General features: G+C 40.7%; 3 protein-coding genes and 1 long non-coding RNA gene across 4 annotated transcripts; 3 read left to right on the top strand and 1 right to left on the bottom strand.

Annotated features, from left to right (window-relative positions):
- The first annotated feature begins 34,586 nt into the window (after positions 1-34,586).
- LOC118525468 (taste receptor type 2 member 42-like) lies at positions 34,587-35,558 on the top strand. The gene has a single exon (XM_036076218.2). The coding sequence runs from the start codon at positions 34,587-34,589 to the stop codon at positions 35,556-35,558; it is 972 nt and encodes a 323-aa protein (XP_035932111.2).
- A 1,611-nt stretch (positions 35,559-37,169) lies between these two features.
- LOC144382116 (uncharacterized) lies at positions 37,170-38,804 on the top strand. The gene is made up of 2 exons (XR_013448530.1): positions 37,170-37,286; positions 38,356-38,804. It is a non-coding gene; the product is annotated as an uncharacterized LOC144382116 (long non-coding RNA).
- A 5,091-nt stretch (positions 38,805-43,895) lies between these two features.
- On the top strand, positions 43,896-44,914 carry LOC118525469 (taste receptor type 2 member 42-like). Its single transcript, XM_078075608.1, is given in 2 exon segments — positions 43,896-44,280; positions 44,283-44,914. Coding segments are annotated over 2 exon segments (930 nt in total). The 5' UTR covers positions 43,896-43,982.
- Positions 44,915-50,172: 5,258 nt separating this feature from the next.
- SMIM10L1 (small integral membrane protein 10 like 1) lies at positions 50,173-53,844 on the bottom strand. The gene has a single exon (XM_036076220.2). It carries the CDS (start codon positions 53,641-53,643, stop codon positions 53,437-53,439), a length of 207 nt encoding a protein of 68 aa, XP_035932113.1. The 5' UTR covers positions 53,644-53,844; the 3' UTR covers positions 50,173-53,436.
- Between the last annotated feature and the right edge of the window lie 18,245 nt (positions 53,845-72,089).

The raw sequence follows: 72,089 nt of genomic DNA, 5'->3' as shown, positions 1-72,089 counted from the left end.
GCTCAGTTGGTTAAGCAACTGCCTTCGGCTCAGGTCATGATCCTGGAGTCCCGGGATCGAGTCCCACATCGGGCTCCCTGCTCAGCAGGGGGTCTGCTTCTCCCTCTGACCCTTCCCCTCTCATGCTCTCTGTCTCCCATTCTCTCTCTCAGATAAATAAATAAAATCCTTAAAAAAAAAAAAAAAAAAGAAAGTCCTTTGAAACATTTATGAACCTCATGCGTCTCAGAACAAAAGGCTGCAAATCAAAGAAAGAAATTCTTGCCTCATTTAAGACAAGACTTTTAATAACAAAGCCTTTCACTAAATAAATAACTAAGTGAAGCAAGACCAAATTGGAGAGGGTCATCACAGCAAGCCTGACTTGGTACAAAGAAATGGAAACACAGGGGATTCAAACGGGTGTGTTCATGACTCACTTGAAGCAAAGTTCCTTTCACTTGCTATGGTCTTACCGTCACCTCAAATGTCTCCTTACTAACATTGGAAATGTCTCCTTACAGACCTTGGAAATTTTTTCTTTCCTCTCCTTCCATCTTTAAGAAGCAATTTGTAGGAGCTGTGCAAGGTGCTGGGGTGTAAATTAGTTTGGGCCACTTGGAACACCCTGAGGGTGTATCCCACACTAACACTATGCTGTCAGCACCTGTAACAGAAGAGATGGTTCAGAGGAATGCAGGATCCTTTCCTTATATCTTCTCTGCCATCCCTACAGTGTTGCCCTCATCCAGATGGTTCAAGATGATTTACCACCACACTCACATCCCATACAGCAGAAAGGGGGAAGATGGAAGTGAACGGTATGCCTCTTCCCTTTTAGGACAAAACTTAGAAGTTGCACATATTACTCCTGCTTATGTACTCTGGGAAATGCAGTCTTCATATTTAACTGTCATCTGGGAGAGAAGGGGAGAATAGGTATCAGGGACAACAAGGAATCTCTGTCTGGGGTGCAAATATGAATTGCACTTGATCTTTTCCTAAAAATTGCTTACTTTGGTAGAAGAAAATGGACATGTGAATAGGGAATTAAACATATTTTTTGCAACCCTGTGCTGTCATTTATCTCAACACTTTTACCACCTGGCACTTTCATTCTATACCCAATGAGCAACAACCGTCATTTCTCCCTCTTTCCTGCCTCTGGCAACCACCATTCCACTTTCTGTGTCTAAGAGTTTGACTACTTTAGATACCTCATGTAAGTAGAATCATGCAGTATAGGGCCTTTTGTGACTGGCTTGTTTCACATAACTTAGTGTCTTCAAGCTTCATCCATATGACCTTGTTCATAGCATGTGACAAGACTTCCTTTTTTTAGGCTGAATAATATTTCACTGTGTGTATATACCATATCTTCATTATCTACTCGCTCACTGATGGACATCTGGGTTGCTTCCATCTCTTAACTATTGTGAATAATACTGCTATGAACCAGGTTGTGAAAATATCTCTTTGAGATCTTGCTTTGAATTTTTTTGGATATGTACCCAGAAGTAAGATCACCAGATTATATGGTAGTTCTACTTTTGATTTTTTGAGGAAACTCTATACCGTTTTCCATAATGATTGCACCATTTTACGTTCCCACAAGTGTGTGTGTCCAATTTCTCCACATCCTGTGAACACTTGCTATTTTCTGTGTTGGTTTCTTTGATAGTGTTCATCCTAATGGGTGTGAAGTGGTATCTTGTTGTCTTAACTGTTTTATTTCTTACTAATTCATTGATGGAACCACTCCCCTACCCCCTAATGACTTAAAAAGGCCTGACCTTGGGCGCCTGGGTGGCTCAGTTGGTTGGGCGACTGCCTTAGGCTCAGGTCATGATCCTGGAGTCCCGGGATCGAGTCCCACATCAGGCTCCCTGCTCAGCGGGGAGTCTGCTCCTCCCTCTCATGCTCTCTGTCTCATTCTCTCTCTCGCAAATAAATACAATCTTAAAAAAAAAAAAAAAAAAAAAGGCCTGACCTTGAGCCAAAATATTGAACAGACAAAACCATTGTCCCCAGTCTCAAAATTTCCCATGAGGATATGTACTAGTACCAAAGAAAACATGGGCCTTATAACTTCATTCAAACCCAGTGAAATCCATTTTTGGTGTACCATAGTGTGTTTGTTTCCTTGCTCACTTACCACCAGGCAAGACTCTCAGCCAAATCTCAAGAATTAGCATTCTTCTCGTTCTCCTCTCTGTCTCCTTCTTTTGATTTTTAGCATAGGGGTTTTGACTCTGGGAATTCATGTCCTAGAGGAACTAAAAGCCTACAAGGCCAACTCTTGTGAGCCTATACATATCTCACAGTGGGGCTGCCTTCCCCATATCCAATCAGCCACCGAGTCCCTTTAACTGCACCTTGATAATATCTGAATCCTTTTTGTGCCTAAGGTCACCACCTTGTTCAACACACAGTAGCTCTTGCCCCATGCAGAGCCATAGCTGACCCGCTTTTTGTCTGTGCAGGTTTGTTTGGTTAAGTCTTACCATGACCATCCTTGATGAAACAACCTCAATGACCCTATTTTGCTGGCAGAATAACGACGCAACTCTTTCGCTTTTGCAACTCTCTTGGGTCTGGTCCCAAATGCCATTTCAGACTTTCACTACCTCCTCTCCCACCCTCCCCCTCAGCAGCTTCTCTGTAATGGAGTAGTTAATCTTACAGCTTTAACTCATTCTTTAAGGTCCATTTCAAGCTATAATCACGATAGCTGCCAATCACTGATCATTTACTATATTCTAGTTACCAGTTTACACAGATTCCTTCATTTAATTTTCACGAAGGCCCTATGAAACCATTACTGTCATCATCTGCATCTAGCAGATGAGGAAAACAGAAAGGTAGAGTAATGTGGGCAAGCCTGTGTTCTCACAAGGACTTGGATTCGTGTCCAGACAATCTGAGTCCAGAACCCCAGTTTTTAGCCACAATTCTACTGCTCACATGATGATGCCTTCCCACCTTTCCCATGTTAGAATTCAATACAGATGAACGATCATTTATTTGGCAACTGCCATGCATAAAGCACTATAATAGACTCTGGAGGTGTTGGCAATGGAGGGTTGATTAAGACGGTTCCAAAAAAAAAAAAAAGTTTGAAAAAAAAAAAAAAGATGGTTCCAGCCATCTTATTGATACTTTCTTCCTCTATGTTCTCAAATTGATAATGGTTGACATGACATGACACCTTGAACATTGCCATTCATGCACATTTTTGTCTCCTCCAATACACTATTACTTCTTTTTGCCTAGAGGCCTTTCTGTTTACCTTCTATAAACCAAAGATAAACCCAAAGATATGTTTATTGAATTCAAAGAATTCTACTCTTACTTCAGCTTGTTCCATCTTCCCCGAGGAACTTTCCAGAGCAATGCCCCATCTTGTTCCTGCTGTAAAACAATGTTATCAACTCCTCTGGGACCTGGGCTTTTTTCATTTCGGCACCTAATAGTAATAGCTAATTTTTATCATGTACTTTCCTTATTCTAGGCATTTTAACATGAATATATTAATTTAATCCTTACAAAATCCAGTGAATGAAGTAAAACCACTTTTTTCTTCTATACTTTTATTATTTATTTATTGTGGGGGAGAGAGTGGGGGGAGAACGAGCAAGGAGAGGGAGAAGCAGGCTTCCAGCCGAGCAGGGAGCACGATGCAGGGTTCGGACTCGATCCCAGGACCCTGGGATCATGACCTGAGCCAAAGGCAAAAGCTTAACCGACTGAGCCACCCAGGCGCCCTGAAGTAAACCACTTTTATCTCCATTTTGTAAAAGAGAAAAGTAAAGTCCTGTGAGTTAGGTAACTTGTCCATGGCTGCAGAGCCAGGACTGATACTCGGGCTACTGGCTCCCAGAGTCTGCAATTTTGGCCTCTTTCCTAGTACTTCTGGTTTAGTCACCATATTTCCCAGTTGCTCTATAAACACTTGTTAAATGAATAGACGTTGTTTTGAATTCCTGGCACTGCTTTAGATTTCTTAGTATCTCATTATAAACTGCCTTTATGATACACGTTGGCATCCTCCACGGTTATAACTCCAAAGAAGGAATCCGTTTGGGGGCTTCTTTTGAATTGTTCTGGGTACTTAGTGTAATTGCTGGGTCCCTGAACAGATGTTAGAAAATTGCTTGGTCTGACCCTGGAAGTCTCGGCTAGTCTTTATCCATATCTGATCTGTGAGGTTAGATGGCCCATTCTGGGCTCCCCGTTCCCCGGAGGAGAAACTTGAGTCTTAGTCTCTGGAAACTGCTCCTTAAGGGAAGAGTGACTGTTGGCAGGGGGGAAATGAATGAAGCACCTTACCCTGGGTCAAATGCTCCTGGGTGCTCCAGGGCCTGTGTCTGCTGTGGGTGGGAATTCGGGAGGGACAGAGACACATTCATAGGATAGCACTCCTAGCCCAACCCTCTTGGCCTGAAACTGATCTCACTCTGGAAGAAACAAATGCAAAGGCTTTTGAGATCCTTTAACACGGTCGGGAAATTTCCCATACTTTCTGCCAGGCCCACCTTTCAGCATTTAATTTAGCATTTAAGGTACAAATCAATTTAATATGAACAGATTAATGTCATGTAATTTCCAGAAAGGAGAGTGATCATTTCCCTCTCCTCTCCCTCCCCCCACTCTAATTAGGTCAAATCTTGATCATTTAATTTCAGTGTTTCCTTTTTATTTTTTATTTTTTATTTATTTATTTTTTAAAGATTTTATTTATTTATTTGACAGAGAGAGAGATAGCGAGAGCAGGAACACAAGAGGGGGAGTGGGAGAGGGAGGAGCAGGCCTCCTGCCGAGCAGGGAGCCCGATGTGGGACTTGATCCCAGGACCCTGGGACCATGACCTGAGCTGAAGGCAGATGCTTAACGACTGAGCCACCCAGGCGCCCTAGTGTTTCCTTTTTAGAAGACCATGGACAAATGAGATCAGAGACCAGTGACCAGGAGTCATCTAGTCATTAATTTATTAACAAATATTTTTCTCATCTCCAGTGTGCCAGACACTGTGCTAGGTGCTACAGAAATTTGAGGAAACAAGATAGGGAAAAACTTACACTTCTTTTAGGATGGTGAAGAAAGAGGCGCCTGGGTGGCTTAGTCATTAAGCGTCTGCCTTCCGCTCGGGTTATGATCCCAGCGTCCTGGGATCGAGCCCCGCATCGGGCTCCCTGCTCTGTGGGAAACCTGCTTCTCCCTCTCCCACTCCCCCTGCTTGTGTTCCCTCTCTCGCTGTCTCTCTCTCTATCAAATAAATAAATAAAATCTTTAAAAAAAAAAAAAGGATGGTGAAGAAATTGATAAAATGATAGCTACTTCTGACATCTGAAGGGAAAAGAAGGGCCCAATTTTTTATATATGGCCCCCAAAATAAAGCTGAGGTCAACTGTTTTATGAAGAAGGGCCCAATTTTTTACATATGGCCCCCAAAATAAAACTGAGGTCAACAGCAAGGCATATATGAACCATTGCAAGGAATAATTGTACAAATATGAACTACTCTTTTCAAGGTAGTGAGTTCCCCATCCCTAGGGCTGTCAGGCCACTTGATAGGTGCGGTATATAAGGAAAAAAGTATTACTCTTATAATAGAAAAAGAGACACTGGAGGTCTGGTTGAGCTGGATACAATTTAATATACCTTCAAGCCTTGAGATTACATGATTCTATAACATTAGCTAGCATATGTAAAGTCAAGAAGGCCAAACAACTTAATAATACATAACAGAATGATAACCCCAAGTTAATAAAAAATAAAAACCAGTGATTGTAACTGTACAGTTTTATTCAGCTTGGTTCCTCTCCAGGACCCTCTGTGTCAGTCATCTAACAATACTCAGGTGGTGAGAAACAGTGACATGTTTTCAGGAGGGGAAACCAAATTGCTCCCATTTTTCAATATAGAGGTCACCAGGTGGATGTCCTTTCACTGACTCTGGGAGAAACTAAGGCATATAAAAATGGAACCATGACCTTTAGAAGACCATCTAAAGCAGTATCTGTATTTTGGGTGGTTGAGCTGCCAAACAAAGCTTCTAGAAGATGTTGGTTGTTTCTGTCCCTTCGTACCTGAACTCCTGAGTCCAGCTCTCCCCCAAAGAGATCCTACTTTGCACATCTGGAAGTTGATTCTTGCCATTTTCCAGGATAGGAAATATTCTCATATTGTAGCTGATGCAGATAAAACTCCCCCTTCTTCCACTGACCTATGACTTATTGGATTATTGTCTCATTTGAGTCCTATGGTTTTGCCTGCAAGTTTTTTGAGAGCTGCTTGCTTCCCAAGCTTGTGACTGCTGTGTTTGGGTTATACTTCATTGCACAGGGCTTGCCAAGGAAACGTAGTTTGCAGAAGAACAAAATGTTCTATAGTGTATGTGTGTGTTTCCCCCACCTTGAAGGTGAAGCCCGTGCAGTGCCACACTTCACAGAACAAAGCCGGCCATGAAGAGTTCAGGGCCGTAACTGGGCTGGGGGACGAATAGTAGCGTGGTTGAGAGCATCGGCCCTAGCAACAGACTGCCTACAGATTTGCTTCCTGATTCTGTAACACTGTGTGACCTTTCGTAAGTTCCCTAACCTCTCTGTGCCCTGGTTTTTTTTAATCTAGAAAAGGAGAATAACAAAATTACCCTAGGTTTGGAATTGGTAAAATACTATATGTCTGTGGCACACAGTTAAGCACTTCACAAGCATGAGCTGTTATTATTACTATTACTGAAGAGTTTTCTCTCAATGCTATTGTCAACCCAGTGCTTTCTGAGAAGCAGGACTCAGCTATGACCTTTTAAGTAAAGAAAACTGAGACGTACAGACCTCACGGGAGTTTGACCCCGGGATGGCAGTCTTGCATCTGCGATAAAGACCTCCTTTCCAGGGAAGGGTCGTGACTAGTAACTGAGCGCCCAGGCTGACTTCTGTGAGCCAGCCCCACCTGCCTGTTTTCAGTCTGCATCTCCTGGGGGGGGGTCCTCCAGTCAGGGCTGCCGCGGAGAGCGCATGGCAACTTACTACTGCCCCCTAGAGGCCTGGGAACGTCAGTAGCAGAAGCCAGTCCTCACTGCCAAGAAGTACCTGATGTCAATGACTTTCCCGCAGAGCGTAGCTTCAGGTGAATCCGGAGTCACTTAGTCTCTCAGCCTCTCATCTCCTCACCAAAAAAAATAGAGATAATAATGCCTCACACATAGGATCGCGGTGAGAATCAAATAAGATAGTAACACATGTGAAACCTTGTGATTTTAGCTATTTCTGTTAGCATGTAGTAGTAATAGTAGTAATTCTTATTCTGACAGTTCTCTTTAAGGGACCGGCTGCCGGGGTGTGTGTGTGGGGGGGGGGGGGGGAAGACTTTGCAACAGGCCTCTCCCTTAGAATAAGAGTAGCCAGCAGGCTCTGACTGTGGTTCTTAGTCCCACACTCTGATATCAAGTAGCTTTTCAGGGGCTCTGTAAAGCAGTATTTGGCCCCAGCCTGGATGACAAACTTGCAACCTCTGGTCAGGTAGAGCTAGCTTTCTCCCCTGCCTCTTTGAGAAGCAGATAGTGGGTGCTAATGGTTAAGGGACAACCTAATTTCACCCAAGTCCTTATCAGAGTTTTCCATACTCCTTGCTTCACCCTGCCCCCAGTTCCCTTTCCCGCCTTTGCTCCAGGGGCATTCTCAAAGTTATGTGGGCGAGGCTTGATTTTCTTTCTTTCCTTTTTTTTCTTAACAACCACCTGAAAATGCCACCCTCAGGGACCTGGGGCTGTGGGTTGCATAAAAGCTCAAAGGAACTCTGTCCTGCACAGTTGGGACCTACCACCTCCCTTACGTTCACGTGCTCCCCGTTGGCACGATGCTCGCGAAGACCCTGGTACTCATAGCCTGGTTCGCCCTAGTTGTGGCTTACCCCGTAATACACCAGGGTAAGTGGACCACTAGGAAGTCTGTTGGAGAATGGAACTAAAATTCTTTTATGGGGTGTGTGTGTGTGTGTGTGTTTCTGCAGGAGCAGAAAGAGAAACAGAAACCAGCAGTGAATGTTGTAAAGTGACTGTCGACTTGGTGTTAAGGTGGGGATGGGTGGGTGGCTGAGCTCTGAAGCCTTGGACACATCGAGTGGCTAAGCTAAGATGTGGATTAGGTGCTTGAATTGACCTAGGTATTAAGGTAGTAAGGCTGGGCCAGATGGGCTTAGGATGGGTGACGGGAGAACTAGTGAGGGTTTACCGGGGTCCTATTCACTCTTGGGCTCTAAAGAGTCTTCATTCTATTTAGTGCAGGTTGAAAAGTCCTAGGCTGAATCCTCATTTTATAGACGAGTATAGTTCAAAGTGCTTCAGCAACTAATTCAGTCCTGTGCAATGGAAATCAGTGGGTCTGGAAACCTGTGAATCACACTGCGAAAGGGAAGAGACAGGTGTTCTCATGAACCAGACAGAAAGAAATCTTCCCTCCCAAAGCTTTCTTTTCTTTCTGAATTCAATTTGATCTCTCAGGAGGAGGGGGTGTTCATTCATTGGCATTAAAATAATTACTTTCCCCCATCCTCTTCCTCCCAGTGCTCCCTCTGGTAGCTGTCACTTTTCTCAGATGCTGGGCTTGGGGTTCTTTACTGCATATGGTAAGCAAGCCCCCAAATGTCTGGATTGTGCATTCTATGGGACAGACCAGAAAATGAGGTCCTAGACTTAACCCGTTCAGTGAAAACAGGATAGGACAGCCCATTTTAGAGTTGATTCTATTTTATACGTCTTGGAAAGAGCGGTTTCCTAGCTCCTTGCCTCCTTTTGGTTTTTGGTGTTTGTTGTCAGGGACCTGGAAGGATTATAGGGGGGATATTCTTGGAATTTTTATTCTGTTCTAATCTGACCAGTTTGCATACAGAGGCACAGTATTGAATGCTCCTTCCTACACTGACCCCCCCTCAAAGGACAGTAGTGTAGGGGGCTCTGAGGGGGACACTCCTGGATGGCAGTTAGTCTTCTGCACTTTCTAGCACTTGGCAGAAGAGAAACTTGGGGTGAGACCGTATTTGATTCAATATACGCTTTTATGTTCCGGCTTTTCCCAGAAGGAGATCTAGCTTGGAATGGTGTAGAGATGGTGAAAACAGTCTTCCCAGAAAGTATACATATAAAATACTCCTTTTTTTTTTCTTTTTGGCTCCTCTAGAATTCATTACTGACCTAGACTTGATCACTGACCTTGAGTTGATTAATGAACTTGATTTGATTAATGCCCTTGAGTTAACCACTGAACTAGAGTCCACTGCTGACCTAGAGTTGGCCACCCTGGAGTCCACCGCCACCCCGGAGTCCACCGCCACCCCGGAGTCCACTGCCACCCCGGAGTCCCCCGAGACCCCGGAGTCCCCTGCTGACCTGGAGTCCACTGCCACCCTGGAGTCCCCCACTGAGCTGGAGTCCACCGCCACCCCGGAGTCCCCCGACACCCTGGAGTCCCCCGAGACCCCGGAGTCCAGCGTGACCCCTGAGTTCAGTGCTGACCTGGAGTCCACTGCGACCCCTGAGTTCAGTGCTGACCTGGAGTCCACCGCCACCCTGGAGTCCACCGCCACCCCTGAGTTCAGTGCTGACCTGGAGTCCACCGCCACCCCGGAGTCCCCTGCTGACCTGGAGTCCACCGCCACCCCTGAGTTCAGTGCTGACCTGGAGTCCACCGCCACCCCGGAGTCCCCCGCTGACCTGGAGTCCACCGCCACCCCGGAGTCCCCCGCTGACCTGGAGTCCACCGCCACCCCGGAGTCCCCCACTGACCTGGAGTCCACCGCGACCCGGGAGTCCCCCGCTGACCTGGAGTCCACCGCGACCCGGGAGTCCCCCGCTGACCTGGAGTCCACCGCGACCCGGAAGTCCCCCGCTGACCTGGAGTCCACCGCGACCCGGGAGTCCCCCGCTGACCTGGAGTCCACCGCGACCCCGGAGTCCCCCGCTGACCTGGAGTCCACCGCGACCCGGGAGTCCCCCGCTGACCTGGAGTCCACCGCGACCCTGGAGTCCCCCGCTGACCTGGAGTCCACCGCGACCCGGGAGTCCCCCGCTGACCTGGAGTCCACCGCGACCCCGGAGTCCCCCGCTGACCTGGAGTCCACCGCGACCCGGAAGTCCCCCGCTGACCTGGAGTCCACTGCGACCCCTGAGTTCAGTGCTGACCTGGAGTCCACCGCCACCCCGGAGTCCCCCGCTGACCTAGAGTCCACCGCGACCCGGGAGTCCCCCGCTGACCTGGAGTCCACCGCGACCCGGAAGTCCCCCGCTGACCTGGAGTCCACCGTGACCCCGGAGTCCCCCGCTGACCTGGAGTCCACCGCCACCCCGGAGTCCCCCGCTGACCTGGAGTCCACCGCGACCCGGGAGTCCCCCGCTGACCTGGAGTCCACCGCGACCCGGAAGTCCCCCGCTGACCTGGAGTCCCCCGCTGACCTGGAGTCATCCGAGACCCCGGAGTCCCCCGCTGACCTGGTCTCCATTAGTGATGTTACCGCGACCCCGGAGTCCCCCACTGACCTGGAGTCGTCCGAGACCCCGGAGTCCCCCGCTGACATGGAGTCCACCACTGACCTGGTCTCCATTAGCGATGTCACCGCGACCCCGGAGTCCCCCGCTGACCTGGAGTCCACCGTGACCCCGGAGTCCCCCGCTGACCTGGAGTCCACCGCGACCCCGGAGTCCCCCGCTGACCTGGAGTCCACCGCGACCCCAGAGTCCCCCGCTGACCTGGAGTCCACCGTGATTCCGGAGTCCCCCGCTGACCTGGAGTCCGAGACCCCGGAGTTCCCCGCTGACATGGAGTCCACCGCTGACCTGGTCTCCATTAGTGATGTAGAATCGACCACGGATGTGCATTTGGAGGACACACAAGCTTTCGGTACGTGAGGGTTTTGGCTTCAGAGGAGGCCTGGGCGGGAATGGGTGGGCTCCCATTTTTTGCATTTTTCCTCCAGTGTACTTGATTCCCCTATGTAAGCTTATGATCATACCTATCTTCCATTTTTTTGTCGTAGAATTATCTACTGAGGTGGAATCAAACACTCATAGCCTTGAGGAAGCAACAACTAAAGCCATGGGTAAGGATTCATAATTTCAGAAAAATGCAGAAATTTCTTCCTCCTTCCCTCTCTCTTCTTGTTTATTACAGGTTATTGCATAGAAATTTCCTGTGGTAACTTGCACATTTGGGGATACTTTTGCTGCTTTGAGGTAGAGTAAATTTTGACAAAAGTTCTCTGATAATTGAGGAAAATTCAAGCATTTTCCCAGAGTGTCAGAAATTGGAATTGGTTGAATGCCAACATAGCTTCATCTCAGAGGTTTGCCCTGACCTGATCAGGACCAGCCTTCTGGGCTTCTCAACGAGGAGGCGTTCCTTGGTGTTTCCAATGGATCAAAGGATGTGGTGGCCAAAAAGGGATTAACAATTTCCTTCTCTTTTCTAGTTCATTATAATTCAGTTTACATAGAGAACTTTTTGAGAGAAGGTTATGGTAAATGTAAATCTTACTTGAATATAGGACTGAACAAGAGAAAAGGAATTTAAAAGCTTCATGAATTAAGCAGTGGTCCTATCTCTGCCCATCCCTCTTTCAAGTCTCCACCCCCTTTCATTTTTTCATCTTCCAATTAGCCAAGGGTCCATAAGATTCTGATGCCTTCTACTCCGAACAAATAAACCCTGATACTTTAAGGGATGCCTGGGCTAAGAAAGACCCTTGGGTCTTACATACAAAAGCAAATTTCTATACCATCTGATCCTTATATCTGCAAATAATAGCTAATATTTATTGAGATCTACTATCTTCCAGCCCTGCTGTAAGTATATTGGGGGTATTGCAGGTAGTAGTTGGAGGAATCTAGAAATTGTATATTAGTGGAAAGGCCTATGAAAAAGGGTAGTTTCCCTGGCTTTAAAATCTTTCTCTAGGGGCGCCAGGGTGGCTCAGTCGGTTAAGCATCTGCCTTTGGCTCAGGTCAAGATCCCAGGGTCCTGGAATCGAGCCCTGCATCGATGTTTCTCCCTCACCCACTCCCCCTGCTTATGCGCTCCCTCCCTCTCTTGTGTCAGATCAATCAAATCATTTCTTCGAGGAATATACATCATTTGCAACAGGAAGCTCTACTTCAGTATTGTGTTCTAACTACCTAAACTGTAGTAGTTGATTAAAGAATTAATGATGTCTCCTCCTGCCCCCTCCCATGGGGCATTAGCATCTCATGTTTGACTACAATATCCATTAGGTCATTTCTGCTAATACACTGGACCCATACCTGCTTATCAAGAGATGCTTTCTGACTATGGAAATTACCAATAAAATAAGGCTCTTTATTTTTTTTCTCTATAGAATACATTTATTTAACTTTTTTCAGTTTTATTGAGATATAATTGACATATAACATTGTATAAGTTTAAGGTGTACAACATAGTGATTTGACATAAATATATATTGAGAAGCTTTGATTTTTAATAGGAAGAGAAAATCCAACCTTTAAATTTTAAATTAAGAAGCTTACTCCTTTATTTCTAGAAGATGTCGCTGCTGCTCATTCAGAAGAGCCCATGACTAGAAGACCAAGTAAGGCCAAACATCTTTGTCTTTTTTTTTTGCCTCTTCTCGGTCTTTGAGGGATTTTTTTTTTTTTCCCCTTGGGAGGTGTTCCAGGACAGACTCAAGAAGTAAGACTCTGGGAGGTACTCTGCCTATGTTTACACCCTTCTGACTCAGGTGCCATGTTTGCTCAGCTTCTGGGGGAGTAGAGGGGATACAGTTCTTACACATGAAGGTATGCCAGTTGAGTGAGTGGAGACCTCCCCTTCAACCAGATGCTCTTCATGGAGTGCATCTGGATTCCATTTCTACCGGTAGGATTTCAGGCATGGCAGAGTGCCTTGGCAGTTAGGAGAAAGAAGGTTTGGGTGCCACAGACTTAGTGGAGCCCTCCGTTTACCAGAGCTACTTGAGGCTCTTACCTGAATGCTAGACATACTGCGTCAATCCTTATGAAGTGAATATAACCAACCATTTCTTAATTGCAGACGAGCCGAGCACCTCTGTGGGAAGCAACGAGTCCACCTCGTTACTTTTTTGTAAGTTTCTTCTCTCTTGCTGATCCCTTAACAGGGGTTTGATAACCATGTTCAGTGCTGGTTTACATACACTGGGAAAGGAGTCCAAACTGATGACTTCCCAGATGCTGAGATCAGTTAGAAAAGCTCACATGGAACTCAAAGGCAACCTCTTTCCTCTCTGAAGTTTATCTTGCAAGTCTGTCTGGATGTTCAGCAACTAAGCTAGCGTAGGATAAACTCTTCTCCCTAGAGTTTTCCAAGATTAAGTTGGCATTCCAGGATTCCGTTTTTCCAATCTATCTAGGACATGGGTTCCAGTTCAATATGTGGACTCTAAAAAGGGAGAGGTGGAAGAGAAGGCATCAGATTTTCCAATGCACAGAACATATAATTTAGTTAAAAACTGTAAAGCCTTGGAGCTCTGAATCAGGAGGTCCCAGTTTTAATACTTGGCCTCGACTTTGGCTTTTCTGGGAGCCTCTAAAATGGTTTCTTCATGAAGTAAAATGGCTACCTGGACAGTGTGTAAATATCTCCGTTGAGGCACAAGGAGAGGGAGGAAGAATAAGGAGTTATATCTGAAAGAAATTCACATGTCTAAAGTCACAGTGGGCAGTGGGAAAGACAGGTCTGATCTTTTGAAAACTAGTGTCTCTCGTTTTTCTTGGTAACTCCCCCTTTTTTTTTAATTTAGAAAATGAAGCAGATCTTCCATTAGTTGTGAACATCACTCTTCTCTAACAAGAAGATTCTGAGCTTCTGAACAAGGCTTCCGTTCATTATACGAGACTGAAAGGACTAGTAAGACATAAGATGTACCAGCTGAGGATAAACAGTGGGGCTGTGTCTTTACCATGTCCCATCTCATAGGGGCTCAATAAATGTTTTTTGGAATTGAATTTTGAGAGGGGGTTTTTATTTTATGAAGGAACAAATTGCTTAGTTGCCTGCATTAGTACCAATAATCATTTTATTCCTCTCTGGTAGACACTTTTATAGGCAGGCTCCAACTCTTGAAGGCCCCAGGAAAGCATGAAATCAACTATGGAAAGTGTATTAGTTTCCCTATACCTGCTCTAATGAAGTCCTGCAAACTTAGTAGCTTAAAACAACACAGACCTATTATTTTACAGTTTTGTAGCTCAGAAGTCTGAAGGAATCTCACTGGGTTAAAAATGTGTTGGGGGAGGGGGAAGCGTCGGTGGGGCTGAGTTCTTTTCTGGGAGAATCTATTTTCTTGCCTGCTTTGTTTAGCCTTCTTTCATCTTGAAAGCAGCGGCTGGTTGATTCTCATATCACAGTCATTGACACTGAGTACTGCCTGCCTCTTCCACATGATGTAAGGACCCTAAGAACACTTTGGGCCCCACCTGGATAACCCAGGATAATCACTGTTTCATGGCCAATTGATTAGCAACCTTATTTTCCATGTAATTTAACATATTCACTGATTCTGGGAATTAGTAGGTGAGCATCTTTGCCAGGTCATTCTTCTTCATACCACAGACAGGATAGGACATCTCACTCCATAGTTTGGTTCAGTGCAGGATGGAGACAATTATCTTTTTTAGTATTTACACTAGATTTTTATAAAAGGATATATGTGAGTTTTGTAAAATTAGTTGGCATTGCACGTATCTCTACTCAGCAGTATGCATATGCAATAGTGTAAATGACAAACTAAATGGCGGAAATTTAGCCTTGGAAGGGGGAGAAATGGATTTTAGGGGTACCTCTGCCACTTGGAACCCCAGCTTCCTTTTGTAAAATGAGTCGATTACACCAGGCTGACTGAAAGGTCCTCTTCTTAACGTATTAAAACAAATAATACAATGTATTATTAAAGAATTAGTAGTTTACTAGCTTGTCTCGAGAAAAATTAGTCCATGTTCTTCAGTGATTGTTAAACAATATGCAATAAATCCCTTACTGTTAGGATAGCTTGTTCCAGAGCATTTCGGTTCTTAGAAGCTTGTCTCAGGTCTTTTCCTCTAAATAGAAAAGTAGTTCCAAGGCCTCTGCCGATCCCTTCCTTTTTTTTTTTTTTTTTTAAAGATTTTATTTATTTGACAGAGAGAGAGATAGCGAGAGCAGGAACACAAGCAGGGGGAGTGGGAGAGGGAGAAGCAGGCTTCCTGCCGAGCAGGGAGCCCGATGCGGGGCTCGATCCCAGGACCCTGGGATCATGACCTGAGCCGAAGGCAGACGCTTAACGACTGAGCCACCCAGGCGCCCTGCCGATCCCTTCTAAGACGATAAATCTGTTTCTGTTTTGCCAATCACTATTTTTCCAATTTTTCTTCCCATGTTCTTAGTTTCAAGTAGATTTCAGCATGGACTTTTATGATGGACCATTGGAATGGTTTGTGAAATTAAGTCAGGAAAAGTTAGTGGACTCAGAATAGGCACTCATGAGTATCTGTCTAGAACAAAGAAAAGATTTCATTTCCAAATTCCAACTATTTAAAGGTGACTGCCTAGAGAATAATGAGGTGAGTACCAAACCTGGGGATTGGTTGAAGGGAATTTGTAATGTGTGTGCTGAGTATTTTGCTGATTCTGGTAGGAGTGGCATTGAAACAATGGGTCTAGATGAGGTCATTCAGGCGTAGTGTGCATAGTGGATGAGTAAGGCACCTGAGACAGCCCTGAGGAAACTTGACATACAGAGCAAGCAAATAATGAGAAGCCCCACATAATTACTGTGCTGATGATGGTGGCCACCACTGAAGGCTTAGCTGTACCAAGCGGGACTGAGCTGAGAGTCTGACGTAAGTTATTTATACCATGTACACATTGGTACAATATTATACATGGTACAAAATTAATCGCACCCTAAAATAAATACTATTAGTGTAATTTGTAAACAAATACAAATATTGCATAAGTTTTGATAATAGTGTGAGCTATTATGTTTCTGTAATCCAGGAACATCCCAATTTTCAAATATTTGGTTTGCCTTAGGCCATTTGCATTTACTGTAATGATAGGCTGGGGCTTAAATCTGCCATTTTACTTTTTGGTTTTGGTTTATCTTGGGTTTTTGCTGTTTTTTTATTTTTTTTACTGTTTTCTATGTCCTTCCTGTGGGTTGCTTGAACATTAAAAAAAAATTCCATTTTGGCTTCTCTATAGTATTTTTGAGTGTATCTCTTTGTACAGATTTCTTTAGTGGTTGCATAGGTATTACATTATATGCACATAACTTATCACAGTCTGCTGGGGTCAACATTTTACCACTTTGAAGTACAGAAGTCTTACCTCCTCGTTTCCCTTTACCTTCTTCTCTTTATAATTGCCTTAAATATTACTCTGCATACATGTAGAACCATATCACATAGTGTTACCATTTTTTTTTAAAGATTTTATTTATCCATCTGATGGAGAGCAAGAGAGGGAACACAAGCAGGGGCAGTGGGAGAGGGAGAAGCAGGGTCCTCACTGAGTTGGGAGCCCGACGGGGGGCTTGATCCCAGGACCCTGAGATCATGACCTGAGCCGATGGCAGGCACTTAACGACCGAGCCACCCAGGCGCCCCTAGTGTTACCATTTTTGCTTCAACTGTCAAACATACTTAGAAAGCTCAAGAGAAGAGGAAAGATGTATTTTATTTACCAAAATTAGAAGGAAGGGAAAAGTGAAGGGGGGGTGGAAATTGGAGGGAGAGATGAACCATGAGAGACTATGGACTCTGAGAAACAAACAGGGTTCTGGAGGGGAGAAGGGAGGGGGGATTGGTTAGCCCTGTGATGGGTATTAAGGAGGGCACGTACTGCATGGAGCACTGGGTGTTACATGAACACAATGGATCGTGGATCACATAAAAAACTAACGATGTATGGTGACATAATAAAATAAAAAAAAAATACCCATATTCCCCCCTTTCCATGGTTTTCTTCTTGATATTCCAAAGTTCCTTCTTTGATCATTTCCTTTCTGTTTGGAGAAATTCCTTTAGCCAGTCTTTTAAGGTAGGTCTGCTGGTGACAAATTCTTTGTTTACCTTCATCTGGTGTCTTTCCCTTCCATTCCTGGAAGATAAACTCATCATACATTGAAATCAAGATCGACAGTTCTTTTCTCTTAGCACTTAAAACATGTGCCACTTCTTTCTGGCTTTCATTGTTTTTGATAATGTTTTCTACTAAACATTTTCTTTATAGGCAAGTTGTTTCTCTTGCTGCTTTCAAGATGGTTTTCTTTGTATTTTCAGATTTTTGACTGTGTGTCTTGGTATGGATTTCTTTAGAGTTCATCTTAGTTGGAGTCTGCTTTCCTTTTTGAATCTTTAGGTTTACATTTTTTGCCAAATTGGGGAAGTGTTCAACCATTACTTCTTAGAGTTCTCTCTCTCAGGCCTGCCCTCTCTTGTTTTCCTGGGACTCAGGTGACAGGTATATTAGGCTTTTGTTAAAACACTATAGGACCCTGAGACTCTGTTAGTTTTTTCTTTATTTTTTTCTGTTCATTTTCTGTTGTTCAGATTGGGTAATTTCTATCTTCCAGTTCATAGATTTTTTTTTTTCCTTCTCAGCTGTTGAACCCATCCATTAAGTTTTTAAAAATTTGGTTATTGTAATTTTCTTTTTCTTTTTTTTTTTTTTAATTTTATTTATTTATTTGAGAGAGAGAATGAGATACAGAGAGCATGAGAGGGGGGAGGGTCAGAGGGAGAAGCAGACTCCCTGCTGAGCAGGGAGCCCGATGTGGGACTCGATCCCGGGACTCCAGGATCATGACCTGAGCCGAAGGCAGTCGCTTAACCAACTGAGCCACCCAGGCGCCCCAGGTTATTGTAATTTTCAATTTCAATTTTCTAAAATTTCCTTTTGGTTCATATATATGTTTCAGTTTCATTGTTGAGACTTGTTTCTTTTGCCGAGTTTTGAAAAATTTTTTTCATTTAAGCATGTTTGTAATTGCTCGTTGAAGCATTTTTATGGTGTCTGCTTGAAAATCTGTGTGAGATAATTATAACATCTCTGTCATTTTCTTCTGGCATCTACTGATTGTCTTTTTATTCACGTTGAGATTTTCCTGATTCTTAGTGATTTTCGATTGAACCAGGGTATTTTAGGTATTGTGAGACTCCGGATCTTATTTAAAGCTTCTGTCTTAGTTGGCTTCCTCTGATACCACTCCAGTAGGGGAAAGGGGTTTAGGGGGATAAAGCACACTACATTGTTGCAGGTGGGGGCAGAATTACAGGTTTTCCCCTCAACCACTGTTGACACCAAGCAGGGGATGGGTTCTTCATTATTGCTGGGTGAGGGATGGAATTCTGGTTCCTCAGGAGACCCCGTCAGCTCCACTAAGCCTCCACTGATGGCACCTCTAGTTCTGGGAGAAGAGGTGCCTTGTTCCTGCTATCCAGGTAGTCTCCATGGACGCCACCGTAGTGTGGAAAGGATGGGTGCTGCTTTCCTGCTGCATGGGGCAGGCCAGGCTCCCTATCTGGTCTCCACTGGCCTCATGGGGTGGAGAAACTGAGGTGTTCACTGCTAGCTCGGGATGGAAATTACAGTTCCTACTCTGCCTTCTAGGACCTAGTCTAGCGGAGGGTTGGGGTACCTGTAACAGCAGCTTGGCAAGTGTGGAAGTCTAAGCTCTCCACTGGGGTCATAGTTTTTTCTGTACCGTTTGACTGTAGCAGAGTGGTTATTATCTAAAGGCTTTCTGCCTTGCCAGGCTCCGTTTCCCAGCCCTTTAGCTAGAGGGGATAGGCTTTTGTTTGGGGCTTTTTTTCATCTGTGCCCATGGGCATTTCTGTGTTGCTCGCTTTTTGAGCTACAAGTGTGAAATTTATAAAGCAAAAAAAAAAAAAATCTAGAGAACTCACCACATGTTTTTTGGGCCCCTAGCTCATCTGCCTTGTTGTCTCCAACTTCCAGAGTCGTCTTATGTGTGTTTTACACATGAACTCCAGTGTTTTTAGTTGTGCTTAGTGGGAAGAATTGAAAAAAGTGCATATACTCTATCTTTTTAGAGGTAGAACTTGTTTTTTTTTTTTTTCTTTTTTCTTGGGAATAAACAAAGGAGCAGGCACTTTTTCAGTTGGGACTGGGTTTTGTTTCCCATATTAAAACAGCGGAGGGAAGATTACTTGGGGATGCCACTACTCTATAAGTAGAGAATAGGCTGAATCTTTTATATATCAACATGCAGAATCACTGACATTTAAATGAAGAACAAGAGTTAGATATCATTAATGCTCATGAGCCATCAGATGATATGATGGATTCATTCATCCACATTCTTTCTAGATGGCTTTTCTGCTTCTTTTTGAATGCTTCTAGTGCTGAAGAGAGGAACTACTTATTAAATCATCTGTTTTTTGGACAATTCATTATTAGAAAGCTGTCATGAGGGAGAAAAAAGAAAATCACTCTTTGAATAGAAGAATAGATGAATGGGTTTGCATCTGTTGAACTTTTATTGCCATACGCCATGCTAGGTAATTTTGCATACATTATGCATGTAATTCTTAGAACTCCATTACATTGTCTGTGACAACATAGGTTAAAATTATGAAACTTAATGCCAATCCTAAGCTTTTTAATATAAATCAGTTTTCTTTTTATTGTGACACAAGGACATTGTGGAAACCCTGAATACAGAAAGAAGTCTGGACAACATGCCGTTTATTACCCATAGTCCTTTTCCAGTGATAACTGCTGCTACTATTTTCTTGTTTCCTCTCATTCTATACACACTGTTTTACATAATAGTGATCGTACTATGTGCATGGTACTATTACCTCTTTTTCTACTTGACATTTATTTAAAAAATATTTCACCATGTTATTACAAAAACCTTACAAACATTAAATTATTGCTTGAGTCTACTTTTGTTTTGCCATTTCTCTGATGTTGAGTGTTTAGGTTGTTTCTTATTTTGAGAATAATAAAACTGTTTCAAACATTAATTCATATGTTCATTCAAAAAGTATTTGACAAGCCCTGTGCTAGGCACTGTGGGCACAATGATGACCAGATCCAGTTCTTCTCTGCTGGAGCTTAAAGTCTAAAGCAGTGGTTAATAGAACTTTCTGTGATGAAATTAATGTTCTCTGTGCTATCCAGTATGGTAGTCATATAACTATTGAGTGCTTGAAATGTGGCCAGTGTGAGTGAGGAAGTGAATTTAACATTTTACTTCATAATGAACTTAAACAATGCCACGTGGACAACATAAAAGTTATTGGCTTCCCTACTGGGAGCTGTGTAAGTGGAATGATAGGAACAGAAGCCTTGGTTTATAAGCCTTTGGCAACTTTTTGTTTTGATCTCTTTCTCTCTTTATTTGATAGAGACACAGCGAGAGAGGGAACACAAGTAGGGGGAGTGTGAGAGGGAGAAGCAGGCTTCCCGTGGAGCAGGGAGCTGGATGCGGGGCTCAATCCCAGGACCTTGGGATCATGACCTGCGCCGAAGGCAGCTGCTCAACTGACCGAGCCATCCAGGCGCCCCTGTTTTGATTTCTTAGCATATTGGTAAATCGCTTTCCTAATACCTGAGGGTGACTTTAAATTTAGTAGTAAAAACATTTTTCAACCCCTTCCTTCTCAAAGGCCATACCCAAACAAAAGCAACAAGAAACAGAAATGCAAACACCATCTTTGCTAAAACAGTTATAGGACATTTTAGGACAATTATAAGCCACAATATATGAAGACTGAAAACAGAATGGTTAATGACATAACAGAAAGGAGAAAGACAATGCTCGAGGGGCGCCTGGGTGGCTCAGTTAAGCGTCTGCCTTCCGCTCACGTCATGATCCCAGAGTCCTGGGATCCAACCCACGTTGGGTTCCCGGCTCAGCGGGGAGCCTGCTTTTCCCTCTGACCCTCTCCCCTCCCATGCTGTTTCTCTCTCTCTCTCTCTCAAATAAATGAATAAATAAATAAATAAATAAAATCTTAAAAAAACAATGCTCGAGTACCTGTGCATGTCTGGTTGGGGAAAGTGGTACCGAACAGAAGTATGACAGTTGTCCTCATAGAGCACTGGCAATGCTCAAGGACTGTAGGCACAGGTGCTCTAAAGATTAGGTTGAAGGAGGGGTGGTGATGTTGGTAAAACAGGTGGCAGGAAACAGATTCATATCCTCCCTTATTCCAGCAGCAGAGAGAGATTTGTTTCCTAGAAAACTGAACCAGAGAGGTGCGGGACTTGGGATAGCTGTCACTGAAGAAGATATGAGGGAGATGCTGCACAAAAGCAGGGCAATTGAGTGCAATGAATGGAGAGATGCCCAACCTCTTATCCTGGCCAGCTCCCAAGTGCCAGCAGTGAGGATTATGCCTGCCAAGCAGGAGACAGGAAAATTCTTCCGAAGACTGAGAGCAGTTTCAGAGAAAGCATATGGAGATAGGTCTTCAGCAAAATAGCTATCAGGCCACCTGGTCATCCTACTGTGATGCACATGTTTCTACAGAATCCTTGCAATGCACACAGAATTTTCTGATTATCTCAGTGTCTAATTTTTGAAAAGAAAACAGGGAATCACGAGATACTTGAAGAAAATCTCCATCAGAAAACACTTAAGAAACACTAAAAGGGGAAATCAGAAGAAACAAAGAAAACTCCCCCTGCTTGTGTCCCCTCTCTCGCTATGTCTCTGTCAAATAAATAAAATCTTTAAAAAAAAAAAAAGAATCAGAAAACATAGAAATACTGACATTTGTAAAGTTAGTTGATAAGTTCAATAGAAGATAAAATTAAGGAACTCCCCTATTTAAAAAAAAAGGCAGAGAGATGGTCAGTAGGTGAAAAAAGGAATAAGAAAATTCAATTAACACAAATTTCAAGGAAAACAGAAAACAGTGGGAAAGAAATTACCAATGAAATGCTGAATTTCCCAGAACTTAAGGATGATTCTCCGTATTGAAACAGTCCGGTGATTATCCACAGGCCCGCACTTAGCATTTGCAGAGGCCAGTAAGGGAGTATGAATGGAGGCCGGCATACTCTATCTCTAAATATGCACAAGTTATAAACTGAGCTAGACCCTAGGTTCAGGTCACATATCCACCCAAGTCCGCTGCCTTTTCCTTGGAGATTGCCCTTTTGACCAAGCAACACCAAGGTGTTCCCCTGCACACCCTTCCTGATGCAAACTGAGAGGAGGGGGCAGGCTGTTTGCAGGAATAGAAGGGGGAAGCTGCACTGGGCCGAAGGCTGATTTGGTCAAGCTTGTGTGGGAACCTGCTAGGCCAGTTTTCCTCCCTCATGCCTCAATTTTGATTTAGGATTTCCAGAAAGTTTCAAACACCTCCCCAATCTTTATCATTGAGCATAGGAGTGGCAGATAGCATGGTTGCCCGTCGGGGGGCGGGGGGGGGGGGCGGGGGGGAGAACTGGTCCGCCTTGTTTCTGGTGCCCCAAGGCAGAAACTGAATTGTTTCTCTTGACACATTCTCAATCCTGCCTTCTCAGGCTTGAAGGGCACCAGTTCAGCCTCTGCCCCTCTCCCATAAGTCTTGTTTATTAAAAATTTACTTGCTGAGCTTTTAAAATAGTGTCTAGTGACTAAAAAGAAAGAACAATGTCTTCGGTTTTGGTGTTTGTGTGAGGCCCCTTCTAAATTGCAGGGCCCAGGACAGGAGCCCATCTTGGAATACTGTGCCCAGTACAATAGATGGAAGAACAATCCACATCAACATATATCTAATTAAATTTTAGGGAGAAAAAAGATGATCCTGAAGATTTCAGTAAGGAAAAATAGTCATCTACAATGAACTGAGAATCAGCATGTTAATGGAACAACAGTGCAAGTCAGAAAACAGTAACCTGTGTCATAATGATTCTGCGTAAAAATAATTTTCATCCTAGAGTCTTATATCCAGTCAGAGCATCAACTGAGTGTGAGGGAAGACTAAAGTCATTCTCAGACATGCAAGATCTTGAAATATTTTGCCTCCCATGCATTCATTTGCAAGAAGAGAAGGCATGGTGTGCTTCAAATGAAGAAAAAACCAAAAAAGAGGCAGGCATTAACTCAGGATAGTCGTCATCCTACCTGATGTGGTTTGAAGGGGTGGGCTTCAGAGCCGATGGCCAAGAAAGAATTCTTGAGATATCTTTGGTGTGCAAAGGTGGTTTTAATAAAGGACAGGACCTGAGGGCAGAAAGGGCAGTTGCCCCGGGATTGTGAAGAGCAACTGATTCTATACTGCGGAGTTGGGGGAGGTAAAGATAAGGGAAGTTTCCAAAAGGACTTTCATATGCTAAAGAAGACTCACAGGGTCCTGGAGGACAAGAGTCAAGTGAAGGTTGTTCTTCCCCCTAGCAAGGCATTCACTTTAAGACCCTTGGGGGTTTTCTGGAGGAATGTTAAACTCTGCCTGCCTCGAGTACTTGTCCGTGGGCTGAGGGTTATAAGGACATTTAATTTTATCTACATTTTCTTCTGCCTTTGTTCCCACATCACTACTTAAAAAGGAGAAAAGAGGGCGCCTGGGTGGCTCAGTCGTTAAGCGTCTGCCTTCGGCTCAGGTCATGATCCCAGGGTCCTGGGATCGAGTCCCACATCGGGCTCCCTGCTCAGCGGGAAGCCTGCTTCTCCCTCTCCCACTCCCCCTGCTTGTGTTCCTGTTCTCGCTGTCTCTCTCTGTCAAATAAATAAATAAAATCTTTAAAAAAAAAAAAAAAAAGGAGAAAAGAAAATCTCTAGGGCAAAAGCAAATTACCTGACAGGTTTGAGGGTGAGGAAAATTGCACTGAGAGGGACTTTGCTGATCTAGTTGGAGGTTGCCGGATGGCTTAGATGTTTAAAAAAAGAAAAAAAAAAACAAGTGAGGAAAAGATAATTATTAACTCTCGGGAAAGCAAAAAGTTTTGCGATGACAGAAATACAAGTGTAATTAACAGGTGATATTAGATGCAGAGTTAACGTTGGTGACTATAGGATTTAACAGTAAACAAAAGCAAAAATACTTTTTTGTTCTAAAAAAAAAAAATCACCACCAAAGAATCTTCAGCACCTGGATTTGGACACTGCAGGGCTTACTAGGATGGAACAGCCCCTTTGCTGTCATTCACCCCAGCTCTGTCTTCATCAGAAACAATTTGGGGAGAGTGAGGTTGTTATCAGAGGTCAAGTGGGGAGTGAAGGGTTGGAGTTGGGAGCTTTCCTTCTCCTTCCTTCTTGGTGTTTTCCCCTCCATGAAACCACATCTGGAAGGCTCCGGGAGAATTAACTGTCATGAGTACGCTATGAAGGCGCACACACGAGTTGCGTCTTTCCACGATGTCAGCTTTATTCAATCATAAAGCAAAGTGAAATCACAATTACAAAGTAGGTTCAGGATTCCAAACTCGGTGACATCTCACCATGTGATTAAGCTTGGCTTCTTACACAGCACACAGAGCAGGGCATAATGAGTAAGGGAAGGGTTAAGGTCCAGGCAGGGAGAGATAGGAGGCCCCTGACACTCCCCTGACTAGGCTCACAGAAATCCCAAAGGTGGAGAAATGCTGAGGCGTACAAAACCAGAGAGAAGGGAACAAACCAGACCACCTGGTCCTGAATGTTAGGGAGTATTTTTTTTTTTTTTTGGCAGCTACGTTGTAATCACAGAAAATGACCTCAGAGAAGTGAGCCATTAAGGATGTTATCAATAGTCCTTGCTCAAACCAAGATGGCACAACGATCTCAAGGCCACAAGCTTCCTGGTCAAGTTTTCAATAAAAGACTGCCACTAGAAACCTTCAGTGGCAACCCATTCGGGACCCCTCTCACTTAAGAGAGCTTTTCTCTTTCTTTTCTGTTCTCACCTTCACTTAATAAACGTTTACTTCACTTCCCTTCACCCTTTTGCGTCCGTGAGATTCTTTCTTTCACTCTGTGGGACAAGAACCCTGCAATCCTGTAACAATACAACAAGCCACAGAACAAACAAGACAACAGAAGGGTGCAGGAAGTTAACAAACGAAAGGCGAAGTCGGTCTGGGGGCACGCAGTTGAGATAGGCCTCCGTCCGGGGGGCCTATCTCTTCTGATGTTCCAGCAGCGAAGGACCTCGGTTCTTTTCGGAGATCCATCGGGCTGAGCCTTCGGGGGCAGCTGCCTTTTTGAAGTGGTCAGACATAGAGGGGTCAGATGTGAAGAGTCTGACAGTTTGCTGCCAGAATCCTCCCGTTTTTAAAGGGATTTAATCTGTCTCAGGCCCCCCGCAGACCTCCTCTGGTCCTGCTCGTTATCAGTTCTGGGGTGTCAGCTGACGCTGGCCCCTCTTACCTCATTGCCCATGAGCTAGTGCAATTGGCTCTCCCTTCAAAACACACCGCAAACACGACTCCTTCCATAATCTCTACCACAAGACTCCGGTTCAGGAAGTGATCATCTCTCTCCTGGAGGACTTAACAATCTCCCAGCTGGTCTTGATAACATTGCCCTCTACCACACCCAGTATCAGTTCTCCTTACAACAGCCAGAGAGGTCTTTGAAAAATATAAATTAGATCATCTTGCTTAAGAAAAATATAAATTAGATCATGTTGCTTAAAATCTCCCCCCCCCCCCCATTTTCCCTCTGCCCTTGTGGTAAGATGTACATTTCATACTTCAACTTTTTCAACAACCACATCTCTCTTGAGAAGTGCTAAGCTCTCTGAATGTGAAGAAAGCAGAATCTGTATTCTGTCAGGTGCATCAATTCTTATTGTCACTCCTCATCATATTTGTGCTTGTGAGATTATGTCCTTATTTTACAGGACTTATTCCTACCCACCCATTGATTCAAAAGGAAATAAACAATCATCCCTGTTTCTGTCCTGGCCTGGTGGCATGCTTATTTGGCATCTGCTTCTCAATCTACCCAGGGACTTGGAAAAATAGCCCACTGAAGATTTAGAAGATACAATAAACAACATTTCTCCCTCTCAACTTTGGTGCCAATTGAGAAGTAGTCTCAGGAACCACAGAATGGAAGTTGTTTTTGTTTTTGTTTGCATAACAGAAGTTTTAAATTTTAATAAGGTCCAACTTATCAATTTTTTTCTTTCATGGATCATTCTTTGGGTGTTATATCTAAAAACTCATGTGGCTCACCTAGATTTTCTCCTGTTTCCTTCCATAAGTTTTGTTGATTTGTATTTTACATTTAGTTTTTTATTTGTTTTGAGTTAATTTTTGTGAAAGGGATAAGGTTTGTGTTTATGTCCTTTTTTGTTTGTTATTGCATATGAATGTCCAGTTGTTCTAGCACCACTTTTTGGAAAGAGTATCATTTCTTCATTGAATTGCCTTTGTTCTTTTGTCAAAGATCAGTTGACTATATCTGTGTGGATCTGTTTCTCTCCTCTCTATTCTGTTGCAATGATCTATGTGTCTATTCTTTTCTCAATACCATGCTGTCTTGATTGCTGTAGCTTTATAGTAAGTCTTAAAATCTGATTCAACTTTGTTCTTCTTCACTATTGTCTTGGTTAGTCTGTATCTTTTTGCCCTCCATATAAGTTTAGAATGTATTTATTAATAACTACAAAGTAGTGTGATGGGATTTTGATTGGTATTGCATTGAATCTATACATCAAGTTGGAAAAAACTGAAATCTCATCAATATCGAGTCTTTCAATCCATGAACATGCACTATCTCTCCATTTATTTAGGTATTCTTTGATTTCTTTCATCAGAGTTTTGTCATACTCTGCATATTTAGCTATATTTCCATTTTAAAGTTTTGGTTTGTGGTCCTCCTGAGAAACATAGGAACTAAAAATCATTCTCTCTCTCTAATGCTCATAAAGCTAGACACTGTAATTGTACTTTTCTTGTTATGGGCTTTATTGGAACTAAAGTGTTATTTCCTTAATATTAAGTCCCTTGTCTAAGACCTGTTAGTGCAAAGCTAAGCCTCAGTGAATCAGATTTATGCCAGCCACAGAGGTATCACACTAAAGTCACAGACATCTCATACGAGGGTCCTAGAAACCTTCCCTATTAAGGCCATAGAGGTTCTCACGCTAAAGCCACAGAGACCTAGGAAGGTCTTGGAAGTCTCTCACTAAAGCCACAGAGATCTCATAGCAAGTTCCAAATGTCTCACTCAGCTTCTTGGGTCCTGTGTTCTTCCTGGCTTAGAAACCCAGGAATTTTTGTGTGACTCCCAGGCAGATTATGCGAATTTCGACAGATGGAAATTGTAGGGTTTTTCTACAAATTTGCTCTTGTCCTTTGACTACAGTGAAAACCACTGGATTATCTCATGCTGCTCTTTACCCATCAGAACAAATAGAGATTACTAGTCTGCCTATAAAAATCTCTGGTTTGTGATGATGGGATGATAAAGAGTCCCACAGGATTTTTTGTTTATCTGATCAGTTTTCAATCTTTGAACTTAGAGCACCAGTTTGTACCCAGTTCTGCTCTGGTGGTCTCACAGTAGATAGAAATAATTATTAATGTAATTTCTGGTTCTGGATCTGGGTAGTGATTACTGCTAATCGTAACTAATTCTTGTATGTAGTTTAAAAGTTTACAAGCATTTTTACATATTCCATCCTTTTTAATCTTTAATTTTGTGACTTAGAAAATATTTGCTCCATTGTAAGAGGGACTGTCCACAAAACCCATTAGTAAGCTGTTAAGTACTAAATGCACTTTACTTCAGTAAGAAAGCTGGTCTCAATTCTAGGTGCCACCCAGTGCTTTCCGTGGTACTATACATCTTGCCCTGCTCTTTTACTCTTATGACTTTGAATAGGGAAGTGACATCAGAATCCCCAGAGGAGGAGTGAATAAATCAAAATGCCAGCAAATAATCAAGATCTGGTGGAATTGAAGGGAGATGCAGTTCACCGATTGACTCACTTGAAGATGTGGGGATTGGTTTACTGTATCAGGCACAAAACATAATAAGAAAGTGGCATTTAGGACACAGAGGGTGCCTGTTCCCCAGCTGGGAGAAAAGAAATTAATACATTCCATTTCAAATATCTTCCTGTGGGGTGCCTGGCTGGCTCAGTCAGAAGAACATGAGACTCTTGATTTCAGGGTTGTGAGTTTGAGCCCCATGTTGGGTGTAGATATTACCTAAAATAAATAAATAAACTTAAAAAATAATAACAACAATAATAAATGTAAAACAAAACCCCCAGATATCATCCCCTAAGTAAAGCTTTTGGGTCCCTGTGGAAGACAAAGAAGAAGGTAGTATGCAAAGTGTCTTGCTACGCCATGAAAAGTGGCAAAACATAGGTATTAAAAGCCCAGATTCTGGAACCAGAAAATCTAGGTTTGAAACCCAGCCCATAACTTACTAGCTTTGTGATTTATTTTTCTTATCCCCAATTCTGATGTGTCAGGATTTTTCCCCACACCACTAAGCAATTCTCTAACACCAGTTGGGTATCCTAATGGTCAACTCAGTTCTGATGCTTTCAGCTATAAGATAAATAAGGTCTGAGGCTCTAATGTGAAACCTAGTGACTATAGTTAATAACCCTCTTTGTATTAAGTGAAATTTGCTGAGAATAGAACTTAAATATTCTCACATACACACATGCAGAAAAGATAAATATATGAGGTGATGGGGTGTTAATTAGCTAGTTGAGGAGAATCTTTACAATGGACACATATATCAAATCAGCACAACAAACACTTGAAATATTTTATAATTTTGCATGTCAATTATACTTCAATAAAGCTGAAAAAAAGAAAAAATCTGTTTGCAAAAATTCCCATAAAGTTAAAACAAACATAATAACAAAAATAATACAGTACGAAACATTTGTGAAATGAATTACAGATAAAAGATTAATAGCCTTAGTATATATGAAATTCTTATATAAAACAATAAAACCTCTTTAAAACCCCATGGTGTTAGCAGGTAATTAATGATAATGAAATATTAATGCCAATTAAATAGAGAAAAGATTCTCAACCTCACTAACAATAATAAAAATGCACATTTAAGCAAACTATTTTCTGCATAATGATCATACTGGCCAAGATTTATACAAATGGGTAATACTCAGTGTTGAGGATACGGTGGAACAGTCACTTGGATTGTTGAAGGAAGGAAAATTTGGTTTATTCTTTCCTGGAAATGAATATGTTTCAAAATGTAAAAGGTAAAAACTTCTAAAAGATAGAGGCAAGGAAAATCTATTCGGTATAGCAGCATAGTTTAAAAAGGGGATTACAGGGCGCCTGGGTGGCTCAGTTGGTTAAGCAACTGCCTTCGGCTCAGGTCATGATCCTGGAGTCCTGGGATCGAGTCCCACGTTGGGCTCCCTGCTCAGCAGGGAGTCTGTTTCTCCCTCTGACCCTCCCCTCTCTCATTCTCTCTCTGTCTCTCAAATAAATAAATAAATAAATAAAATCTTTAAAAATAAAATAAAATAAAAAAATAAAAAAATAAAAAGGGGATTACAAACAGCCCCCAACAAAAGTTGAAAAAGATGGCCATAGAAAGTGTTTTTCTTTAAATCACTACCATATGCTGTTACTGAGACACACCTGGATTAACAGACACAAAAAAATTGAAAAGAAATTTTATATATAGAATATATATTAGGTAAAACAAAACAAAATGAAAATGGGTGTAAAAGTAGAATTCTAGCTAAATATAAGATTTATTCTCAGGCCTCTTCAACTCACATGTCTAAGACTAAAAAATATGTCCCTCTGTTCTCTTTCCTTTTTCTCCTGTATTTTGTCTGTTAATTGACAGAACATATCCAAGCTTAGAGAACTGGGACACATGCTTGACTTTCCCTTCACGCTCTCCTGTTTCAATCAATTACCAAGTCTTGACACCGCATTTGGTCTCTGAAGAGATAGTTTTACAGTCCATGATCTGATTTTTAATTAAGCAACTATAGAACAATATAGGTATGGTTCTTTATTATGATTTTTTGATGATACAGTGATTTTCTTCTATTTGTGACCAATGTTTCAAGTCAGGCTGTCTGTCTGTCCGGTTCAACTATGTTATGGGACAGGGATGTGGTTATTTTCAGCAAACCTTTTCAGTTCCTTCCATCACTGTAGAAGATATTTTGTGACTTTTAAAAACAATTGTTACAGGATTGATTTTTGCATGTGTGATGATGTCTGCCATGGTAATATCTCATTTGCCAACTTGGAAATTAGGGATTGATAGATAATTTTGAATATTTTCTGAGACAAATTTATATTCATGATTTCAGTTGTGAACTAAAATGTGTGTCAATTTCTAAGGAAGAGAAAATGAAGACAAAGCCTATCTTTAGAGGTGAAGCTATAACACCTTTATGACCACAGATTTAGAGCATTTAAAAAAAAAGAGAGAGAGGGAAAGAAAGAAAGAAAGAAAGAAAGAAAGAAAGAAAGAAAGAAAGAAGAAGAAGAAAGAAAGAAAGAAAGAAAGAAAGAAAGAAAGAAAGAAAGAAAGAAAGAAAAGGAAAAACAAACAACAGTAAGTAACAAAAAACTCCACTGATCAGATCCATGCCCCACATCGGGGGCAAGGGTGGATATGTGTTGAAATCCCATTGAGTAACTGCAGGGATTTACAGTCTATTTTGATAACCCCAATGTATGTTCACACTGTGCATTCTTAACACCATACACGTTAAAAAAAACAAACAAACACACCTCATATATTGGGTGCTTGGGACCAATTAAAAAGATCAAAATGGCACCAATGGCCCAATCCTCCAGTCTCCCATCTCCTCACAGCCAGATTTGAGGGTCACCCATGGGGTAGATACAGTTTAAAAGTGACATAGTGTAAAATGGCTCCATAAGAACTATGTCTGAAGTATTTTAGGTCCATATCTTGTTAATCTCTGGGAGAGCCATAAAAGTAAGGCTAGATATCACAGTTTCATCCTAATGAAAAAAAAAATTTTTTTTAACACCAACTGTGTTCTAATCCATGAACAGAGCTCTTCACACCTCCATCTGCTTCTGTTAATGGAAACCAAGCCAACTTTTCTCTAAGGCCCCTTTCTCTATGGCATAATTACTGTTGGCTCTAGGAACCATATTTAATAAATCCAACCTTTGTTTTGGGGGGTCTGGGTCATATAACACACACACAGTTAATTTTAGTTAATTTTATAAAATCAATTTATACCCATTATTTAGATCCAAGTACTTTCAATGAATACTAAGGTACTGTAGAAGAAAATTCCAGTTGTATAGTCTAGCATCTGCTTTACTTTTTGTTATCCTAACCACGTTTTGATAACTATAAATAGCTTTAGATTATCTTCCATAGCTAAAGATATAGGCACAAATTTGTTAGGCAAAGAAAATGCAAAAAAAAAAAAAAAAGAATATCAGTCTGTATTTGCACATTAGCAAACAAGAATTATCTCACCCTTACTTCCTCACATGGAAAATTGCATTCTATAATATGGTTAAACACACACACACACACACACACACACACACACACACACACACAAGTGACTGGACTAGATGAAAGGAACAGAGATGATTATTCGTGGAGATAGGAACTGTCCATACAATATTAGAAGTGGTTGCTTTTGACCTGGAGACAAATTCATGAACTAGATGTGAAGCAGGAAATTTTAATATATTCGACAATGAAGTCAGAGAATTTAATGTCTTTGGATGCATACCTAAAATGGAAAAATGTGCATAATAATGGTTTAAATTTTTTTAAAAATCTAGAGACTTTGATTATATCTAGTGTGTAATTAATACATACTGGCTAAAAAAAAGCTAAAGCCATTTCAGACTTTTTAACATTCTCCATGAAGGTGTTGCACACATTTTTTTGTGTGTGATTTATTCTTAGATACTTGATGTTTGCTGAGGTTATGGAAATTTCATTTTTTAAAAAGAATATTTCATTTTAACTGTTGATGGTATGAAGAAACGGAACAGATTTTTGCACATTTATTGTGTGTCCAGAAACCTTGTAAATGGATCGTACTTTAACAATGTATTAAAAAATCCTTTTGAATTTTTTGTGTAATCTCAATCATCATCTGTGAATAAGGTCAGTTTTGTTTGTTTTGTGCTTTACAATCTTATATCTTTTATGTCATTTTCTTGCCTTACATGATTGGTGGATACCTTCAAAAAACAGACAAGAGTGAAATGTTTTTAGCTCATTTGGTCTCAAACTCAGGGGGAATGAATTCAGTGTATCCATAGTCCGATATTTATTCCAAGTTTTTGTACATAACTTTTTATCAGGAAAAAGAATATTGCATTCTATTCCCAGTTTGCTAAGAACATTTATTATGAATAAATGTAAATTTATATTAAACTTTTTTTTCTTGGTGTTTTTCCTTTAGTCTATTAATGTACTGATCACATTAATTTTCTAATGCTTCATTATTGGGATCTCATTGACACGGCAGTTTGGCTTCTAATCAGTTGAGCTATTCTTTCTATACTAACTAAAGACCTCCTTATAAGAGACCCTTTTGTTAATATCAGGAAGTATTGATTACTCTCTCTTCTAACACTCCTTGCTCTTGGTTGCTTTGAAATCCTTAGCCTCTGGGTTTCCCTTCTCTGACTGCTTTTGTCTTCGGTTTCTTCACCCTTTGGTCTTCCTCAGGGCCTTGGAGCTCATCACCTCTTATTGGATCAAGTGTGTGCTGATGACTCCCAAATCTCTGCTTACAATCTAAATTTCTTTTTCTGAGCTTCAGTCACAAATACCCAAGTGCCTACCCCACCTTTCTACTTGGATGACTTACAGATACTCCAAAAATGTTCAAAACAGAACTCGCCATCCTCCAACTTTTCTTCTGTCTCCCCACTTTGCTTCTAAACCTACTCTCCCTCCAGGGATTCCCTCAAGTCCCAACACTCCATGCATCCAGGTGCAAAAGAAGAAGCCTGGATGTGCTGGCTTCTCTTCCTTTTTATAGCCCCAAATCCATCACTGAGACTTACTAATTCTACCTCCTAAATGTTTCTCATAGCCATGAATTTCTATCTATTTCTAGACATTAATCTGGTCAAAGCTATCATTCTCCTCCTGAAAACACTACTACCAAATTTCTTTATTTTCCTTCAGCCTTGCTCTATCCAATAAATTTCTTCCATCCCTCTCTCCTTCCTTCCTTCCCTCCCTCCCTCACTTCCTTCCTTCCTTTTTTCTTTCTTTCTCTTTCTTCCTATAATTTTAAATATTTGTCCTAAATTAAAAATTTTGTCATACAAAATGATTTACCAATAGTTCATTATATATCATTGTTCTTAATATACACACTTTAAAAATTAATAGAATTTAATTCAGAAGTGTGACAGTAATGTTGAAAAGGGCCAAGTATTTTTTTAATGATTTCATTCATTATTTTGGATGTTGTCTGGCAACACCTGAACACTTAATGCCAACAAGACACAAAATTTGTAACTTTGAGTTCATTTCTGATACATTGATGGCTTTTGTCAAAATCATTGGTTCTAGAATACAGAACAGATAACTTTTGTTTACGATTTCCTTATTTAATCTGATTAAATTCAGATTAAAATGATTTTTTACCTATTTTCTGTCTATTAAGGCTAATTAGCCAGCATTATGTCTCTGGCCAAAACAAATAGAACAAGTACAAAGATAAAGAGCAAAACTGAGGAATATGTTTAATCATGGACATGTCACTCAGAGATACTTGAAGAACATTTAGATTGTAATTACAGTAAATTATGAGTGAGAAGACTTTAATGTCAGAAAAGTAATTTGGGTTTTGTTGTCTTTTTGTATTGTTTGATCAGTCCAAAATATAACTTAGCAGTTCCCTCATGAAATTCTAATTATCTATACAATCCAAGGCTAATGTCCCCTTTTTTCTCTTTCCCCAACAGTAATGTTTGCACTTACCTCTTTTGTGTTCACATTACATTTTCTTCTTATTGTTTCTTTCTGTGTTTTCACTATTTTATGGATTTCCTAATGCTTTTTTTTTTTTTTTGTAGTAAACTGTATTGCATTTGGAAATGAGTCTGATCCATAGCAGGCACTCAAGATATAGTTACTGAATTATAACTAAATTTTAGACTAGATTATTTAGATTTATATTATTATTAGGTTATTTCAAAGCTTTCTATGAAAAACAACTAAAATATTTGGATCCAAATGGTATAGTATTTCAGGTGAGGTGATTTTCTTCACAAATCAGTGAAAAAGAATCTGACCTATATTTGCATGCTAATGAATTTGACTTTAACCTTGTAATCATTACCTCAAGTGGAAAATTTGAATTCTTGGCAGTCATAAATAGGAACGCAAACTGTTTGGTTTGGAAATTAGTAGCTCCTTCAGATAAATAAAAACATCTTCATGAAAGTATGTGAGACCATACACTTTAGCAGATCTTTCTGGATTAAGATCAGCATTACAATAAAAGCAGAAAGTTTCCTTAAATATATATATATATATGTGAGACTGTATCCAACAGCAGGAGGTTCTGCTTAAGGCTGGAATTGCAATAAAGGCAGTGAAGATAACTACCAGAAATGGATGCTATTCTGAAAGAGTTTGATTACAAATTTATTAATGAGACACAGTATTAGAAATTTGGATTTTTTTCTGTGGAAATGTTAGCTGGATTGGATATAATCTTTCTTACACTGTCGACAGCAGAATTCATAATTGGAATGTTGGGGAATGTGTTTATTGGACTGGTAAACTGCTCTGAATGGGTCAAGAACCGAAAAATCTCTTTAGCTGACTTCATCCTCACCTGCTTGGCTATCTCCAGAATCACTCAGCTATTGGTGTCATTGTTTGAATCATTTATGATGGGATTAAATCCACCTTTCTATTCCACTTATAAACTAGCAAAACCTGTTACTTTGCTTTGGAGAATAACTAACCATTTAGCCATCTGGTTTACTACCTGCCTAAGCATTTTCTACCTCCTTAAGATAGCTCAGTTCTCCTATTCCCTTTTCCTCTGGCTGAGGTGGAGAATGAACAGAGTGGTTCTTGGAATTCTTGTATTTTCTTTGTTCTTTCTACTGTTTGACTTTCTATTGCTAGAAACATTTAATGATCTCTTCTTGAATATCCATGCAATGGATGAAAGTAATCTGACTTTATATATAAATGAAAGTAAAACTTTTTATATTAAAACCCTGATTCTTCTTAGTTTTTCCTATATCATTCCTATTGTTCTGTCCTTGACCTCATTGCTTCTTTTATTTCTGTCCTTGGTAAAACACATCAGGAATCTGCATCTCAACTCCACGGGCTCCAGGGACTTCAGCACACAGGCCCATAAAAAGGCCATTAAAATGGTGGTGTCTTTCCTCTTCCTTTTCACAGTTCATGCTTTTTCCATACAATTGTCAAATTGGATGCTTTTTTTATTTTGGAACAACAGGAGCACAAAGTTTATCATGTTGGCCGTATGTGTCTTTCCCTCAGGCCACTCATTAATTTTGATTCTGGGAAACAGCAGGCTAAGGCAGACAGCCTTGAAGGTACTACGGCATCTTACAAGCTCCCTGAAAAGAGAAAAACCAATTTCCTCTTTACAGAAAGACCTTCCAAAGCCTTTCCAATGATGAAGACTTAGGAGTCTTTGAGGATCCATTTCACTTCTGGTTTTTTTCTACTGGGTTCCTTTAAACATTGTTGAGCATTATCGAAATTTTCCCTAGAAAAGGTTGCTTTTGCTAATAATTGACACTTGGTCAGCCAATATAATTTTAAAAATATTCACTTTTGTTTAAAACATTGGTTACCAATATCTTAAAATCTCAAAGATCCTTCAAAGAGAATCTAAATTATTTAATTTTATATGCAACAGATGTATGTAATTGTAACTCAGATGTGGGGGAAGAGGCATGTTGTGTTTTAGAAATCGAGATAGATTACAAACTTCACTAGGTAGATGAACTATAAAATGTTGATAGCAAAGTTAATTGAGCAACTAAAGTCATAGATGGGAAAAACATGACCTCGCAGCTTAAAGGTCTAATTTTTTTTCTTTTTTATAAAAAAGCTTTTCATTGTTGTCATTAGAGGTCTTGTTGATAACATGGGAACGAGATGTTGGAAAATAATATTCACAGTGCAAAATAAAATAAACTGGAAACACATGCTTATAATGCTAATCTTAATTTGAAATCCCAAATCATAAACATTTTTGATATATCTTAGCACTTATTAATTTTGCTAAATTCCAGGATATGCAATATTATTTTCAGAGTGGTAGATATTGATATTTCTACCATGCTATGTAATAGAATTAAAAACACAAAAATTATTCTGTAATTTAAAATCACACTCGTTGCTACTATAAAAAGATCATAATTACATTTTGAGAATGATTATGCTTGTGTTTGTGCACATATATTTTGTTGCAATCTGATCACTAGAGTTCTTAGAGAAACAAATAGAAAACAGGTCAATAAAGAAGGCATAGAAAGCAAAATTTATAATAACACTGTATGTTTAGTGTAAATGTTGGATAATATGTATGTGGTGCTGTTTCAACTATAATAATCAAAATTTAGATAAGGTAATGACAAATTGTAAATAAGATTAAGGGTAGGAAAGTTTACTATAAAATTTGAATATAATTGGCGCGAGCCAAGCTACTCATGCTGTTTGACAAGGTCCAAGTATGGGGGACGATCCTGAGAACAGGAGACTCCACAGCTGGCTCCTGCTATTCTCTTTCATTTTGCTTATGGCAATCTTTATAATTGTGGGAATACTTCTGGGGTTTCATGATAAAGTGACTACTCATCTTAGTTACGCCTATCTAAGCAATCATAGTGAAACTAATCCCACGAGGCCCCCCAGGCGCCTCCGAAGCGGCAAGATTCTAAGAAAGGAACAGCTCAGGCTGTTCCACAGTTCACTATATTTCCTGCGCTATAGAACGAAATAGCAAGACGGTCACACTCTGTCTAGCACCTTGCTCTTTGCGTATTGTTTTTTAGTTTTAGCGAAAGTCAATAAGCGGAAATCAATAAAGGTCATGTTAATCATTACAAAGGAAAAATAAAAGAAGGCTATGTCTGTAATCCAGAAAATGATCTAAGATTATCTCAATCAATTGTGAAAAAACATAATCACGTGTTACGAAAGTATGGAAAAACAAAAAAGTCCTAACATATAAATAAAGTTCCTCCGAGGCTGTCAGGAGGAGATGCTTGCAACCTGGACCCTGTGTCTGTGTCTCCTCATTGGCCGACGCCGTCCTTTCCTCCGAGAGACCCACCCGGCTGGAGCTGGACTCCGGCATATAATGGTACAGATTATATCATACAGATGCCGTGCAGGTATGTATAATGGAATTCTTAAAAAATGAAGATTTCTTTCTTAGGGTTTACCTTTGATGTATTCTTTAGGTTGTGTTAAAGGAACAGAAAGTTGTAATTAAATGATGATAAGTGTGTGGGTTGTAAATTAATCTTGTTGGAGCCATAGGTATGGGCACTGCTCTAGGGCTGTTCCCTGGAGCTGAGAAGGATGTTAGAATTATTAACATTTTCCCCGTCCTCTCTCACTGTGTGTAGAAAACTAAACGGCAAACACATCTAGGCTATGTGGTGCTTCTGTGTATCAATAACAATAACAACGTGTGTATAATGGTTTTAATGATAAGAAACATTTTACTCTTTTTACGAAGTAATTTATGTTTTACAAAAGAAAATGTACATGTATTATTTTGGGCACTAACTTAGTCCTGTCACTGTAATTATCTGGCCTTGGTAAAAGGGAATATGCAAATCAAGCTGGGTACATTTAGATCCAGATATTGAGTTTGTTTTGTTTTAGATATTCTTTCATATATATGACTTAAAGATAGTTATATACTCTTTATAAGATGATAACCAAAAATATTATTTAGTTTTTAGTTTCATTAAATTTTTCTTTGGTAGGCAAGATAAAGTAATTGAGCCAGTTTATGAGCAACTCTTGTTTTTAATAAGTGGGCCTTAGGGTAAGTGTGTCAATGTTTAACTAGGAGTAAGTCCATGCTTACCCAGCAAACTGAGGGAGATGGAACTCTAAGGAATAGGGGGCCCTATTCTTTTTTTTTTTTTTTTAAAGATTTTATTTATTTGACAGAGAGAGACACAGCGAGAGAGGGAACACAAGCAGGGGGAGTGGGAGAGGGAGAAGCAGGCTTCCCGCGGAGCAGGGAGCCCGATGCGGGGACTCGATCCCAGGACTCTGGGATCATGACCTGAGCCGAAGGCAGACGCTCAACGACTGAGCCACCCAGGCGCCCCGTAGGGGGCCCTATTCTTGACAAAGAAGTACAGCAAAGGACTAGTAAGAGAAGACAGGGTCATGGGCTGGGGTTATTGCAATTGATGTATTGTCATCTATATATTTGAATAGCAAGTGAGATCAAGCCCTGCGCCTCTACTTTCCCCATAACAAGAGCCTTTGTGGGGGACTCAGCAGCAGCTGAACCACCAGCCAAGAAAAGCCACTCCCAACACGTGCGTTGCCAGTCTCATGCAACCTGGAGAAGAAATACTGGTAATTATATCCTACTCTGGAACCAAAGTTGGAGAAAGTCACTGATGGAGATTGTCACTGATTTCTTGTTAACTATCTTTCTCACCCACCAAATAAATGTTCATTTAAAGAATCTGATGTAGGGATGCCTGGGTGGCTCAGTCGGTTAAGCGTCTGCCTTTGGCTCAGGTCATGATCCCAGGGTCCTGGAATCGAACCCCGCAGTGGGCTCCCTGCTCAGTGGGGAGCCTATCTCTCCCTCTGCCCCCTCCCTGCTTGTGCTCTCTCTCTCTGACAAATAAATAAATAAAAATCTTTAAAAAAAATCTGGTGTAATCACTGCTTGTTTCAATTTATCCACGTAGGTGATTTATAGGAGGGAACAAATAACTTGTTTCTATTGCTGAAATAGTCATGTCTCTGATCCTTAGGTCTGGTACTGGAGGCATCTGATAAGACATAAATCAAGCACAGCAAGACATTTTTGTTGAACTCTAGTGAATGTATCTGTCAGATAGAAACCCATACCTCTACAGATATCAGAGAAAGGCATGCAAATTTCCTCAACGTCTCAGGTGATTTGTCTGTTGTCAGTAGGTGGCTTCTCCTAGCAAGATCTTGATTAGACCCCATCTCCTCTGAGCCAGGGATACCTTTAAGGGACATTTGCATCATCACACAGTCCGTCCCAATTCTGTCATTCGAGATACTAGATATGTTGTCTAGAGTAACCTATGTCCTACTCAGAACCTTAAGACCGATCTTCACAAGAACAAACTGATTTGAAAAGTTTGAAGAATTTGAAAAACATATACAGGTGAACATTTTTGTCTCCTTGTACACTAAATCCCGTGTCATAGACTATAGACTATAGCTTTTCAAATTTTACCTTTTTTCCCCCCATCAATACAAATGCAGCCTCAGGAGACTACAGAAATGCCCAGCCATTCTTACTATGAGCGTGAGACTAATGTTTGCCAGAGTGGAGGTTGGTATTAGTTACATTGGCCCTGTCTTAGGTTTGTCATGAGGAAGAGCCAGTGGGGATGTTTGTCCTCTAAGGATTTTGAAGGAAAACAAACAAACAAACAAACAAACAAACACTATAGTCTTCAGTTCTGAAAATTAAAGGAGTATGCTAAGTGAAACAAACATCTACAAGAGAGCATCACAGCCAGGGAAACACTTGTTGCTGGCTTCTCTGAGACTATTAGGGGATCTAAACCTGTGGGCTTGGGGAGGGAAAGGCAATAGGAAGAGCCAAACTGAAAACCCAGGTATGTTTGTTCTCACCGGAGATGTCACTGGCACAGGGAGGAAACAGGGAGAACTCAAGCCAATTGATAGGAGCTCGTAAGACATTCAGTTGAATCACCTGTATTTACATTCATATAAGCAGTAGTTCATCACTATGTGCGTAGTACTCCCATTTGAATTTGGGCAAAGTAGATTTCTGAATGTATTCTCTCACCATTCCTTAGAAGAAATGTCACTCTCTCAACTGCTAATTTTAAAATCAATATTTATAGATTTTCTGATTTAAATTATAGTCATCATCGGAAGTTTAGATGAGTTATTTTGGGCTGTCCCTGTAGCATATACATAAATTTGATTAATTGTTATCTACCCAAGCACGTTGGAATAATATTACTTATATTTATACATACAATAAGACTTTTTCTTTACCGGGTATAACGCAACCATTTTAAGAATGAAGAGTATAAAGGCAGTTCAACCCAGGAGCGGAGATGGATTTGTAGTTATGCAGGTTTTTAAAAAATGTGAGCCTGGACTTTGAATTCAACTCATAGCCTATAGCCCTTGTGATTTTTATACTTGTTATTATGTCCTTTAGATTGAGTTTCTTCTTCAGTGTAACTATGAACTCAAGTATTCTGTAATGACCAAGCATCTGTTGGCTGACTTGTTGCTATGTGGGTTTTGTCCCTGCTGAACCATGTCTACCAACGAAGCCCTACTGTCAGGTAGCCTTCTACACCATGTCAGAGCATTTCTGTAAACCTCAGTGATCTTCTTGGCTTCCCGGCACCAAATACAGATTTTTCTATCCATCTCCAGCTCCCTCCGCGGGCAGTCGTCTCTTTCGTGAAGAGACGTACAAAGGCCCTCACCTCCTTCAAGGATTTATGACTCTGTATGACTTCTGGTTTGAGCCAGGACGGCTGGAGAGCAGTATTGGTTATTTCAGGGTCAGTAACAGAAATCGGGCATGAGTTCATACATTATGTCATGACATTTTCCCTAGTTTTAAAGAGTTGCTTTCTTTTCTTGTTCTTATACTAGTTTCACAGTCAAGTCTTACTCATTTTCCCTTTTTCTTTGCTCCCAAGAGGATTAACACCTAAGTTAGCATTCACTGATTTAACAAATAGTTATCGAGGGCCCACTATTTGCCAGGCCCGCCCTGTTCTAGGAACTGGAAATAGATCAGCCGACAACAAAATAGTCCCTTCTCTTATGGACCTTAATGTCATCACCGAGGTCCTTGGTAGCTAAGGTTATGGAGTGTACGTGCCTGACGTAAAGTTTTTGATTGCCAAGATAATCCATTTCAAAGACATCCATCTTGAACAAACATATTGCCAGCTTCTTGACACCGCTTCCAGTAAAACACCTGGTTAAGAAGCCAGGCCACTCCCACCCATGAAGTTCCCCTTTTCAGAAAGCCCTGAGTAACCTAGATAACTGACTGCTTGCATGACCCCACTTTTCCCTTCTCAAGTCCTAATTAACAATGTTATGTTTTAAATTCGCCAGTAAAGGAGCGCCTGGGTGGCTCAGTCAGTTAAGGTCTGCCTTTGGCTCAGGTCATGATCCTAGGGTCCTGGGATCGAGCCCCTCATCGGGCTCCCTGCTCGGTGGGGAGCCTGCTTCTCCCTTTGCCTCTCTCTCTCTGCCACTCCCCCCACTCATACGCGCACATGCTCTTGCTCGCTCTCAATAAATAAATAAAATCTTAAAAAAAAAATTCACCAGTAAAGTATGAGCTTGTAAAATCCTAGGCGTACACTCCCAATGTAAATAAAAACAGAACACCAGGTCTATGCTCCCCCAGGCTCCCCATGACTTCCCTGTGTGGCCTTGGGCTTGCTCCATGTATCCTCCAGGACTTGTGAATAATAAACCTCGTTTTTTCCTATTTCTTTTTAAAAAAATATTTTACTTATTTGAGAGAGAGAGAGAGAGAGCATACGCCGGGAGGTGGGGAGGGGAAGTGCAGAGGGAGAGAGAGAAGCAGACTCCCCACCTGAGCAGGGATCCGTATGCCTGGCTGGATCCCAGGGTTGCAGCATCATAACCTGAGCCAAAAGCAGACCCTTAACCGACTGAGCCACCAGGCGCCCCTAAACCTTTTTTTCAAAGTTTTTTCAAAGTTCCCTGATGGTTGTTGCTGAGGTGAATCATAATAAAAACCAAGAAGGTCAATCCAACTGCTGCCTGGTGAAGACCATCTGCTCAGCCGTTACTGGGATGTTGCCGGAGGCTCTCAGTTTCATCACAAGTAAAGAATTTAAGGACCGACCAGACAGGGTAGAGTGGTGCAAGAGTTTATTAAAGAGAGACAGTACACTCTCGAAATAGAGAGTGGGCCGCCTCAAGGGAGAGCTGTGCCTGGGGTTTGGGTCTCTATCTTTCTTTGACAGTATTAACTAAGGGGTGCAATATTTATTATTTGGGGAGGGGATTTTTGGGGGGGAGCAGGGTTTTGCACCTTTTCTCCCATATTTATGAGGGTCTCTGGCCTTCTGGGTCTTGGGCCTGTCTGGTTTGATCTGGCTTCTTGTGGCTTTGTTTGCAGAATTCTGCCACGACAGGTTGCTAACTTTCCTGATAATGGGCCTTGACTCACCCCTTGCTGGCCTCCAGGCATCCTGTTAAAGCCTAACTAACTGCCCACTCTAACACAGCCACACCTCAGCTCCGGTGGGGAAAAGTCTGTGGGGGCCCACACAAGTAGTGGGGCCCGGGTGAGTGCCTCAGGCATTGGTAATCTAGAGCATCGCTATTGATAGCCTGAGACCAACACAAAACAGGTAATTTGTTAAGCAGAGTCAAAACTGGCTGAATGGGGAATGCATTGTCAGAGTGCAAGTAGGCAAAATTCCTGTCTTATTCCTGGAGAATATTCATAGATTTGCAGCTTGTGGGTACAAAGATTTTTGCCTGGGTTTAGAAGGTAATTTAAGACATAGATCAAGGAGTTCTCAATGAGTGCCAACAATATATCCCAGACCAATTAAGTCAGAATCCCTGGGGTTGGCTCACAGGCATCAACATATATTAATATATTAATAATTAATAATAATTAATAATGTGTATGTATATATATACACACACACACACATACATATACCTCAAGTTCTCTGGATAAGAGAGATAACCTTACAGTCAAGGTTGAAAGATCATTGTATTAAAGTTACCTGTTTGTGGAGACAAAAAAACAAACTATATTTTACTGTAACAATTTTTGATGAGACGAAGGCTTTAACTAGAAGCAGAATTATTGAAAAGGAGAACCTCCCTCCCACTCCCCTACCCCTCCGGGTTTTTTTCCTACTATATTTTTTTCTTACTATTTTTTCCCTCTCAGCTGACAAGAGCTTATTCAGAATCAAATAGGCAGTAACTTACTGAGAACAAAGCTCAAAAAATCAGAGTAATAGCTCAAATAGGTTTGATTTTGGTGCCTTGGCATATGCTTTTATATCATTCTGGAAAATGATTTCCCTTCGTATCTATTTCTTCAAGAAATCCTAAGAAGCTTCAAGATCCAAGCCAGTTGTCACTCTCCTTATAAAACCAGAATGAACTATTGACAGTTTGTAACACACTCCTCTGAGTTGCAGTTGCATTGTGGTCAAACTTTTGTCACATTCAATAGTCATAGTTTACCTAATGTTGCTTTCTCTAATACTCTGTGAGCTCCTTAATGTTGCTTCTCTTTATTCACTAATTTCATCTACAATAGTATCTGAACTATTATGGATTTTATTGAATGGAATTAATGAATAATGCCTGTATTAGAGAGATTTATTTTTAGACAGAATTGTCTATTACAATTAAGACACCTGGATCCAAATGGTATTTTTGGGTGAAAAGGAAAGTGCAAATCAGTGTAAAGAAATCTGTCTCATATTTGCACGTTTGCCTATTGGACTTTATTCTTCCGGATGTTCTCACAAGTGGAAAACTGCTGTCAATGCCAATGATGAGTAGGAACATTTACTGTTTAATTTGGAAATCAGTCGCTGATTGGAAGTTATGTTAAAGTTTTTCATTTAAATCTGTAAGACTGGCTCTCCTTGTGTATACTTCAGAGCCTCAGCTGGAATAAAAGAGAAGGATTTTTCAGGAAAATAAATGAGACAGTATCTGAGCATTTTTTCAGTGAAAAGTATCAGACTGGATTTTATTCCACAACATTTTGACAGCCGTAAAATCAGTGAGACATAGGACTAACTTTCTGGATTCTTTCTACAGAAATGCCATCTGGAATTAAAAATGCTTTTCTGATAGCAACAGGAGAATTCATAGCTGGAATGTTGGGGAACAGCTTCACTGTACTGGTTAACTGCATTGACTGGGTCAAGAGTCAAAAGCTCTCATCAGCTAACTGCATTCTCACCAGCCTGGCTATCTCCAGAATTGTTCTTCTTTGCATAACACTATTCGATTCATTTTTAACGGTGTTCTGGCCACATCTTTATGCCGTTGATAAACTAGCAAGATTCGTTAGCATTCTTTGGACACTGAGCAATCACCTAGCTACCTGGTTTGTCACCTCAGTGTTTTCTACTTCTTTAAAATAGCCAATTTCTCCCACCCCTGTTTCATCTGGCTGAGGTGGAGAATTAACAGAGTGCTACTTGTGCTTCCACTGGGGTCTTTATTCTTACTGTCTTGCAACTTTGAATTATTAGATACATTTACAAATTTCTGGGTTAATGTCTATCAAAGATATGAAAGAAACTCAACTTGGTCCCTAGATGTAAGTAAAACTCTGTATCTTAACAGCTTGATTGTTTTCAGTTTCATCTACTTAATCCCCTTTCTTCTGTCCCTGACCTCACTGCTCCTTTTATTTCTTTCCCTGAGGAGACATACCAGGAATGTGCAACTGAACACTGGCTCTAGGGACTTCAGCAGAGAGGCCCATAAAAAGGCCATGAAAATGGTGATGTCTTTCCTTCTCCTCTCCACGGTTCATTTTTCTTCCATCCTATTAACAGGTTGGATTTTCCTTTTACTGCAGAATTGTCAGGTCAATTTGGTTGTCATGTTATTATCGACTCTTTTTCCTCCAGGCCACTCATTTAGTCTGATTTTGGGAAACAGCAAGTTGAGAAAAACTGCTTTAGGACTACTGTGGCATCTTAATCACCACTTGAAAATGGTGAAATCTTTAGCTTCATAGACTCTTCCAGAATTTCCTAGATCCCAAGAGATTTAAATTAATGAAGAGACATTGAAGATCCATTTTAACCTTTGGTTTTCTCACTGGCTTCTTTTAGATACTATTAAACATCACAGACTTTCCCCCGAATGACCTATAAATGTAAAAAGCAAGCGTCATTCATTATAACACTTGCTAGTAACAAGAATATATTTGAGACAATATGAATGTAAAATATGTAATGCAGCATGTATTAATTTTATATATGCTAGCAAATATTTATTACGTTCCTATGTGAGAAAAGGATTACTTAGAAATGAAAATCCCTTCCAAGTTGAAGTAGGTGGAATATTTGTACAATATTAAGTTAAAAATAAATTAAGGAATAAAAATGCTGGAAGTGCATCATCATCCCGTAACAACAGACATAACTTTTAAAACAAAGAAACAGACTCTCAGTATGAATCCAAGCTAGAATAGACAACTACCTTTGTTGAATAAGAGAAAAATCAACTTAGTTTATAAAAAGACACTGAATAATTATCCCTAATTGTATAAGAATACTTTTATGTGTACTTTACAAGGATCAAAATCGGAGTTTGTGTGGGGTGTGTGTCTGCATGTAAGGATTATACGAAGGCTGGTGTCCCTTGTCAGAGAGGACAAACACAACCAACTCACCAGGGATAAGAACAAAAAGTTTACAGGAGAATATTGTGTATTTGTGTAAATTTTAACATGTTTGTGTGTGTGTGTGTGTGTGTGTGTGTATATATATATATATATATATATAGTGCCGGGTTGATGTTTATAATAAAATAATTGAAATGAAATCAAAGTAGCTGAAAATGTACATAATCTTAAGGCCAGCCCTTGGCAAAATTGTGCTTGTTAATGATATTGCAACTCCGAATAAAAGTTTGTTATCTAGTAATTTATAGAAATTAAAATTTTAAACATATTAAACTATTGATAATGAAGAAATCGTTGTAGGGTTTTAAATTGCCATAATTTTTCAAATGTAGAAGCTAAAAAAAAACAAAAACAAACTAGATAATAAATGTTGAAAAATATGTGGGTTATAAGTTAATTTTGATGGAGCAGTAGGTCAAGTCTAATGGTGGGAATATAAAAACCGTAAGGGCTTTGTAAAGTGTACTCTTCCTCCAGGGAACTGTGCTATGGGGTGTTCTGATGATGAGGAGGAGGGTACATGTACATACCCATGCACAAAAAGATTTACATTTTTTTTTTTAACTTCACTCATTATGTTGGACCCTATATAAGAAATTTCCTGGGTGGGGGGGTGTGGGTGAACTGGATGAAGGTGATCAAAAGATACAAACTGCCAGTTATAAGAAAAATACATATAGGGATGTAATGTACAACATGACGACTGTGATTAACACCTGCTGTCGGTAAACCTGAAAGTTGCTAAGAGAATGGATCCTAAAAGTTCTCATCGCAAGGAACAAAATCCTTTTTTTTTTTTTTTAAAGATTTTATTTATTTATTTGAGAGAGAGAGAGAGAGCACATGAGAGGGGGGAGGGTCAGAGGGAGAAGCAGACTCCCTGCCGAGCAGGGAGCCCGATGCGGGACTCGATCCCGGGACTCCAGGATCATGACCCGAGCCGAAGGCAGTCGCCCAACCAACTGAGCCACCCAGGCTCCCCCAAAATCCTTTTTCTTTTTTTTGTATCTATATAAGATGGTGGATGTTAACCGAACTTCTCGTGGTAGTCATTTTGCGGTATTACGGTGTGCGGTTTAAGCTTATACTGTGCTGTATGTCAATTATATATCAATTAAAAGAAATTTCCTAATGATTGTCAATGGGATTATCTTAATTTTGGAAAGGTGGAATTCTAATCATACTAGCTATTATTTAGATTCAGATACTGAGGATAATTTGGTTTAGAACACATCCTTTTTCGTAAGGAAGTTAAGATCACTTTGTACTTAGTAGAAGTAAGCATATTTAGTTTTAGTTTTTAGATTTACACGTTAGTATCAGCAAACTTTTCTTTATTGACCAAGATAAAAAAAAGATTTAAACAACCATGCACAGCCCTTGCTTCTTATGAGCGGGATTTAGCAGTAAATGTTCTCATTAGGATTAAGACCTCACTTCTCATGTACTGATGTTGGAGAGATGAAGCTCTAAGAAGCAGGGGCCTATTCCTGATAAAAAGCACACAAAATGACCATTAAAAATGAGGCCTGGGTTACAGATTGGGCAGTGGCTACTGGTGTATTGCTTTCTCCCTAGTAAAATGGTATTTTGAGGGATGCCTGGGTGGCTCAGGCATTAAGCGTCTGCCTTCGGCTCAGGTCATGATCCCAGGGTGCTGGGATCCACCCCCGCATCGGGCTCCTTGCTCAGCAGGGAGCCTGCTTCTTCTTCTCCCCATTGTCTGTTACTCCCCCTGCTTCTGCTCTCTCTCACAAATATATCAATAGAATCTTTAAAAAAAGATTGATCAAGAATTACTCTCAGAATAAATCTTCATTTAAAAAATTGATCAGATGATTGGTTTGATCAATGCAGGAAAAAAGTTATTGAAGAGGGTTATATATATATAAAAAAAATCACAGGTGACAGATGGACTATTTTCAATTTTAGCAGTGGGGAAACACCAACATACATACAGCTTCAGAAGACAAAGGAACACCATGGTACCTCTATTCCTTAGCCCCATGTTTAAATGAGTTTAGTTTTTTATTTTATTTTATTTTAATTTAATTTAATTTTATTTGACAGAGAGAGAGAGAGACAGTGAGAGAGGGAACACAAGCAGGGGGAGTGGGAGAGGGAGAAGCAGACTTCCTGCAGAGCAGGAAGCCGCGATGCGGGGCTTGATCCCAGGACCCGGGAATCATGACCTGAGCCGAAGGCAGACGCTTAACGACTGAGCCACCCAGGCGCCCCTAAATGAGTTTAGTTTTAAAAATAACTTCTTTTCCCTTTCATACAGATCTAACCTGACTTTGACTTGAGATATTTTCAAAAGTTTTCTTTTTATCAATTAAAAACTAGTTTCTTGAAAGAAAGCTCCTTTTTTAAAAATTAAACCTTTTTTTTTTTTTAAAGATTTTATTTGACAGAGAGAGACAGCAAGAGAGGAAACACAAGCAGGGGGAGTGGGAGGGAGAAGCAGGCTTCCTGCAGAGCCCCGATGCGGGGCTCAATCCCAGGACCCTGGGATCATGACCTGAGCCCAAGGCAGACACTTAACGACTGAGCCACGCAGGCACCCCCCCCCCATTTTTGTTTATCTGTTGGCCTCACTTCTCTTACTGTGCCTATGATTTCAGAGTGAAGACATTTCAGGCACAGTTATTTCATTAGTGCTTTTTACCTTTTGGTTGTGACAATTATCTTTTCTCAATTTGGTTCATATGAAAAGGTATACCCAATCTACTTCATTCAATGTATGAACAAACTTCATTTCTCTTTATTCATTGATGCCCTCCACTACCTTACTGTGAATAAATCCACATACTTGGTATTTGAAAGCCATAAAGATGGGCAAAACTTTCTAAAGCAGATCCCTAATTAGGCTAGGAACTGGCAGGGGTGCCCTCAGATGTACGGCAATTAAGCTACTAAGAATTCAATAGTTTCTTCTTATCATTTGTTATAGGCACTCAGTAATGTCCTTGGTCTTTTGATGGTCCCCAGAGCATTGCTGAGATTGGAGGGGGGAGAAGTGGACTTCATTTGTAAAGACTCATGACTTGGTCTGGTGGTAATCTTGCCCGGCAATCGGCTATTGAAGAATTCTTATTAAAATTGCAAGAAGTTCCCATATTCATGGTAATCCAACCCAACCGATGTGAACCAATTGAACCCTACTGGAAACCCTAGTTATTGCAGGGGTTCCTTTCTTGGTTCTCTTGCCTGAAACCTTCCAAGTCTACTCTTCAGACTACTTTCCAGGTTCAGTTTCTGGCAGTTTCCTCTCTCTCTCCTTTTGTTCCTATATTCCTAAACTTTCCATTCCCACCCCTTTACGTCTCCATGTGTAAGTCCTGTTTTCTTTTTGACTATCAAATCTATGAATGCTGAACCAGGAAAAGCCCCCATTAAAATAGGACTGTAAGACTTTGTACAGAAAATTTAGGTAAGCCTCCTCAGAGCAGTGATGGATAGTTTCAAAATTCATGTTCACCTTATCTCTACTCCTTAGGGGTAAGTAAAGTGTTTCCTTTCCAATCCTAGGGGTAATGTCCTTTTCTCTAACTCCCTTCATCCCCTTTCTCTCCACAAACAGGCCAAATGACTTTAGACAGCAGAAAGTATAAAATGCTTGGATTTACATATCAAAGTATATTGAGTGTTTATATTCTAATACATAAAGCCCTCAACTATACTGAAAAAAAGATATTGCCAACTATGATCCAGATAATACTTCTGTTTCACATTTAAGAAACAGGATTATTAAAAAAAAAAAAAAAGCCAAAGGATTATTCAGCATTACCTATACATTAAAAAAATTGAATCCCTCATCAAAAGTATCTTTAGGGATAAAGGAGGTTCAACTCTAGTTTGGCCAACTACTATGACCTTGGGGAAAGTTACTTAACCTCTTTAAATTCCAGTTTCCTTATCTTTAAAATGATGGTGAAAATGTTTTCCTCATAGGATATACATGAGAATTATAGAGATCATGTATGTAAATAACTTCGCACAGTTCCCGGTATTGAAAACTCAATAAGGGATGCCTGGGTGGCTCAGTGAGTGAAGCGTCTGCCTCGGGCTCAGGTCATGATCCCAGGGATTGAGTCCCGCATCAGGTTCCTTGCTCACCGGGGAGCCTGCTTCTCCCTCTGCCTGCTTCTCCCCCCTGCTTGTGCGCTCTCTCTCTGACAAATAAAATCTTAAAAAAAACCTCAATAAAATTAAAAAATGATGCTGATAATAAGGATATGCTCTTTTAGCCAAGCAATCACATATTTTTGCCAACTGAAAAAAAAAATTTATTCCCTAACCTTCAAGTTATGTTACTATGATCACCATTCCCTTTTAAACTGTAACACAGTCCACATTCCCCAGTATTTTTATCAATTACACTTTATGAATGTGTTTTTTCTTTATTTGTGAGAACTATGTCACCTCTCTGCTTCTTCATGCTGGAAGGATCTCTGGACCAATCAATATTCATGATGGCCCGAAAAAGCTTAATTTATGGGCAATAAAGTGGACCTTAATATCAGGGGCAACTTTATCTTTATTTCCTTCATTGACTAATGACTATGTGTAGAAAAAACAACTAATTTGGCATTTATCCAACTATGTTTATTATCTACATTGCATTAGCTTAATACTCTAAGGGATAGAGCAATGAACAGTCTTTGGCTTCATGGATGCTGCCTGGAAGGATGGTAAGAGGAATAAAACTACTTGCAAATTAGAATAAGTGGTTTAGTCAGGGCAAAAATCTTGTTTTCTCCCTTGGGAAACTTCACTGAGTTATAAATGTGGGAAGAAAAATATAGACTGGGTGTAAGAACAAATGTGAAGAATAAAGGGTAAATCATGGAGCCTTCATTCAGTTCCTACTTCATAGTTGCTGATACTATATGTGCTGTAAAAATTGGATAGGATACAGTATCTTCCCTCACAGAGAGTCCAATATAGCAGGAGGATGTGATACACAGTAAGTGCTGAGTGCCTTGGTTTCTTTAGTGTAACAAAAGGCTAAGCTGAAGAAAAAAGGTTGAAGAAGGCACATGTTCACGTAGCAACCTGAATGAAGCATCCCTGTCCCTCACCATTCCAGAGCTAATGGCAGCCCCATTCTTTCGTTACAAAGTGGGACACTAGTACTTCTGGGGAAGAGCGATGCTCACCATTTGTAAGTACCCTGGCATTACAGAATTGTTTCACTGATCAAATTACATTGCTGGTATTTTAAAATGTTTTAGTTCCTGAACTCTCACAGCAATATGTAAGAACCAAGGGAAAGATGATAGAAAACTGTCTCTTGGATATTTAAAAACAAAAACCCACATCTGATAACTAATGCACAATTAGGCAAAAATAAGGTAGCCTATGAGAATGGCAATAGGTTGATATGAACACAGCCCTTAGATGGAGTAAAACATTAATACAATCAGGGGAATCTGGGAAAAAATAATGAAAAAAAAGTGACATCTAAGTTTAGCCTTAAAAATACAGGTCGAGTAACAAAAGGCAAAAAAAAAGAAAGAGAAGAGAAGGCAAAAGAAAGTAAAAGAGGATGTGCTCAAAAAAACTACAGGAGTTTCCCTGGGGACAAGGAATAAAGAAAGGTTACATCCCTGCTTGTAAACTGTACTTTTCCATTATCAAAACTGATAACATTTGCATTCTACTTTGTAACCACAATTAAGTATAAAGAAACACAATTACCCAAAACCAGACTTGGTGCTGGAGGGGGAACTTAGTTTACAACCCGAGAGTATACTTGTTGGTTGGACACAATTAGTGGAATACAAAACTGCAAATAGTTTATAAATCTTTATCTCTCCAAACAATGGCGACTTTTATCTCTTAAAATCCTTCTGGAGGCTCTGCCCCAGGCCCTCAGGGTCAGTACCTTACAGATCACCTTTAGGACTGAAAAGCTCCACTGGAAAAAAACAGGCGCTCTATGAGTTTTAAGTTTTACTCACATGTTAATGAGATATTTTGTTAGAACAAATACTACTTATTGTGTATATATCAAGCACTAAGGCAGGCTTATTTTTAATTCTGACTTTTCAAAGTAGGTATTTTTATCTTCTTTTAATAGTTGAGCAAACTGGGTTTTAGGCAGACTGATTCACCTACAACCACAAAATTAAGAGTTTGTATTTTCACAGTGATATGCCTGATTTAAAAACTCAATCCCATTTTACTGTGGTGGCTCTTAACCAGTGCTGTATATTTCAATTGCCTGGGGGAAACTTTTTATTAAAACTGAAACTTACTTAAATTAAGTTTTAATCAGAGAAATACATATATACAATTAAGAAAAACCAAAATAATACTGTTAGACTGGTAGTGAAAGACAGCAATCCTCTGCCTTTTCTCTACCCATCTCCGACTTTTTTCTCCAGAGACAACCACTTCTATCGTAGCTTTTTTAATAATGTGTTGATATTGCTTTACTCACCTCTCTGTATTAGATCTTGCCTGATTTTCCCCCATTACACACACCTCTCCTCTCCAATCCCCTCAATACTACACATTTTTTGTTGTATTAGTATTCAGTTTTACGTAATTATGACTGACTTTATATGACTAGTATTATTCGCAACAGAAGAATGCACTGTAGTTCCTGAAAAAACTTTGAATTTTCCTGTTTCATAATGGATTTGTTTCCTTAATTTTTAAAAAATTTGCAGACCACCAATTCATCCTCAGACTCTGAAAAACTAAAAATCTCGTCTTTATATTCAAACACACCCGGTACTCTCAGTTTTTCTTTTTGAGACATTCCACCTAACTTTCTGTCTTTACGCATTTCTTATTGAATTCATGCTCTTCTCCCCTACTCTCCTCCCTCTTTAATATAGTTGTATTACGATTTTAGCAACTTCATGGCATACTCCTTAGGTCATTTACTCTTCAAATAATAAAACGCCTTTTTCCCCATTGACGACAGACTGTATTTCTCAACTTCCCACTTTATAAGGACAGCATTACCATTTTTTCCCTCCCCCTTCAACATCCCTGCTTGTGAACTGTACTTTTCCATTATCAAAGCTGATAACATTTGCATTCTACTTTGTAACCATGATTAAGTATTATCTCAAAAGATGAAAACCATAAACATCATTTACATTAATTATTACGATTATTTAAATGTTATTCACGAAGTAGCCAAGCTTAGTGCTGTGACTGGATTTCCTTCTCTTTGGCTCCAAGGTCTTGAACTACATGCTACTCACAGGGACCCCGAAATAGAGTCCACTTTCTTACACTCCAACCCTCTGTTCAAAATCCACCAGCATTTTATATTGTTTGGTATTAGAAGGTCGCTTTTCCTGTACAGTTGTGCTTTTCCACTGACAATTTCTGATTGTCACGGTTTTCTCTTGTTGAAGAAATATATTTGCCTTCCACGTATCTTCAAGATCTTCAGCTTCTTACTCATCCAATGTCTTGCTTACAATCCCAATATTCCCAAAATTTATGTCTTATTTTAATTTGGGCCATGAGCTTGTTGTACATTAAAATTTTTCTGAAAACTTTATTAGCCCTCCTTTTTTTTATAATGCATCATGTTCGTTCTGTTTTCATTTTAAGGATGCAAAGCTTCTTAAATATTGTCGTAGCCCTTAACTGAAGTTCTTCGCTGTCCCCGGAAAATCGCGTACTTCCTCTCTCTAGCCGCTACCCGCCACCGCCCCGGCAGCGCGGCTACGACCGTCTCCGTTGAGAGCGCAGCCGCGAAGAGCGCTCAAGTCCTCTCGCGAGATTCCAGAGCTCCGCGCTCGCAGCTCCGTTTCGCCGCCGAGGCTCCTGGGAGTCGGCCATGTCCTGGCCGGGAAGCCGGCCGCGTAATCACGGTACTAAATGCGTACCTGCAAGCGGATGTTGAGGATCACCGAGCCTGCGACGTAGAAGTACGGAAAGTTCATGCGCAGCTGCCAGGCCAGCTCGAAGAAGGCGAGCAGGGTGCGGGAGAGCCCTTTGCAGAAGACTCCGTAGGAGCTGGGGACCCCGGCCGTGCTGGAGGCTTTGAGGGCCAAGGAAGACGGAGCCGCCGCGGTGGCCATGGACCCGGTGTCGCCGCTCCCCCAGTGCTGAGCGCCGAGAGTCACCACAGGCCTCGTGGGCCCCCGACCGACGGCCGGGACGGCGAGGGGCAGGGTGGGGGTGATTACGCAGCCGCCAGGCACATACCTGCGCCTCCCGCTGACTCCGTTTCCTCCCCAGCGGCGCTCTGGCCACGGTAGCCGCTGTCGCTCCGCCCCTTCCTGTCTGCTGCTCCCACGGGTCTTTAGCACTTAGAGAGCTTAACAGGTGGTAGATGCGGAAGGGGTTTTGCACGTATATAGGCCATACACATTGTCTTATATGTGGTCAGCCAAACAGATATTATTTTCACTCTGAAATGAAGAAAGGAAGCTTAGTAAAATTACGTAATTTGAATTTGCCCTAGAGAACACAGTTTGTAAGGGTCAAACTTCAGATTAAAACAGGTTTGTCTGCTATGTGATCTGGGGTATTAGCCAGGAATATCACCCTTTGATTTCATAAAATTAACCATAATATTAGGGCAAGATGAACTCCTTACATAAGCCAGTTCAGACATAAAGTCTCTGTGTTCATAACATACTATAACTGTAAAGGATCACAATCTCAGGCTATGGATTTTCCTGTGTATTAGGACTCTTTCAGTTGCAAGTGACCCAGACCTTTAAGCAAACAAAATGAAACACATACATACGCACATATACTTTAATTTGGGAGGGGGGGACATGTTACATACATACAATATAATTCCCACCCAGGTAAACCCATGAAAAGTCCAGAATAGGTGGATGGAAGCATGGGGATACACCTGTGAAACCTGTGGCTAGGCCCCAAAGCTTGGAATACTACTAAAATCTAAACTCTGAATAACCTTAGGGTTAACATCATAGTGTATCTCCCATAGCCATATACCCTTCTGATGTTTAAGTGATGCACATTTCATTACCTTCTCCAATCTACATTTTAACTTAACCTCTACACTCAGGGATTATTCAGATACGTAATTTATGATCAAAATCCTCAGATTACTGTCTAGTTCTGAAAAAGCACTGTTCACGTATCCCACATCTCACCTGCACTGAATAGCTGTAGTGACTACTCGAAGCACAGTTAATGTATCCTAGAGGACCTCTGTTTCTCTGTATCCTACTGATAATGATTGGTACAAATAACATGCCGTTATGAAATTTGTAAAATGTAATTGTGTGTCCCCAGCTAGAATTTTTTCTACTTTGTTATACTAATACCACCCCTGCAACACTGTGTAGACAGCACTTAGAAGAACTGATTACCAGTCACGTGAGACAACTTATAAAATAGAATATTTGAGAATTTAAAATATTCTGAAGAATGATATAAGATGAATGACAACTCTGAGAACCAGGAGAAAATGTGTAATTTTAGTATACAAGTATAATTTACCCTTTCTGAAAATTGAAAAAAAGAATAGATCAAGATATTCAGGGTCACTTAAGTCATTAAGTTTCTGGATCTTCCATTTCCAACTATATAAAACTATGTGGATTCATTCTCCTCTACCCTTTCTCTACTACCCCACCCCTTACACCCAGCTCTGGTTAACTCCAGGAAAATCCTGTCTGTCATCCTGAGTCCATGGGGAAAATAGCAGCCATCTACTGCTAAGGTGCTTAGGTAGATGTCCTGTTTCAATGGGAAAGGACTGGGCAAATAAAGAGTAGTCATGAACTCCCTCTTCTACTCATTAATATTCTAAAGCTGATGAAGGATTTCCATCAGGCGAAACTGACAGTGGAATGTGGACTAGGACCAATATTTTACATGGTTCTGGTTTTTATTCTGTCCTTTGATCTTTAGATTTGAATAACTGATCCATATTTTTTGCCAAGTAGGCACATGTAAGTAAGCTCTCAACAGTAACACGTCCTAAGCCATTTGTCTAGTTGATACTGCATTGGCTACTAACTGGACCTTCCTTTCCTAATCTTCATTATTCCCCCTTTTTTGACTCTATATTCCCAATTTAGTACTTTCATTTTGAGAGAGAGCACGGGTGAGTGCACGGCCAGGGAGGGGCAGAGGAAGAAGGAGAGAATCTCAAGCCAACTGTCCTACATGGGGCTCCATCTCACGACCCTGAGATCACAACCTGAGCCAAAATCAAGAGTTAAGACACTTGGGGCGCCTGGGTGGCTCAGTCATTAAGCGTCTGCCTTCGGCTCAGGTCATGATCCCAGGGTCCTGGGATAGAGCCCCGCGTTGGGCTCCCTGCTCAGTGGGAAGCCTGCTTCTCCCTCTCCCACTCCCCCTGCTTGTGTTCCCTCTCTCGCTGTGTCTCTCTGTGTCAAATAAATAAATAAAATCTTAAAAAAAAAAAAAAAGAGTTAAGACACTTAACCGACAGCCACCCAGGCAGCTCCGTGCGACCCCCACCCTCCCTCCCCCGCCCTTTAGTACTTTTTAATGACCTGGTTAGCTTTATGATCCTTTGGAAGAGTTTAAAGGTAAGCACCAGTGGGTCTGTAAAGGACTATATTGGCAAATTCTCACTATTGTAGTTATCAGGCATAATATGTCTTTCATTTATCATTTTATTTGAGCCTTATCTCTTATTCTGAGTCTGACTAAAGACTTGTCAGTTTTGTATATCTTTAAGAAAAAAACCAGCTTGTAGTTTGATTTTTTTCCTACTATCTGTATAGTCTCTGCTTTTCATTTACACTCCTTGTTAGTGGGGTTTTTTTTTTTTTTTTTGGTGGTTCCTTGAAGTATAAGTTAGGTTGTTTATTTGAGAACTTTCAATCAGCCCACCCCAGGTGCATGTTTGCCACTAAAACCTTTGTGACTGTCCATGGCACCGTTTTTGTTCTTAGCGGCTCCCAGGGGCTCGCAGCAGATGATGGTATGTGAAGACCCATCGGTGTCACTAAGTCAGGCTCCTGGAGAACTACTGATCACTTTGCCCGTCAGCTCCTTGATGCAGGTCTGACCTTCATGCAGCAGTTAGGAAGTCAGGACATTAGATATGCAGACTAACCCCTATGAGGGAGAAACAGAGCTGAGTGTTTTTGCCTACTTTGTGCTTAAGCAGAGGGGATAGTTACTGGGAGTCTTTGGGTGCACATTTAGAACCACCTCTTTAGTTTGTGTGGTCCCCAGGGATTTGTGAATGCTGAATCCTGCCAGTTCCCAGGAGCCAGTCATAATAGTTGGGATGCTGGGTGTCTGGATGTGCTTCTAGTGAGAAGCTGGAGATTTGGTTTTATTGTTGAAGTGATCTGGGAGGACACAGTGGGTGATGTGCCCTGCTCCTCTGTCAGGCTCCTGGGAGGATCACAGGTAGTTCCAACATATAGGCTGATTAGAAGCCATATCCTCAGGCAGCAGCTGTGAAAGTCTGCAAATTTCTTCTAGGGAGAAACCTAGAAATCGGTGTTTTCTCCTGCTCCCTCTGCACTGAACCTGGGGGTGGGAAGGGATTGCCGTGGGGAGTGCTAGCATGTCTTAGCTGCTGCTTTGTCTGATAATAGTCCTGTAGGCCTAGGTGCAAGCCCTGTTGGCTCTTAGAGCTAGGTGATTTGGGAGAGCATTTCTTGGGTGGCAGTGTTACAAGTTGGGGCATTATATGTGTGGTCTAAACTTTTTGCTCTTTCGGGAGAAGCTGGGAGTTGGGGTTCCCTCCTGATTGGTGCTGTGCAGGGGTGAGGCTTATGCTGAAAGTGTGTTTCAGCCTTTCCTACTTGTTTTGATGTGGATATATTCTAAGTTTCCCAATGTGTAGGAGTCACTCAGTGTGGATTTTTCTTAGAGGGAACTGATCCATGTGTAGTGAGGAGAGAAATTCAGGAGTGTCCTATTGTCACCATCTTAATGATATTTCAGCTCATTTTCCATGGTTGCCCGGGGGTATTCTCTATTGTGTGTGTGTTTGGAGTGGATAGTATTTATGGGCTAGATGTGGAGTTTTCACACTGTTCTGTCTAGAACTTTGTCATTTGATCACACTTAACTGCAAAGGAGGCTGGGAGATGTCTCAGGCATGCTTAGGAAGAAGAAAATAAGGATTTTGGTCTGCCTCACTGCATCTGCCACAGTCTCCATGCCTGTTTTTAAATCACCATATGTACCCTTTTCCCCACTCACAGAACACACTGATAGCCCTTCCCTGGGGACACAACTCAAAGTTCTATATTTAAGTTCTATCATTTTAAGATCCAGGAATTTGGGGTGATAAGTTCTCTACATGATTAGAGGTTGCTGTCCCTCATAGTCTGATGACAAATGAACTCAGAAAACACAAAATGGATGGATGCCTTCCTCCATCTTTCACCTCCAAATATAAAATGGTTAGGGTCAGGCTAGCTGGAAAGAATAAACTTTCATTTGGCAAAGAAAATAGGGGGTCTACAGCTGTTGATTGTCCATAGCAGTGACAAAATCTGGGTAGATACTGTGAAGCCCTGGCACTGACTTTACAGAGAAGTTCCTGATTAGTCCCTGTGTCTGGGCTCTGGGAAGAACTCCCTTGTTCATCATTCTTTGTGGCTCCTGGCTCTACCCTCTGGATGTTCTTTATAATTATTATCCTTCTTGGCTACATCTGAAGTAGATGTTGGGGAAGAAACCCTCCTGAACAAGGTACAAATTTCAAGCCTACTCCCTGGTAATACAAATTTGGAAGCCAGTAAGTCATTCAAATGTTACAGATTTCATTGTCAAACTCAACAAGTACAATTACCACAAATATTTCGTTTAATCTATTTGCTTTCAGTCAGATGTCCAGAGACAAAGATTTCCCTTACATAAATGCCTTCTTTAATTAATTACTCAATTAATTAGCTTACTCATCCCATGACTACTTCAACTTCAATAGTAGCTAGCTAGAAGCCATCTGAAATAATGGGCGTGTGTCAGAAGTTTAAACCCTTGGTCTGGTCTTTTCTATAAGGAGTAGTTTCCATGTTTAACTGAAAAATCTTTTTTTTTTTTTTTAAAGATTTTATTTATTTATTTGAGAGAGGATGAGAGGAGAGAGAGAGAGCACATGAGACGGGGGAGGGTCAGAGGGAGAAGCAGACTCCCTGCTGAGCAGGGAGCCTGATGCGGGACTCGATCCCGGGACTCCAGGATCATGACCTGAGCCGAAGGCAGTCGCTTAACCAACTGAGCCACCCAGGCACCCTAACTGAAAAATCTTAATGGGCCTTTGTCAGTTAAGGACTTATATTCAGTTTTATTTATTACTGTTTGAGACCTAAGAGCTGTGAGATTTTTACAGTCCTTTGAAACCCAAAATTTCTGAACTCACTCTTCCTTTTCTCTTTGCAACCCAGTCGATTCATTCCTTTCTCATCTTGTCTTGTAATACCTCGCTAAAAACAACTTTAGCACAACATTTTAGGTCTTATCAACCACTTCCACTAGGGCTAAGACTATGTAAACAGGGCCTGCCTCAAAGATTTTATATGTAACATTTTAAAAGACTTTGCCACTGCAAAGTAGAGCCTCCATGTTTCCAGCCTCCAAAATCTGTTTCTTCATGATCCAAATGCCTCTAAACCTGCCCACTTTGTGTCACAAATAGGCTCCCAAACAAAGTGACTCATACATAATATAGACTTAAATTGCTCTTTTCACAGTACTGATGTGTTTGAGGAGGCTTCTCCATACAGTTACCCCGGGAATTAGGCTGAGCAAACGTATTCCATCTTTAACATGTGGCTTCCAAGATTGCTTGGGGTTATCCCCATTGCTGACAGCAATGAGGAAAAAGGTGTATGGAGGAGTGTTCATGGGGATATTTTTGTTGGGTTGGACCTGTAAATGATGCACATAATTTTCACTCATATGACATTGTTCAGATTTCAGCCACATTGCCACAACCACCTGCGAGGGAGGCTGGGAAGTACAGTCTCTCTGTGGCCCAGACGAAGAGCAGAAATGCAATCGAGGACATGGATGTTGGAGAGCACTTAGTTAGTACCATTACAATCGAAATAGCCAATAAGTTATTGTAAAACAGTTTCCTCCTTTAGAAGCATGGTGTAGCTTGTTTGTGTCACTTTGACAATTTATACAAGCCCTATATCCATCATGAATATCAGCTCTTTTTCTCGATTTCTTCATAAATTCTAAAGAACTCAAGTTCAAACTAAATGTTCCTAGCCACATGAAACCATAGTTGATTCTGCACTGTAGCATCTGTGGCTTCCTCATGCATATTCCCAGCATATGTTGCTTACAACTTCTGATTTAGCTAATTATTTATACTTCTTTGTTCTAGAATGTGAGTGTGCTCTTTGAACTATAAATAATTTCATTAATCCTATAAATCATTGAATCAATAAAAATACTTGACAGGTAGAATGAGTGACAATAATAACAATTATATAAAACTTTTTTCTAGCAATTTCTATTCAAAATCTAAAATATTTGCATTCAAATGTATGGCTCAGGGAAGATGAAAGTAGAACGTGGGGGAAAATAATGTCTCATATTTGCATGTTTTCATACCTGACTTCATCCTTTTAATCATTAGCACAAATGGATAAACTATTTGGTTTAGCACTGGAATTACAGTATCAATAGAGGGAACTATTCTTTTGTGAAGGTCTCTGCAACTATATCACATAGCAGAATTTTGGTTGTCCTTTCTGGAATTACGGTGCAAACATCTCTAAGTGGATGTCAACCTGCAACTGTTTAGCTATGAAGCCGTCAGTGAGGCACCACACCAGAAATATTTTCATGGAAATGTGAGCTGGAATGAAGATCTCTTTCTGGTAGTGGCAGCAGGAGAAGTCATGTTAGGCATGCAGGGAAACGGGTTCCTGGGACTGGCAAACTGCACTGAGTGGGTCAAGAATGGCAAAGTCTCATCAACTGATTTCATCCTTACCAGCTTGGCTATGGCCAGAATCACTCAACAGTGGGTAACACTATTTGGTTAATTTATGGTGGGGCTGTCTTCACATCCCTTTGCCACTGGTAAACAAATAGCAAAAGTGGTTACTATTCTTTGGGCACTAACTAATCAGTGAACTACCTGGTTTGCCACCTGCCTAACATTTTCTGCTTCCTTAAGGTAGCCAAGTTCTCCCACTTCTTTTTCATCTGGCTGAAGTGGAGAGAGAAGAGAATGGGTCTCGTGCTTTTCCTGGGGCCTTTGTTCTTATAGTCTGTTAACTTCTGAATGCAGGATGCCCCTGGTGAGTTGTGGAGGAGTACCCATAGAGTCCATGAGAGACACATGACTTTGCATTTAGATATAAGTAAACTTTTTGGTCTTGAAAGGCTTCTGCTTCCTAGCTTGACCTATGTTACCCCCTTGCTCCTGTCCCTGACCTCTTTGCTCTTTTTTTTTTTTTTGGTATTTCTATTCTTGGTGAGACACCAAGCATTTTCAGCTCAACCTGATGGGCTTTAGGGACTCCAGCAGAGGCCATACAAGGGCCATGAAAATGGTGACGGCTGTCCTCCTCCTCTTCACCATTTACTTATTTGACTCCAATAGCAAGTTGGATCTTCCTTAATGTACAGAGATAACAAACAGGCCAAGATGTTTGTCATGGTGATTTCAGCTACCTGTCACTCAGGCCTGAGACTACTGTGGCATCTTAAATTCTCTCTGAGAAAATGAATACATTTAGCTTCATAGATAGAATTTGAAGGGCACCTGGGTGGCTCAGTCACTAAGCGTCTGCCTTCAGCTCAGGTCATGATCCCAGAGTCCCGGGATCGAGCCCTGCGTTGGGCTCCTTGCTCAGCGGGAAGCCTGCTTCTCCCTCCCCCACTCCCCCTGCTGTGTTCCCTCTCTTGCTGTCTCTCTCTGTCTCTGTCAAATAAATAAATAAAATTAAAAACAAAAAAAAAGAATTTGAAAAAAGTTTCTGTATTCTAAGGGAAAATACCTTAACAGAAGATCTTGTAGGTTCATTTTCAATTTCAACATTCCTTTCATCAGGTCCTTTTAGATGTTGAACAGCACTGAAATTTCCCTTATCCTATGCTGTTACCTAATTAATTTTCTCAAAGTGATCTGATATAATGTTTGATTAAGGGAAATCTCTCTGCTATAGTAACACTTGCTGGCAGCAGCAGATTATTTGAGACAGGAAGAAGAAAGGTTATAAAACCATTCAGTGGAATAATAGTAAATGTATATAATATACAATGCAATATGAAGAAATATATGTAATCATGGTCATAGGAAGGGAAAAGAATAACAAAATTTTTTCAACTTAAGATAAATTCACAATTATAACAGAAAAAAGATTATATTATGTGTAATAATAGTTTAATAAATATAAAGGTATAAATATTAGTCTCATGTTACTAATTTTGGAAAGGATCTGAAGCAATGGGATTTTTCATACAGTATTCATAGGATTAAAACCTGGGAAAGATTACTTTGTGTAACAGTATGGCATTTTGTAATGAAGGTGAAGATGCATATCCTGAGACATATTAATTGCAGTCCTATTTATATTCACTAGAGAATGTTTGGTACTTGGGCACCAGGATATATATGCAAAAATGTGCATATTACTACTTTTCTTAAGAGCTGGAATTGAGAAGTCCTACAAATGTCCATTTTGATAAAGTGGATAAATAGATTATGGCATTCTGATACAATAGAATACTATGAAACAATGCAAACGAACAAATTGGATTTGTAACGTTTTTTAGTTCTTTGTTAGAGAAAAAAAGACACAGACATAGAAAGGTAACTTTGTAAAGCATAATACATATTCAGTGTAGTGTTTGGATATGTGTGTGTATATATAGTGCCACTTTGACTGCTGTAATAAAATAACTCAGATTTAATCACAATAGCTAGAAATGCAAATAAGCAAATGGGAGAATTTTGCTTGCTAACGATACTATTAAAATATGAAAGAAATTTGCTCTATGATTCTATAGAGGATATATATGTCTGTATGAAAATGTAATAAAAGCAAAGTAGTGGTTGAGGTAACTTTTGTCACAATATTAAGAATGTAGTAAAGGAAAAAATAGGATGTAAATCATTATAACTATGTTGGTTTTAAGTTGTCCTTGATGAAGTAGTAGGTGAAGGTGTTCTTTCAGGCTAAGCCCCAATGCTAACACTGATATAAGTATCCTAAGGCCATGGGGAAGTGTTCTATGATAGTGAAGTCTGCCACTTAGAAAGCTAGGTGAAGTCACATCTGTCATTTACTGGTTTCCCATTTAGCTGCCATCATCATCATCATGTACCTCATTTAATGATATATACATCATCATCATATACCTCATTTAATGATATATACTTGAAATGTTTATCTACATAATTTGGACAATGTCTAAGTAATTTCCTGAAGATTTTCATTTTCTTGCTAGCACTAATAATTTTAAAAAAGCTTTCTTTAAGAACTTGGTGTTGTATTTTATTTTATTTTATTTTATTTTGTTTCCCTCTAGCAGCAAAAGTTTGTTCCCATCACTGAATCAGTTAAGTCTGAGAAAATGAATAAACAAGATTAAGAGTTCAGGGGTGCCTGGGTGGCAGCGGGAGGCCTGCTTCTCCCTCTCCCACTCCCCCTGCTTGTGTTCCCTCTCTCGCTGTCTCTCTCTCACTGTCAAATAAATAAATAAAATCTTTAAAAACAAACAAACAAAAAAGATTAAGAATTCAGTAGACGTATTTAACAACCAATCAGACAAAGTGGAAGAGACAGAATCAGTGAATTAGAAGATAACTACTCAGAAGGGAATATTAAAAGATTAAAAAATGGAAAATATAGGCTACAGGGTGAGTGACCTGAAGGTTACATAGTCTATGTCTTCTTTAAATCTTTTTGCAAAGCATATGGTTGCTTGGAGTCCATCTCTTTATTTTATTACCAAATAATATACAGCTAGAAGCAGTCATCTGATGCCTACAATGTTTTGCCTCATAGCTTCTTCACTCAGATACAAAAGTTAATTTCATTCATTTTCTGCCTTCCAAGTTGTCTTGAAAACAGAATTGCAAATATTTCAAAATTGCCTAACATGCCACCATTTTTATAGCCTCCTCTATCAGTTTCCTCAAAATTAATGCCATATATTTAAGCTTTTGTTGCCATTATAGCCCAGTTCTAGTACCAATTTTTGTACCGTCAACTTTTATTGTGTAACAACCACAAAACTCAGTGATAGACAACAATAAATGTTTATTTCTATATATCTCTGGAGACCAGGGATCTACATTGGACTTGCCTAGATATATCTGCTGTTTTCAGATTTCCAGTTATGTGTCTAGGGGCTAAATGGAATTTAGTTCATCAAAGCTGGACCTGATGGAGCAACTTGGCTCCTCATATCTTCCATTCTTCTCCCTGGACCAGTTCACTAGTCTAGACATAACCTTCTCATGATGATAGTAGAAGTGAAGGGTGAATAAGGCCTGATATGCAAGTCCCAGTGATATATGAGTCCAGCAATGAAAGACTGCTTGCAAAATATATGCCAGCGTCTAATTAGCTAAAGCAAATCACATGGCTGAGCATGGAGTCAAAGAATAGAACAGATCATCCCTCTCGTGGTCAGAAGGTACAGCAGTTATAGGCTGAAGAATTGGGACTAACTTAAGCAATCTACCACAGCATCCTGTACGTCATAAAAGCAATTCTAAGCCACATTTATGTCTTTGCATATACCGGACTCTCAATTTTCTACTCTTATCTGGAATTCTCCTTCTGTAGTAAGATCCTAAAGATTATAGAGAGCTCCACTTGGATTTATATTTCAGAGATGATTACCACTGTCACCTTTTCTGGAATTCTGTAAATTCTGGGTTTTTTTTTCCTATAAATCCCCACATCTGTCCTATGTGTAAACTTCTCAGAATTTTCTGCTTATTGATAAGTCCATTCTGTTAGTTCCTTAATGGGTTGCACTCATCTTTTCACTGGAGTCTTACTGGTCAATTTGCTTCGTCTTTATAGGAAATACTGGGCAGGCAGTATTTTTATGTGCACTTATGTGCACTTTTTGTTCATATTTTTCCCCCTCCTAGCATTACTTCTCTGAATTTTACCTTTTGAAGACTCCTGTTATAGTAAGACTCATGATATAAATATGTTTCATTTTTGATAAAAGCACCTATCATTTAAATTCAACTCATTTTCTTGTCATTGAATAGATAATAGAATCCAAAGGTATCTTCCATCATCAAACATCCACTCCCAAGTGTGAGTTTAGTCCATGGTCATCTTGCCTGGTTCTCTCTCTCTCACCTTCCATATACTTTCTTTTAATGTCCTATGTCCTAATTTCATATATTTCTTTGCATTTTGATACCTAATGCCTGCCATTCTTAACTTCTGAGCTACATTCAGGTACAACTTGAAATTCAGTAATTACTGCCAGAAATATCTCCATGTTCTGCCAATCCTTTGTGTAGTCATCTTAGCAATAAGAGCTCAGAATTTGTAATGCCAGAGCCAGGATTGAGATTCAGGTTTATCTTCTATTTGGGCTAGTATATAAGTCCAGAACTGTCTTAGTTCCAAAATCCTTGTGCTTTTCATTACACAGCTCTAAATTTAGGTAAAAGCAAGTATTAGAAACCAATTTACCTGGGTTAAAGCTACCTAAGTCTGTTTCATAATGTAACAATTGATGTTAAAATGTAACTGCAGGGTGTGGATTTTCTTATAGTAGTCAGAGATATTTAAGTTTTAAATCAGAGAAAAGTAACCCATACAGATTTCTATACCACTGAAAATGCCAGGAACAGGGCAGCTTTCTGTATGGTTAGATTTAGATGAGTATGACAGCTGTGGCCAAGCCCAAAGATAAGTCTTGAAAATTAGCATAGCCATTCCCAATCTCTGTAGCAACAATAAAATGAATTCTATCACACACGTGCACCCTCCTATGACCCCAATATTCTTTACGTGTAGGTAGACTCACTGTCAATGATATTAACCTTATTACATTTAATGACCTCCCCTTCTGTGGCAGGTAACATAATGGCCCCTCAATAATGTCCACGTTCTAAATCCTGAGAACCTATGATCATGTTACACAGCAAGGCAAGTAAAGTTGCAGATGGAATTAATGTTGCTAATCAGTTGATGTTGAAATGTGGAGATTGTCTTGAATTATCCAGGTGGGCCTGTTGTAATCATAAGGATCCTTTTAAGTGAAAGAGAGAGCCAGGAGAGTCAAAGTAAGAGAAGGAAATGGGAAGATGGAAGCAGAGATCCAAGTACTGTGATTGCTGGCTTGGAAGAAGAGAAGAGGCCTTGGGCTAAGGAATGTGGCTAGGTGCTAGGGCTATAAAAAGCAAGGAATGCAATAACCCCTATAGTGTCCAGGAAAAACGAATGCATCCTTGCCTACACGTAATTATATTCCATTTTGGTTTTAGACCAGTGGAACCCATTCCAGGCTTCTGCCCTCCAGAACTGTATAACAAATTCATGTTGTTTAAGCTACTGTTTGTGATTATTATAGCAGCAATAGGAGAATATACTTCCTAATGCAAAGCACACTGAATTTTTCGCCATAGATGGTTTATGATACCTATCTATGTGTATGGATAACAATATTCATGGATTATCCAAACCCTTGATTTCTGGCTTCTTTGTATAAACAGTTTCTGAAAAGGACTGGTTAAATTCCAGAATATGTATCTATCCATGCACTGTAGTTAACTGGCAGGTCAATTTCAGCCAGGTAGAGCATGTTTACCATGTCCAAAAATATCTTTCTTTCTATATATTTAATTGACAATATGACCGGTACACAAACCTGATTTACTGTTGTGATATTTATCTGGAAGATTTGATTATAGTCTTCAATCTCAAACATCCTATTCCACAATCTCCCACTTCAGTCTTACTAGCTGGGGCCCTCCTGCCCACACTAGCATGCAGTCAGCCCCAAGAGATTCAGCACCTGGTAATGCAAGATGATTTCTAAGGTGATTGTACAAGGAACAGGATAAGGCTGAGGGTATGTAACCAACCAGCTATGAGAATTATGAGAGAAAGTATGACTGAGAAAAAGGGTCTGTTAAAAAAGAAAACCACAGGCTCAAAATGGTGTCACTTAGACCCAAGCTCCCAAACTTGGGCTTACTACCCAATCTAATTATAGTTTCAACCTCCCCCAGAAATGTAGTCTTACCTGGTCAGTCAGCAAATTTTCCATTAGCACCAATGGGTCTGCCTATTGGGTCCAGTCCATCCCTAAAGAAAGATGAGGTAGTCTGCATAAGACACTTTGCTCTTCCACCAGAAAGCAGCCTCACCTAGAACAATCGTTTTCTTTTGCTAATAACTTTCTTGCCCCCATTCCCCTTCTATAAAAACCTTCCATTTTGTATGATTCCTTGGAGCCCCCTCTATTTGCTGGATAGGATGCTGCCCAATTCATGAATCGTTTAATAATGCCAATTAGATCTTCAAACTAGACTGAACTTTGGTTTTTTTAAACAGATTTGGTGGAAGCAACAGGATCTGAAGCAAACTTCTGGCAGCATCCAAGGATGAAAAACACAGGCATGGTACCTGAGAACCCTTTGAGTTCACGGTCTTTCTCGCCATTTCTGAAGGCTTTGGGTCAGCTCCTCTTGGTCTGAGAGGCTCTTTTTTGCATTTGAGCTACCAATCTAACTGACTTTCCTTTATAGGACAGGTCAGCTTGCACTGGCAGACAGTTACACCCAGAGCCAACTGAGCTGGCCTATTTTCCCAGGGCCCGGTTACACTAGCATATTCGCTCAGAGCCCACCTGAGCTGGCAGAAAGGTCTGCCCAGAGCCAAGCCTATAGCCTTTCAGATTATAATTCTCTGGGTAGGAAAGCTCAGCAAATTTTCGACGGAGTTGGTGGTAGTGCGCACAGGGCCTTCTTGTGGCCAGGATGCAGTACTGCCAACGTCTTAAGGTGCACATTTGCATATCTTGTTTTGGGTAGATTAAAGGCTATTTTTAGCAGGAGTCTTTGGAGGCCAAAAAACTGCAAACATTGGTGGGCCCGGGTCAAGCATTTAAAGGTTGCTGGAGGGCTTGCCACCTCAAGAAGACTCTCATAGCAGAATAAGTTGGTCACCGAACAGGTTAGATGGACTCTAGGTCACCTGCCAACCTCAAAAAAACTGCAGTGAGATACACTGTAAGAAACCCACAATCCCCAACCCTACACAGCATATCCCTTTTAGGTATTAGTTGGGCTTCAAGAAACCCAAAGTCTGAGCTAATGGGATCCTTAAATTCTACATAGTCAAGCATGTTACCTTCTGGCACGCCGGCTTATTTTATGTCTAAGAACTTTAGTCCCAGAAGTTGCAGACATGTAGCAAGATGGAAAAATTTTACGAAAAATAACCTAGAATTACAATGGCCAATATGGGGAACATTCCAATTAGACAAGGTTGTTCATTTAAGAAGTGCTCTTGAAAGTAAGACTTCCCAAATGAAGCAAACAGAAAGGGATGCCTGTTTTAATTGGTGTGCAGAAGCTTCTTCATAAGGGTTTCAAGATTGTAAAATAACCTTAATGAGAGGCTCATTACAGAAGGCTAAGAGAATTAAAAACACAAGAGGTACCTAAGACAAAAGAGGACAGGACTCCTACCGTACCCCTCCACCCTTCTATCCCTGAGGTCATCCTGGTCTACTAAATCTCTATCTGAACTGCCTTTCCACTCTGAAGAGACACTTAAGTAGTTACCTTTAAAAATAAAACCACCTGAGGTGGCAGGTGATCCTCCCGGGCTATCTTTCACTTCTTGGTCAAAGACTAAACTAAGGGCCATAGTTAAAGAATTTCCTAAACCAAGGAGGATCCCCAGAGGTTTTTAAAAGAATTTAAAATCCTTATCCGAGCCCATGACCCCAGGCTGCCAGATCTTTATCAGCTAGTGCACGTGTTGGTAGGATTTGGGGAAGCCCCAAAATGGATGTGGGAAGCAGAATGGCATAATTCCGAGGATGATATTTGAGATATTGTGTCTCCAGCATGGTTCTCTTATAAATCAGAAAAAGCTACCAGAATAGCAGCTAATCTTTTAAAAGCCATTCCTAGAGCTCCCCCGCCCCCAGTGATTGGTCTGTTACTCAAACACACAAACAACAGAAAGATGAACCTGGGGCAGACTTCACAGCCTATCTGGAGGTGGCTGGAGGCTCTTCCTTCAGCATTCTGGATTCCAGTCAAGAAATGAGGTCACCCCGCTTGTTCTGGCTGCTCTGTTTGTAAATGGATTGTCCCCAGAGATCCGTTGGCCAATAAAAAGGCAAAGAATAGGACAGGAGGCCACCAACCCGACTGAACTCATAGCTATAGCTGAGCATTTTGGAAGGAACTTCAAGTAAGGCTAAACAAAAATCTGCCAAATTGTTGGCTTTACAGCTACAGCAGCCAAGCCCAGAGACCTCAAATAACACCTGGGCCCTGCACATTCTGCCCTTCTAGGACTCTACTGTCAAAACAGTGGCCTAAACATCAGTGTTCTATTTGTAATCAAATGGGGCACTGGAAAAAAAAAAATTGTCCTCAAAGGTCCTATGCAAATTCTTCAGTTCGAGTGCCCCGAAGGGAGGACTCCTATATGGGCCCCTCCCAGGGTTGGTAGGACTTGGAGGGATTCTCTGGTAAGCTGTTACCAGTAATTCCATTAAACAGCCATTGGGAAACTGAAATTAATGGAAAACCTTGCCAAATTTTAGTAGATATTGGAGCTATGCTTTCTACTTTAAATCCTGCTCTCATAGGACAACAAATTTCTCTGAGTAAAGAGGTTTCCATAGTGGGGGGTATCTGATGAAGTTCACAGTTTCATCTCAATCAGTACAGATGACTCTGGGACCTTTTACTGAGAAGCATTCCTTTTTGCCATGTGATCCAGCTCCAGTTAATTTATTAGGTAGAGATCTCCTTTCTAAAATAAAAGGGCTAATATACTTTGCTTCTAATGGAGAATATACCTTAGAATTTCCTGGTCAACCTGAATCTGATCTTTTATGTTCTTTACAATCTGTTCTTTTTTTTTTTTTAAAGATTTTATTTATTTATTTGACAGAGACACAACGAGAGAGGGAACACAAGCAGGGGGGAGTGGGAGAGGGAGAAGCAGGCCTCCTGCGGAGCAGGGAGCTGGATATGGGGCTCGATCCCAGGACCCTGGGATGATGACCTGAGCTGAAGGCAGACGCCTAACGACTGAGCCACCCAGGCTCCCGTCTTTACAATCTGTTTTTGATATAAAAGAGGAAGAATCCTAACAAAGTTCCCCTATATAGCTGAGGTGCCAAACAAAACAAAACAAAACAAACAACAAAAAAACCCAAACCCCCCAAAAACCTGTGGGCTGCTTCTAATACTGACATTGGGAGAATAAAAAGTGCAGAGACCACAAAAGTTCAGATAGGGGCGCCTGGGTGGCTCAGTCATTAAGCATCTGCCTTCAGCTCAGGTCATGATCCTAGAGTCCTGGGATCGAGCCCCGCATGGGGTTCCCTGCTCAGCGGAAGCCTGCTTCTCCCTCTCCCACTCCCCCTGCTTGTGTCCCTTCTCTCGCTCTCTCTCTGTCAAATAAATAAATAAAACCTCAAAAAAGAAAAAAAAAAAGAAACGGTGACTTATGAATAGTCACAGAGACTAAATAAAAAACGTCATGACCTACAGGTACCACTTGAAGGAGCAACAAGAACCGTGAACTGTAATGTGGTAGCTGAGAGTGGCGTTAACGCCTTAAAATTTGATCACATCTCTCAGTTAAACTGAGATTCTGGTCAAAAGGTGGGGATTGTTCAAAAGAAAACCACAGGCCCAAAATGGTGTCCCTTAGACCCCAGGTCCTAAACTCAGGCTTAATACACAATCTAAATGCAGTTTCAACCTCCCCCAGAAATGTAGTCTTACCTGGTCAGTCAGCAAACTTTCCATCAGCACCAATGAATCTGCCTGCTGGGTCCAGTCCATCCCTAAAGAAAGATAAGGCAATCTGCAATGATAAAAAAACCTTGCTTTTGCCCCAAGAAAGCAGCCTCACAGAGAACAATTCTTTTGCTACTAACTTTCTTGACCCCACTCCCCTTCTATAAAAACCTTCCATTTTATACGACTTCATGGAGCCCCCTCTATTTGCTGGATGGGATGCTGCCCAATTCATGAATCGTTTAATAAAGCCAGTTAAATCTTCAAACTTACTGTGTTGAATGTTGTTTTTGTTTTTGTTTTTTTTTAAAGATTTTATTTATTTATTTGACAGAGAGAGACACAGTGAGAGAGGGAACACAGCAGGGGGAGTAGGAAGCAGGCTTCCCCCCAAGCAGGGAGCCCGATGCGGGGCTCCATCCCAGGACCCTGGGATCATGACCTGAGCCGAAGGCAGATGCTTAACGACTGAGCCACCCAGGCGCCCTGAATGTTGTTTTTTAACAGGTATGGCTTAATTCCACATATACAGACACTATCCATCCCTACTGAGGACAAAATAATGCACTGGGTCATTCAGATCACAGAAGTAATTAACACAAAACTTTCCAACTCCAAATACTCTAAAACTTGGAGATCTTCCTCCATTTCCCACTGCTCTGTCAACCCATGAAAACTCTTTGATTACACTAACCTAAAGTGTGTGGAAGAAATATTGGAAATATTAATAATAGGGCCACATTAAATACCTGATGTAAGGGAAGGAAAGGGTAAGAAAACCATCATGTGGCCTTTGGTCTTACCTCAGGAATATAATAGAAGCATTTGTTACCTCTGGTATCAGATTTCCTTGGGTGACTTTATTGTAACACATTTATCTCCAGAATTGGTTGTGTTGAATACGATATGAGTTTTGAATAGTATGTGAGTTTTTTGTAATAAAAAAATACTTCATGCTATTTTTTATATCACTTCTATATTCTAATGTTAAACTGGAAAACACCCCACTATTTTCCTTTGTACTTGGACTACTCTTTCAACAACTTTGTTTGCGATTTGTTTTTGAATATCTGTTAGTGGGCCCATATGATTATATTTGGTCTGTTCCAATTTTTAATTCCTTCCATCTTTAGGATCCATTCCTATTCATATTCTTCAGGTGTGTGTTGATACAAAATTAGCAAAACATTACAATTCTTTTGGTCTGTATTTTACTTTCTCACACATCACACTTTGTAGCTTATCATTCGGGGCCTTCTGGGAGCTGAGTATGGTTATAGGTCAAAGCACTAAGAGGAGGTACAGATATATCCTGGAGGATCAGCCTTCCTCTACAAGGCAACCACCTTGGGGGAAGTCATCATAGGCTTCTGAGGCAAGGGAAAACTAACTTCGGTGAGCGGAGGGAGGCTGCTTCATCTGACAAAGGAGGCTCAGCAGAATTGAGGGTTCGGGGTTCCCCAGATTCTTTGAAATCTGCCCCATCCCAAATGCTAGGATCTCACTTCTTTTTAATGAATGTCCACAAACACAGGAGTTTGTGAGGTTGTAAACTCATCTTGCAATGCAATTCATCTATTGCAGGATTTG

This window comes from Halichoerus grypus, chromosome 6 (genome assembly GCF_964656455.1).
Source record: "Halichoerus grypus chromosome 6, mHalGry1.hap1.1, whole genome shotgun sequence".
In the NCBI taxonomy this organism is placed as follows: domain Eukaryota; kingdom Metazoa; phylum Chordata; class Mammalia; order Carnivora; family Phocidae; genus Halichoerus; species Halichoerus grypus.
This window is presented reverse-complemented; position numbering and strand designations above follow the sequence as displayed.

Excerpts from the sequence above, each read along its gene's own strand:
- SMIM10L1 (XM_036076220.2), bottom strand. The coding sequence starts at position 53,643 with ATGGCCACCGCGGCGGCTCCGTCTTCCTTGGCCCTCAAAGCCTCCAGC.
- LOC118525468 (XM_036076218.2), top strand. The coding sequence starts at position 34,587 with ATGTTAGCTGGATTGGATATAATCTTTCTTACACTGTCGACAGCAGAA.